This window comes from Pinus tabuliformis, chromosome 9, assembly GCF_031772625.1.
Source record: "Pinus tabuliformis cultivar Carrire ecotype Pingquan chromosome 9, CPIR1, whole genome shotgun sequence".
Classification (NCBI taxonomy): domain Eukaryota; kingdom Viridiplantae; phylum Streptophyta; class Pinopsida; order Pinales; family Pinaceae; genus Pinus; species Pinus tabuliformis.
In genome coordinates this window covers 1,413,540,258-1,413,612,346 of record NC_142307.1, presented here as the reverse complement: position 1 = coordinate 1,413,612,346, position 72,089 = coordinate 1,413,540,258, and positions in this window count along the sequence as shown.

The following is a 72,089-nucleotide window of genomic DNA, read 5'->3' as shown; positions in this document are numbered from 1 at the left end:
ATAAATAACCCCATCATGGAAAAATAAATACGCCATGCAGCCCATTCTGTGCTTTCCCAGTCCACGTCATGGTTGTCAGGTCTAGGTCGGATGACGGCGACAAGGTATAGCTAGAACAGATGGCGAAAGTTGCCAGAGTAATTAGTTTCTAAGGTCCAGTCAATTAGGAAACGTCGTGTCAAGTCCGACTACTTAACTTGCAAGATAATGAAGGAAACTCCAGAATTTCAATTGCAGATAGCAGGAGATTACAAGTTTGCTCTAAAGAGCAGTTGTAGTGACACAGAAGCAAGAAACCTCAGGTACAGATCATTTACCAAAGGCAAAGGGGGATGGCGAAGGGAATTGTATCAGTCCCACAGGACCCATTAGATGAATGAATTGAGGTGGTTGACAATTTGTATGGAAAATATGATAAGGCAAATCTGGTCGACAATGATCTTACAGACTGCTTCTAGTTCCCAGCTCTGAAAAGGGAAGTTTATGTAGAGGACATCTAGAGGGAGGACGACACCAAGACCTCCAGGATCAAGGAGGATTTCAAAGGGATACATAGGTCGAATTTACTCCATTTGAGAAGCTTACCTATGTTCAGCACTCAATTCACCGCAATGCAGTGTACCAAACTTTTAGCAAGCATGATGCACAAAGGATCACTGTGGCTGGACAAGGAGTATCCCATTCATGTGGATGATATTAATCGTCTAACAGGGTTGTCAGTAGGGGGGAAGGTAGTGAGCACAACATTTCAGTCAGGGGCTAAGAGAGCCAAGAAGCAGACTGAAGATAACATCTATGCAAGATATGGGACTGAGCGGGGTGGAAGAGGAGCGAAGCTCGATATGATCAACAAGGTCAACATCAGATTTTCCTGCTACATCATAGCGGGAAAAACCATGAGACATTATACAAAGAACGAATGCACACTGGACGTAATTTTGATTGCAGAACATTGCTTCTAGGGAGAGGTACTTAACTGGTCCACATTTGTTCTTAACGAGCTGTTTGAAGCTTGTGAATATGTGTACAGGTGAGGTACCAGTGTCATGTTCGGGTTCATTTTGATGTCTTTGGCAATGTGGAAGTGGAAGCCGCCAAAGGAAAGGGAAATGGTGACCATTATCGAAGGACAACCAATAGCACTTCGCTATGACCCATGGAGGGCATCATGAGACCCAAATAGGTAAGAGATAAATGAGATAGCTTTCAAGGATTGGTATGAGCAGATGTTAGCCACCATCAGGTTAATAGAGAGGACACCAAAGGCTCTGCTGGACGAATTCTCAGAAGAGGTATGGTTCGGAGCCTCACACACACACACCTATCTTATACCACAGTGTGTCCACCCGTAGACCTTTAAGATGAGGCCACAGAGGTTCGTTCTAACGGCAGCAGTGCTACACAAGGAGGTGGGATCATGGTCGGGAGTGGCCTATGAAATCACGGACGAGAAATACAACTACCTGTTCGAGGCCTTGAAGCTGTTGGCACAAGGGGGAGATGTGGTGGAAAGAAGCAGGAAGCGCCAAACAGAAGATGTCCTCCACCCCATGGTGCTTCAGATGGAGGAGAAAATGTTTGAGCTAAGGCGAACAATTTCCAGCTTCGAAGGACAATCAGGTGAGAGCAATTATCCTGCCCAATTTCAAGGTTCTACCATGTTCTCACCCATTATCACAACCTCGCTGACCATGCAACTCCCGATGAGAGTAGCCCACCCTCCCTCTCATCCAACGGTCCCTAAGCCAAAGAAGAAACAAGTTTTCCGCACTCTGGCCGTCAAAAAGCTGAAAAATGCTCCACCACCCCGATTGTCGACCTTACTAACGAGGTGGAGCCCTCAATTTCTTCATCCCTCATAATTGAAGAGATTCCCACCAGCACTTCCACCGCTTTACATCAGTCGCGGGAATCATCCCCACACATAGCCTCCACTTCCGCAACCATTTCAGAAACCCCCCTGTCAGGCCGATGAAAAACGACTGTGGAAACATAAGTTGAGTCAGTCGGGCAGGCACAGGGAACCACTTTCGTCAACAGTACATAGCCAACATCACTTGCATCACCAATGCATGGGTTAGACCCACCATAAAGAGGAAGCCTAGACACTATTCTGCAGGGAGAAAGGATTGAGCCGTACCGATCACTTTTTCTTATAAATCTCAGAATGGTCCCGAACCCTAGCATCATTACCCCCACTCCACAATTCACTTCGCAGTCACAACAAGCTCATTTTCCCACCTCCCACTCCGAAAAATCCATCGCCCGATGGTCTGCCCATACAACAGCATTTCCTCGAACCCAATACAATGCAGGTCGACACACTCCAGCAGTGGTCGTCGGAACAATTGTTTACATTTATACATCAAGCAACGCATGAGGTCGAAAAGATCCATGAGGATCTGGCCAAGGAACATGAGCAACAGATAAAGCAGTTGTAGGAGGTAACATAAGAGCACGATCACTTGCGACAAGCAAATACATATTTGTAGGCCCAGGTTGATCAAGTCACACATCAATTCAGGTCGTTATGGCCAATAATCATTAATGCAAACACAGAGGTGTCGGGGGACATCATGATGTGCACACTACTAACCTGTTGCGACCACATCTAGGCAGCATGCTTGAACTTGGTAGCTACCAATTCCAACATGAAAAGGAAGCTGGAGACGGTGAGATTAGCATTGCGGGACCCAATAGAGATCTACACAAGGAATGTCAAGGGAGAAATAACTAAAGTGGAAGTGAAGAAGCAAGCACTAGATGACGCCCTCGTAGACGGCTATGCTCTAATGAAAAAGGTCCATGACTAGCCAGGAATCCTGGTGCTTAAAAATCACTCGGTCTACCTAATGAGAGAGAGAATACAGACCTTATTCACCAGCACAAAGGATTGTACAGACCTTGCCCACCTGCAGCAGATCAACAACCAAATTGATGCCATCTAGGCCCAAGTTGATCAAATTGAGGAAGAGTTTGCACAGACAAAAGAAGCTGATTAGAGACCTGCGGCCACCAGTCCGGATGCAGGTTTTAACTCTCAAGGAGCTATGTGACTCAAGCGGACAACAATGGAGCGACCTGCAAAGCCAGTGGCCAATAGAGTTAACATCAAATTCGGCCGAAGCATTCACTCAACGCGCTGACGCAATCCTAACCAGATGGGACACTGCCATTCTAAGGTACTGAGAATTCAGGCCGCAAACCATGATTACTGTTCCAGTGTTGGACCATTCGTTTGGAATGAGGGAACCTTAAAGGAAGGAAAGTGTGGTATAAATAGACACCACTTCGCGAGCAATGGCCGAGGCGAAAGAAGTACCAACCCAACAGTCAACAGAACCAATGCAGTTGATAGTGAAGCCACCACCCATAGAGCCCATGGAAATACCAGCAGGACCAACTATGGTCAAAATGAATTGACTTGGGGACGAGTCAAAGAATTGTGGTCGGGGCCTGTTGGGACCTTCGTTTAATTTTCAAAAGGTTTTGATCAATTTTGGCTGACCAAAGGATGAGGATGAAATGGGTGGCAGCAACGGTTAGCTTGTAGAGGGGTCAGCTGGAGAGCAAGGCAGGAACATGTAGTTGCGGCAAGGTGGCAGGGGAAGACAAAGGTAGTCGAGCGGGTGGGAAGGTGAAAGAGAAGCCGAGCAAGAACTAGCAGTCCAGGCGGCAGAGAGGAATATAAAAGGAAAGGGACAATTAGGGAGAGGGGTTGGCTGACGAGGCTGTTGGAGTTAGCGTTGAAGAGAGGATATCTGGTTGAGGTAGTTCGATATCCAAAGGCAGGAGTTTGGATGAGTAGGACCCTTGAGACTGAGACTAAGCCCGTGAGTCTATAAATGGGTATTGCTTGTATTTTCTTGCGGCGAATGCTGAGATGCATTGCTTTGTTTTACTGTTAAACTAATATAAAGGAAAGTCCATACTAGTTCCGGATTATGATATGTATGAATATACATGATGTGAAGGCTCTTTTAAAATTTTGAATTGTCCTGTCTGATGCATGCACTTAGTAGTTTTTGTGTATTGGATGTTATGTTTTTATCTTTGTTATGTGTGTAATGTTATACCTTTTTTATCGGATGATGTGTCGGTTGGCACTCCCTTAACTCCATGATGAACCCTTCTTACTTCCAGCCGGGGCACGCCTCAGGTGAGACTCCTTAATACTTGGGTAAGGTGAAAATTTTGGCGTTGTCCTAGACTACAATGGACCATTGTTGGCCTTCTACGCCCGAACCCAGGGTATTTTCCCCCTGATGAATCTTTTGTGCCAACAAGGACCTTCTATTTGAGGTCAGAATTATCACATAACTATAAGTGATCTTGATACTACAATAAATAATTTTTCCCTGAAAATTTATCTAGCACACTCGAGTCCTTTTGTAGTTGTTGAATGATATTGCATACCTTTTGATCTTGCTTCCATTCTATCCTTGCTTCTTCCACCCAATAAAATTGTGGAATGAAAATCACACACAGAAAACCCTTCATTTCTTCTTCTTTTTTTGGAAGTACATGTGCCACCATATTATGTTTTCCTTTTTTGTAAATAATTTCAAAATAATAACCTAGGATCTTTGCAACCCCTTTTTGTTACTCTTCTAAAGATAATTGTTGTCCCACTAGAAAAATTGGCATATTTTTGGACACTTTATCCACTTTGGTTCAAACACCACATGCCGACATTTCGACAAATCGAACTAGTCTAAGTCATTGGTATAGTGTAACACCCTTCTCCCACATTTACCCAATTTAACTGGTTCGTTGGGGTAAACATCTGACGAGTGGCTACTAAAATATGACTCAACTACCCATGTACAGTTAAGGAAGTGGAATTGACACATACAACCAATATGACCTTCTGCACATACCACAAAACCTATAGGAGCCAACTAACCCTTCTAGGTGATCAACCCCTATGACAACTTGATACTTCATTGCCCTAGAGCCTCAGTCGCTCCCATGGCATGGGAATGCATGTGAATGGGGCCCTCTATTCACTCTCACAACATGGGAATGCAAGCGATTGGGGTCTTTTCCATCTATTTCTGAGCCTGTGACCTCAGATTCTGTGCCACTTTTTCAGGGCTAGGACTCAGACCAATGCCTAGAACTCCATGAAAATTTTAGGAATGAAGAGTAACATAAAAAAAAGTGATGTAAATGCCAATACTTGAAAAAATACTTGGCTACTAGCCATGATATAAATTTCGTCAAACATGTCACAAATATGCATTCTACAGGTCATAACAACATATCTAAGCATAAGGGTCTCATACTTATCTAAGAATCACTAAGAAGAATTAATGCCTTATCACATTAACTACGTTATAATCTATTAGGTCATATATTAATTGTACATTCATTTAAAAATCAAAACATGATGAGAGCCATACATCATCACTATCATAAAACATGCTCATAACCAACATATAACCAACATAAATAACAAGGATACATCAACCATAAATGCTCATATGAACCAGTACAGTTTTTGATAAAGTACCAAGGATAAATAGTTCTTATTAATGAATGATTAGACCAACCAGGTTCGAGACTTCCATGTACCACTCGATGATATATTGACTGAACCAAATCTTTTTTAATCTCTCTTTTTTTTTTTTTCAACCAGTCACCCCTGTGCCATATTCCAATCATGCATGTGGGACTTATAACCAAAATCAACCATTACACCACCTCACCCCCAACAATAGAACCAGGCTTTACCCTAATCCCCACTGGATCATTAGGCCATAAACAATAAACATACAATACCAGGCTTTACTGTAATCCTCATCGGATCACTAGGCCAAAAACAAGCATGGATGCCACCAGATCTCTTCACCTACATTGTAAGGGATTTGTCTGTCCCAACCTCTTGGATTTACCATGTATCCCTCCATTACCAGTCAAGGGATCCCTAGGCCTACGAGATCTCCACCCTCTGGGATTTACTGTGTATCCCATCCAGGGTTTCCTAGGCCCAAACAAGGGTACTCACCACTGAGCTTTACTGTTTATCATGCCATTCACCGGTCAAGGGATTCCTAGACTCAATTGAGGTGTTCACTTTCAAGCTTTACAACGTATCCCATCCTAAGATTCCTAGGCCTTGTGAATAATCATGGGTCCACCCCACTCAGCTTCGAGTCCATTCGAAAATCCATCTCAACCACATACAAAAGATCACACAACAACATGGCTATCCATAAATGGAAAGGCTAGCCTAAAAAACATTGTCACACCTGGAAAAACCATGTCCATGACAACAACAGAACTAGGAACACACATGCATAACCATGCATGTTAAGTCTAGCAAGGAAATCACACATGCAAATCGATACCTACAAATAATCTCGTTGTAGCTGCTAGATCATGTTCTTCCTTGCTTGATCTTTGCTTCCTCTTTCCTTCTTTGATTTTCTTGATCTAATGCTTAAGTGCTCGAAGAAAACTCTAAATGTCCAAGAGTAAGAGAGAGAGAGAGAGAATAGAGGGAGGGCTCCAAAATTGAACTGACAAAAGTCTGTGAACTGATCCTCAAAATCCTTTTTATTAATGAGGCCTCTATTTTCTTCATTTTCCATTATTTTCCTTCATTTTCCTCCTCACATGCAACTTGTGACCTTTCACTTTCATTTTCTCCTAATTTCCTTTATTTTCATAAATAAAATGCCAATTAATTCCATTTTGCCTTTCCAGAACATTTTCCATTGCCTTTTCCAATTTCCTTAGCCATAATAAATCAAAGTGACACCCCACTAGGATGATTTTCCCACCATTCAGTTTGGAATAAGTGTCTCATAACCGTGGTTATTATTTTTCCTTTATTAACTTTTATTACATGAATTTTCACAAGGGATGTTACATATAGATTCATTGAACTGGAGATGTGAAATCCAATCATCATGTCTTCTACACACAATATTTCAATGTGGCAGACGCAAGTAAACTTACTTTACTGAAGTTTTGTCACAACACTTTGTTGTCGTTGTCACATAGGGTTGTATGCTCGACAAAAAAATATTTCCATATGGTAGATGTGAGGAGATTTACTCCATTGAAATTTCATCACAATTATGACACAATGTCATATGTTCAATAACCAAGGCTGCTATATGGTAGCTCGAGGAGACTTAATCCCTTGAACTTTCATCAAAAGATTTTCTCCCAATTTCCATGGATGGTCATACTTTTGATGCTATTAACTGTCGTGTGGAATTTATAAAATGTTTCATCTATTAGGAATTTGTCGCATGTTTGAAACACATGATGGCACAACTTTGATGTAAAAAATGGTGATCATAGTTCATTTTGGGAGACAATATCCTACATTATATTCATAGGAATGGAAACAATGTGCTGGAAAAGTCCATTGGAGGTGAGTATCATATAAACGACGTGATGGGGGAATTTTTGATGCATACCTATCTATCAAAATTCTAAAAAGTGAAAAATAATTTTAATAAGATTATTATACACTAAAAGCCATGGTTATATTGCATCAGATACACTGTAATGACCCCATCCCAGTTTCCTAGGTGCATATAAAGAAAATGAGCGGGTTCCCAAAATTTGATTACTTTCACATTTCATTTCAAGACTCAAATGTAGGACCACCACTATACTCATATCTTCAATATATTTCAAATGACATAAAATTTGTTCACTTCTTATTTGTAGGCACAAAATTTTCCCCTTTTGAAACTCTATCATTTTTTTGAGAACATGCACACAATATTCATACTTAGCATAATAAATGCATGCCACAAGGCTTCCATCAATGCACATCCATAGGCATAAAAATGAATGTCGAAGGCACAAAATGAATTCCAAAGGTATGTTGGAAATACATGTCCAACCTAATGCCCACTAGGATTACAGTGCCCAAAAGATACACATCTAGCATACTAAATGCATAAGATAAGACTAGGGTGTTAGGCAGACTAATCCCTCTTGTAGACAAGATGGACCTCCCTAGACCTCAAAGAAATATTATAACAAATAAGAAAATAACTGCTACCTTTCTTTAGATAACGATTGATTGAAACAAACAAGATGAGAGAGATCACTTACTGTTTTATCGAAATGCCTTTTGAAGTCCCTTTCAATGCCTTCGACATTTAGCTTCCCCTTGATGCTTTAGAGACCGTTCCAGCGCTTTCCACAACTTCTCCATGATGTTTTGAAGGAGATTTACATAGACAAAAACACACAAAGGATCAAAACATCTAGTGTATAGAATAAAAGATAAATGAACTACTTAACTCAACATATATCATAAATTGAATCAATAACCAATCATAACCTATGTGAGTGATCAAGGAATCCCACAAATGATATGAGAAAAGAGATAATTAGTAAATTATAGTATCTTTTTAGTAAATAAAAGGGAGAACAAACTTTCAATCTCAAAGCCTTGATGTTACAAGCCTCTTCTCACAATCTCCAACCCTCTCCTTGGATGAAAATCCTCCTAGCCTTATTTCTGCAGCATAAGCCTACCTTCAATAGTCCTCCCCAATCCTCTCGCCTGTGTTTGATTTATAGGCCAAGAGGTTTGGGATCCTCTTCCTAAGGGATGATACCCAAAAATGGTGGGATAGGGGATCCACAAAGAGAGGGAAGTAGCTTCATTATGGGAGGGATCATGCTTGAATAAGTATCCATTTAGAGTTGTGAGTTGGGAAATATTGGACTACCAAATCTTTTAGACTTTAATTTTTATTTTTTGCTTGTGTTAAATGGTGTGTGCAGGCCATAGTGTTAGACAGAGCACACTTTTGCGCAGTTTTTGATGGTCTCTTATGCGTATGCACATAAATGGAATAAGGAACTGTGTAGGAAGACACAAATATATTTTTAAGCCTCGAGATCCGGGAATTTCATTATCTTAGGGATTGTTTGGCTTCTAACCTTGCAGGGGGGTGATTTGGAACACTTTTATGGATAATGAAAGATCCACACTAATGGTCATTTTCCTAATGTTACAAAATGACATGTAGCAGATTCCTCCCTAAAGTGAAAAGTCAGAAAATATGTTTGATGATTGTAGTTCTTTATGATGCCAAGGTTTGGATTAGAGATTGTAGTCGGAGACCTGAAATAATCAATCAAATTTTACAATGTAATATAAAAAATCATCGTTGAGGTAGGAATTCCCATAATCAGAGCATAAATGTCTAAAAGAACTAGTATGGAAATACATATGAAGATCCATGTCAATAGACAACATAGTATGGATGCAACCATCAATGGATCTATGTTTACAATCATGAATATTTATTAACTCCATGCAACCTGGATGGTTGAAATCCAGGGTCTTTATCTCCATCTCTTGATCCATAGAACAAATCTAACCATGCAAGGGAATTTCTCATTGTTGAACATGGTAGAAACCACTTGATTACTGGTCAATGATGTGAAATGTCAACAAGGGTGAGAGAAACCATCAATAATGACAATGGTTCTCAAGGTATTTCCAGTACAATATATGAAATGCGAATAGATGTGCTGAAGTCAAACACCCATAGAATCATTTGATCGAAGGTCAATGATGAGAACCTGTAGTTGAAGGCAAGAAACCTATCATTAATTCGTGCAGGCTCCAAGTTAGTTAAGGTTTCTAGATCAAAGTCCTATATAAAGAGTTGAAGTCTATAGGAAGTGACCCGTCGCAGGAGGGCGTACGACAAAAAAATTATGTCAATATTTTGAATACCAATAGTTTGGAGTAATCCAAGACTGACTCAGGGATGGCCGACGTGATTGAAGGATATGAATAGCAAACTAATTTTGACTGAGTTTGGAATTGTCTTGAACATATCGGTGACACGACATTTTGACTTGGCAACAATTGACTCCAAAATAATACCCAAAACTAGCTCAAAGCTTTCAATGAGGTATGCTCAACTAGAATCTCATGGGGCTTTGGATTGATTGTGAATGGGTGCACTGTTAAGGCATTCCTTGTGATAGGTAATTGGTTCAAATCCCCCGTGGATGCTTACCTACCAAAAAAAAAAAGAGGTATGCTCAACTAGGAGACAAATATATTTCCCAAATCAGACACAAAAGTGACAGAGTGTCATGTTCAAGAGCGACATATTGCCTTTGTAATATAAAAAAAATGTTCTTTCTCACCCCCCCCCACCATTACTGGAAAGTACCTCTTTATTTTTGGAAATCTTGAGGAGGATAGCATATGCTTGTCCTTTAAGCTCATTCTTCAGATGAGTCCTTCGAATTATTTTTAACAAACCCTAGGAAGGAGTGGTTTGGTCTCATTATGATTGAAAATTCCTGCACTATTTAAGTTTTATGAGTCCAATGAAGGGGTAAATCGAAGTCATTTTCATGTTTAAAGAGTTTGAAAAGACACGAAAAGGAAACTCGTTCAATTCTTTCAATGTAAAATTTTAACGAGCCCAGAGAAAGTAAAGCTCGACGTTTTTCATTTTTAGGGAGTTAGGAGAAAACATAAGTAAACTCCACAGTGTCCTTTTTCGTAAATTTAGTCTCTCAAGCTCGAAAAAGAGTAAAATAATGCAAGAGAGAACTTTATTGATCATGATTAGTCAATGTATACATTTATCGTAAGTAATCTAGTTTAGCCCTTAAAAGGGGTAAACTTATATTGAATAGACGAATGTTCATTTACTTTTATGAGTTCGAATGGTCAAGTACTTGGCAATATTTTTATGTTTAGGGAGTCTAAATAGGGGGTAAAGAGAACTCTTGGTTTGTCTTTTTCATAATTTTTTAACGAGTTTGAAAAAATTATAAAAATGCACTGTTCACCAAAATGACTCATTTTCGTAAGTAGCCTGTGTTCTACACATTTAAACTCAAAAATGATCGTCACTGATAAAAATATAGTAAAAACATTAAAAAATTTGGATTTCAGAGGCTAATAAGAAAAAACAATATTTTAATGGGCCTAAATACTTATAAAAATCCAAAAAAGTAAAAACTTTTTACCATTTGTGTTTTTTACCATTTGAGAGTGATTGAGTGCATTTTTCACCAAGAACTTCAGAGGTAGATTCTGGGCAAACCGTTCGACCAAATCATGAGCTGTCTTCTCCAGGTAAACCATCTTTCCGATATCTTCATTTTCATTTCTTTTACTTTTCATTTCACTGTGTATTTAGGCTTTTTTAAGGGGGTTTATCAATTCAAAAATCTCCCTCGGTGTGCGCAGTTCATCTTCATCGGGCCTGCGAACACCGACTGATTTTTAATAAATAAAGACAATATTTGCATGGTTTCTAGGGCTAGAATGGTGCAAATATGCACTAGTCTTCAAAAGCTGCTGTGCATAGCGCCAAGGGATTTGAAAAATTAATGGAAAACGCCTAATTTAAAAAATAAAAATTACCACAACGTTTTCTAGTGATCCTCCATGTTTATTTGTAAGGTTTTGAGCTACAAAAATGGAGTGGAGAGAGAGTGAGCACGAAGAACAAGATATAGTTGAAATATATTTGCTTTCAACTATCCAAATACATTACAGGCTTTGAGAAATTATGGCCTGTATAATTTTTTTACAATTCCAGGCATGAAGGTCCAGCTAGATTTGCTGGAATGGATGGTGAGAAAGTGGAATGTACAGGAAGACTCACGAGTGCTTCCTAATTGGAGACTATAGACCCACTATCTATGTTGATGAAATTTATTTCTTGTCTGGGTTCCCACATCATGGATTGGACATTTCTCTATATGGACATAAACGAGGTGGTGAAACAACTGCCACCTATCTAATGCAACATTATTTTCAAGGAGTTGAACTCAAAGATGAGAGAATTGATATCAAAACCATAGAGAGGCTTCCTTTCAGAGATATTAGTTTTATTGTTGCACGATTATGTGAGAGTGCAACTTTCTTACCAAGAATCAAATGCAGATCTTCGTAGAGTTCTTGCAACCTACAATATTCAACTGGTGTAAGGGGGTAGTTGCCAACTTGAAAGAGAAACTAACTATAGTAAAAACTGGAAAACTCAAGAATTTTGGGTATGGTTCCTTTTTATCTCGTTCGCCCTAGAGAGGATACCCCTTCTTGACCCATATGTAGCCATAGATGGAGGAGGAGTGCGAGATCCTTGCGTGCTGAAGTGGGTCACATTGATGGTACACCACAAAGGTTGTGAAGGCCCAACTGTTTGATATACTTTTGATTTCTTTGGATGCTTGGAACATCATATCATCATGATTGAAGACTTTACATATGCAGGCATGGATTACACAAGTGATCTATATATTCCACTACCAACTGGAATGTAGTGGAGTGACCTAGGTAAAAACTTCACATTTTGGTTATTTTTGAATTTTTTGTTTTTTGTTTTTTGTTTTTTAGTATACAAAACTAATTATTCAAAATGATCATGCAAATGTGGGTCCGGTGAGACCAACAAGACTACATAGATTCAACAGATGTAGTGAGCAACCAATATCTCATGCAATACATAACCTCGATGCAACAGAGGCATTGACAGAGCTGGAGCACAACTTGGAGAGGTTGACCCTAGACATCCTAGATGTTGGGATTGATGACTTGCCTCTCCGCTATCAGAGGCACATCGTGGGGGTTCTTGGACCAATTAGTTTCTTGCTACGATGAGTAGCTCGTGCTATTGTCTGCTACCATGATCATCATGTGTATCTGCTAGTATTAGGGCTAGATTTTGTTTTTTGATGATGTATCAACATTTTCGGATAATAAAGTTCATGAGTTCTCATGTCTTTGGATGACATTTTTGTAAAAACCACACTTTATACAAACATTTTAACTAATGAAAACCACTAATTCTATCTCAGTCTATCTTGTACAATATATGGATGAATATTTCTTTTGCTTTCTTACAGATGTTCTACAAATGCAAATTTAACACATAATTAGCCAATGCATAAATTAATTTGTTTAAAATTCTTGGAATGTGTTGATATTTGATTTAATCAAACTCTCTCTCCGAGAGATGAACCCGCAAAAACATTCTTAACATTGCAACACTTCTTACTGAATAGACACTGTTTAAATGTAATACTATGAGTTGAGAATCTAAACTAATGATCAATTGATGAATACCAAATCAAATAGCGTCAGGTAATAGTTTAATCAATGCACTATACTCTGCGATGTTATTCGTTGTTCGACCAAGGAATGTCCCATGAATAGAAACTAAATCATTTGTGGGTGAATAAATGACCTAGGTTGCAAAAGACAAATTTTGAGTACTACGAATATCGCCATTAGCAAATCCAATGTAAGTTTGAGGGAGCGATGACATCTGCAAATCAATTGTAACACAAAATAAGCAAGAGAAGTAGTAGAAAATCGTAAAAAGATGCTAAAAATTTCCACAAATTAAATATGATACAACAATATACAAATTCTTCATTGAGCGATTTAAGCATATAATTTTGTTCAAGTAAATACCATTTCTGGGCTTTCCAAAAGAAATTTCATCATAGTCCACTAGCTCATAAGACCCTTTTGCCAGTAAATTTTTTACAATATAAGGGCCATGCCACATGGGCTTGAATTTACCAGAACCTAATTTATTGTGCTCTTGATAATAGACCAAGACTAGGAGACCTTCTAAATATGAGTGAGGTTTTACATTTTGATCAAACTGTGCCTTAACTCATTTCTTATGAGTCTCACTAGCTAATGCAACATCACGGTGAGTCTCATCTAGTCGTGCTAAGTACAGAAAATGTTCCTCCTCTGCAAAAGTGGCTAGTAATAATTCAATTTCCAGTTTCAAAGATAGTATTTCACATTCAATAGGTAAAACTGCTTCCAAAGCATAAACCAGCTGGAAGGGAGTAAAACTAGTCAAATTTTTGCTAAGGTATGATATGCCCACAAGGTTAGAAAAAGCATTAGATGCTAATTTAATTTATGAATTTCGATAATATGTTTAATCATGGTGGTCAAAACCTTGTTAACGACTTCCAATTGGCCATTTTCCTGCAAGTAATATGGAGTAGAGTTGTCATGTCACAATCCTAGCTTCGCAGTAAGTTCAGTCATCATAAAGTTTCAAAAATGGCTACCATGGTCCTTGATGATGGCTTGTGGAACTCTGAACCTAGAAATCACACGATTTAATATGAAAATAATCATCATTTATCCATCAACCTTATATGTAGGCATCACCTTGGCCTATTTCGTAAACTAATCCACCGCCAGGATAATCTACCCATGCCCCCCGAATGAGTGAGCGTTACATGTAAGGAAATTGATGCCCCATTTGGCAAAAGGACCAACAACAATGATTGGGTGAAGAGTAGTTGGAGGTGCACACATTTTGTGATCATAGATTTGACAATTCTGGCATTTCTGGACCGCAATTATATAATCTTTGAACATCGAAGGCTAGAAGTACCCAACGTGCAAGATCTTTTGGGTAGTGGAAAACCTTGACATATGACTACCACAAGATTCAGAGTGGCAGTCATTCAATGCATTTTCGGCTTCCTCGTGAGTTAAACATCGCCTGAAAATCGAATCAACACCACAACAATAAATTGTATCGCAAACAATAGTGTATTGATGGGATTTGTACCGAATACGATGATGCTTGGTTTGAGTCAATTATGGCCAAAAAGTTTGGGTTTGAAGAATCACAATGATATATCCATACTAGGGGTCTAAAGTACTGATAAGAAAGAGGGATTCATCTGGAAGATAATCCTTTGCCACGGTTTTTGTCTCCATATAGGGAAAGTCACATAACAATTCGACAAACACCAGTGATTTCATAGACTTAGATTTTATGAATTCTAAATAAAATTATTGCCTGATAACTATCTATTTAGAATATCCCCCCCCTAGCAATTGTCTCATAAGAATGTAAACCATAGGGTTGAAATCATAAATCACTTTCATTTTGTGTAAAAGAATGTAGTGACAAAATATTTGGACAATTTGAACGGCTGCCAAGGTCAATTTCTCCACATGTGCATATTTTACTTTAGTTTTCATAAGATTTATGCTCAAATAATATATCACATGCTCATTATTCAACTCATCTTCCTAAACTAAAACCATACCAATGGTGACATCGGATGTAGCTAAATACAAAAAGTAGTATCGATGATAATCGGGAGGATGCAAGAACAGTGTATGAGTCAATGCATGTTCAAGTGCATCAAAGGCTTCTTGAGAAGCTTCATCCCATGTAAATGAGATTCCCTTTTCAACAGTTGAGTAAAACTTTTAGTTAGCTCAGCGTAGTTCTAGATGAATCAACGTAAGAAGTTTGCTTTCCCTTGCAAACTTTGGAGTTGGTGGAGGTTGGAAGGAGGAGGAAAATTCAGAATAGCCCCTACCTTGAGCAGATCGACGCGAATGCCTTCCTTAGATATGACAAATCCTAGTAATAAACTGGATTGGACACAAAATACACATTTGTGAGGGTCCATGCATATATTTTAGTGTCGACACCTAATAAAGATAGCTCTCAAATGAGTTGGATGGTCTTCCTGTTTCAGCGAATGAGCTGGTAAGTCATCCAAATAAGGTTGTACAATATGATTGATATCGTGAAATGAACAAGAAATAGCCCTTTGGAAGGTTTCGTCGACATTATTTAATCCAAATGGGAGTTTTTGATAAGAAAAAGTCCCCCATAGACAATGAATGTGGTTTTATGCTGATCAATTGGGAGTTTGTTAATTTGGTTGTACTTAGAAAATCAATCCATGAATGAAAATATTTCGTTCCCAACACAATCATTGATAATGTGATTGATATAGTGGGTAGGATATTTATCCTTGGGAAAAGCCTTATTAATATCCCTATAGTCTATGCATACTCTAATGGTTCCTTGATTTTTGTTAATAGGTACAATATTGGAAACCCAATCAGTCAAGGGAACTGGGTAGATAAAACCTCTTTAGGCAATTTTTCAACCTCAGCTTTAATAACAGATGTGACATTTCGTGGATGCACTAGACGTAATATTTTTCTAATAGATTTTGCATCCGAGTAAGTATTAATTTCATGAACAACAATAGTCGGCTCAATTCCTGGCATTTCCTCATAGGACTAGGCAAAAATGCCATAAAATTATTGAAATAGGGCTTTGTAGATTTGAATTTCTTCATGTGAGCATGAAGCACCTATGTGAATGTTATAAATAATCCCTGTTTTAACTGAGATATCAATCACAAGTGTTGTAGATATGTTTCCCAAATTATTTTTAGATTCAGCTTGAAGAATTGACATGGGCCATTCCGTACTATCTACAATCTCAGTAAAAAATATAGTTGAAAAATCATTCTCGATTTTATTAATATTAGGAAGAAAAGACGAATGATGATGATAATCGTACCATGGAATTTCATCCAAAGTCATAATTTCCATAAAACTTTCATCAATTGGAAACTTATTGTCAAAAGGATCAGGAAGTGAAATTGTTTCTAACAAAGGTAAAGGAGAATAATTGTCATTCACTCGATCAATCTCAAAAGATGGTAGATCAGAAAATGATTGAATTGCCTGATAAACCAATTCAAGTGGGCTCAAAGGAATATAATTACCATAGGAGGTCAATTTAGATTCTAAAGGCACTATCCAGGCATTAGACGATTCAATAGTGATTTATGTGATCATGTTAACCTAGGAAACATTAGAAGGAAAATTCGGTGGAGGAAGCCAGAAAGTTCCCATCAGTGATGATTTTTTAGCAAAGCAACACCAATATCCTCATAAGGAGTAATCATTTTTCCGATGAGAGGTACACCACCTGTAGAGTTAGAATCAGAAGTGTAGTAAGAAAACTACTCTACTTTGACTATTTTCCCTCGATGAGGAAATAGTATCATATGAAAAAGTGATGAGGCCATTGCTAACATAGCATAGGTCCAAGTCAACCTAGTAAGAGGTTGTAATTGAGTTGGGCATCAAAAACTTCAACTTCGATCATGACCGTCTTACCTTCCAACTCTATGGGTAGATCATTTAGGATTCCATAATGACGAAAACCTCTTCCATCAATGGACTTCAAAGTGGTAGGTGACTAATTGATAGTTGGAGAACTTAAATCTTTCCAACAAGAAATAGACATGATACACGTAGAAGCTCCTTCATCAATAACTGTGTGAAACACTCGTTTGGTTTTAACAAAAACTGGAATCTGGAATGCTAGTTGATGTGGGAGGCTAGGTATATGACTTTCAAGATCACATATAATAAGATTAGAATCCTACAGATCAATCGCTCCAATAGCTGACAATAATAACTTTCTTTGTGCTATACATGTTTGCAACACTTCAAGGGATGACATTGTTGAAGGAGACATAACCAGGTATTCAACAATGTTATAGTTCTTAGCTGCTCTATCATGTGGGTTGAAAGATTATTTTTGAAGAACACTTTTTAGAGGTAGTCAAATCATCATGTTAGGGTTTGGTTTCTCAATCTGTAATGGTTTAGAAGGAGGAGGAGGAATTGAACTAGAAGTTTTACTATATGGACTAGCATTGTTTCCATTGATTATAGGACCCTTAGATCCGTAATATTTTGATCTTGTTGCTACCATAACTTATTGTGAAGACATCATCATGATATCTACCGATGTAGAAGAAGAATATGGGTTATGTGAAACCATTTTTTTGTCTTGAGAAGGAAACAGATCCTTCAAATAACAAGAGTTGGAGAACCTTTTATGAATTTGGTAACCTCTGCCCGATGTGGGCATTCCTTCATATAATGATATTCATTACAAATAAGGAAAGGATAACAAGGTTTCCTTTTCTCGTCAGTAGGTTCAGTTTCAGTCAGTTTCTCTTTCTGAGAAGAATTTTGTTTTGTTTTACCTTTCCCCTTATTTTTACTCCTAGATGATTTATTCTTTCCAGTAGATGACTCTATGACATTAATTTTAGAAGTAGTTTTCGGAGAAAGGCTTTTAGTGAGTGAATATTGTATAACAAAAGTATGAGTTCTTTTAGAATTCTTCTTTTTTCTCTTAGATTGATCACTAATAGAACCAATTACACCATCAACGATGTTAGATCCTATAGGAGGTGAATTTGATTGATCTAAAATTGTTGGGCGAGGTAAATTCAGGATTTTCTTGTACAAGGTGCCAGATTGGGTATATACTGAGTATAAATACTGGGCACAAGAAATTACCTACTCTTCCATCACAATAACTCCCTTAGAAACATCCTTGGAAATATCAAGAAACAATGATTTTGTAAACCATTCAACTAAAATTTGATCTGGATTAAAAAATTTGATTAATTAACATCTGAGTATCCATTCATGTATATGATCTGAAATATAAGTAGATTTTAATTGTTTTAAGGAGGTCAACAATTCGGTACCAGTGTTGTATCCATTTGGTAGCTGAAAATGTGTTAAATTTTTTGTTTCCAAATAGTTGAAATTATGGAAAGAAGCGCGGGGTAACTCAATGTACCATTTTGCTGCCAAACCTATTAAAGTTCATTGGAGAAGGAGAAGTCTGATAGAATCATTGATAAGTGAATTTGATGCACACCAAAGATGATATTACATGACATGGTTTGATGGGTCCTCTCTTAATTTTCCTTCAAACTTCGGTATATCGCTCGATAACTTGGTGGGAATCACCGGCCAAGAAGGATAATAATAAAGAGGATCATTTGTTAACCAAGATAAATTTGGTAAATCTAAAGTTGCAATGAACAGTAACTACCAATTAGGGTCTTATTGTGGAGTTTGATAACCCTGCAGGTTAAGTCCAACCCTTGGAGGAGGATACCCAGGATATCTTGTGTAGTTTGAATTTGTATTCCTCCAGAGTAACTAGGGTGAATCTGATATCAGGTTGCGGTTGAAAAGGAACTTGGTAAGTATGACCAAGGTATGGTTGACTTTGGAAAGGTGGACTTTGACCCATTTGAACCAAGCAACATTTCCCTTCTACAAGTTGATATTGGAAAGGTTGACCTCGAAAAAAATGACTTTGAACAGGTTAAATCTAAAAATATTGACCTTGAAAAGGTTGGCTTTGGAAATATTGACCTTGGAAAGGTGGGATTTGAAAAGCTTGACCTTGAAAAGGTGGAACTTGAAAATCTTGACCTTGGAAAAGTGTTTGAATCATCCTTGTACTAGGTTTTCCGATAGGAATCTGTGTTGTAGACTGGACAATAATACCAATTTGATGAGAAGATACTTAAGGGATAACCTGTGTAGGTTGTGAAACAAGTATTTGAGCGGTAACTTGGACAGTCGTTTGTGATAATCTTGGGATAGGTGTTTGAGGTGAACCCAGAACTGATTGTTGAACAAATGTTTGGATAGGTGTTGGAGGTCCACTTTGAATGGGTTGTTAAACTGATTGCTGAACAAATGTTTGAGAAATTCCTTCGATAGACTGTTGGACAAGTGTTTATGGAATTCCCTGGACATATTGCTGGATAAGTACTACAATACTTGGCATAGATTTTTATGGAATAGATTGTCCAGTAGGTTGACAAGGTTGATAAAATGGAACTTATGGAGAAATTGGAACAAACTGTTGAGAAAAAGTATTTGTCCTAGGGTAAGGAATACCAATCAAGGGTTGAGCCACAACAGGTTGAACGAGACCGGGTTGAGGTATCTGATCATAAGTTCCAGTAAAATGTTGTCCTCTAGGTGTAGGACATGATTCGATAATAGGTTGTCTTCCAGGTGGAGGATAAGGTGGTTTTCCCTTAGGAGGGTAACAAACACCAGGTGGGGTTACATTAGGATTACCTAATATCATGTGAACATATTGATCCGATGCCAAAGGTGCTTCAGGCATTGATGTCATTCTATGAATGGTTGATGCAGATAGACCAGATGACCAAGCAAAAACTTGAGGGGAAGGAGTATCTTCTGAAAAAGTTCCAGTAAGTGACTGGTACCCAAGAGGAACTAAAGGACCACCATACAATAATGACTCTGGAGAGTTGGTAAACATAGATGAATTGACTCCCAAGAGGAATTTCTTACATGGTTCGCCTCAGTGAATAAAAAGGAATGCGGTGAGGTGAAAAACTTGGACCTAAAAAGTTAAAAGGGGTAGAATACCAACGATCAGGTCGAAAAGGATCAAAAGGAACTTTTGGAAAATCTCTTGGTTCACTAGTGATAATTGGAGTACGAGGTGATTCTTCCTTCTCGTTCCCAGTAATATCTTCAGTGCTAATTAAAACATGAGTTAATCTAGTCATAATTATAAGTTTCCTTCGAGGTGAAGGTGGAGCAAGAGTAGGATCCATAAGAGTCGAAGGTGATTCAGGTTAAGAAATATTAGACTCGGGTTATTCTATTTCCGGTTTGGTTAATTCTGTGTCTGAAACTTCACTAGCATCAGATTCACTTTGAATAACTTCGGTAACTTCTGGGTCAGAATGAACTAAGCCTGACTCTACTTCTTGTGTTGGATTCACTTCAGTTTCTATTGTCTCAGATTCTAAAACTATAGATGTTTTAGATTGTTCCAAGGTTCTAGATCCTATTGATTTTGACCTTTCCATTTTAATCTTTTCCAATTGACTAGGTGTAAATTTAGGGGGTAAACCCTACATTCTACGTGAATGGCTTGGTGAATCATCCACGATGAAATTTTATCAAAAAACTAAATGATATTCACAATCCAAACCTAAGGTCTCTAAAAAGTAAAAAAATAAATTAACATGCACTAATAAATCTAAAGAATCAAACCATTCAAACAAGCTTTTCACAACAAAATCACTAGTTTGTGATGAAATCCAACATCACAGAGATCAATGTGAAAATTGAATAAAGATAGAGCGGGTGGAACCAGTTATACTTAAAACCTACTTAATGTACATGATTTGGTGCAAGTAAACTCCATTTATGCCATCTTGAATGAAGAATAGCCTCCAAGGTCTGAGTTAGTCTAGTCAATGTCTGTTCCGAGTACAACAAAGACTTCCCTTCCCTCGTCACATCGGGTAATAGCCCTAAGATAATGGTCTTTAAGGTTACCATGTAAAACAATTTAATTTGGGGGGATAGTCATAGATTAGAAATGCAAGCAAGGGCAGAGTAACAAAGCTCAATCCCCTTGAAAGTTCCTCAACATGGTTAATCTGAGGTTTACTTCCACGTGACTCCCAAGTACCTTTCGACACTATTTTTAATACGTGTAAATCAATCTATCGTAACCGATGAAGTGGAGTCAATCACTCCATTGGGTTTGACATGATCTTGTGCTTAACTCCTTCGTAAGGGGAGCTTCTCAGAGCCAAATTGCAGTAAATGGATTTACTCCATATCCCATAAGATGTTGATGTTTGTTTGTAGCTTTTGAAAGTTAACTCACTTCCCTATTCCAAAGCCCTAAAGCCTGATCTAATGTACGTGGAAAAGATCCAGACAATAATAAAAATTTCTAGAATGATTTTATTAGTGCTATTTTTAAGAGTTGTTATTTACTCAGAGGTAATGGATGTGAAACTGATGGCCCTATTATGATTTGACGCAAAACCCTAATGCAACCAAATATGAAATGCAATCTTTTATTTTCAATGAAATTCTAACTAAAATAAGGAGAGAGTCTTTCCAATTTTTCAATGGAAATGCAGAAAACTCTTAAATCCCCACTAAATCCCTTTTCCTAAATGCAAATATTCAATTTCAAATTACTCAAATTTAGAAATTAACTTTTAAAATTTCAATTCGCCTAATAAATCATAAAATCAAGAAATTTTCCTTTTGACATACAATCACTCGAAAAATTTCCAAAATGCATGAAGAAACCAATCAACACTAAAATGAATTTTTCCTATTGAATGCTATGAATTTGTTGCAATCAAGAGTATAATTCTGAAACACTTTAGTAATGGAAGAAAAATGACTTTTCGTTTCACATTCAGCATAAGAAGCACTTTTCATAAACAATACTCATTCTTGTAAATCATTGCTTTTCATTCACAAAAAAATATTTCACAACAAAGTAAAATAAACATACGTTTTGATCTGTTCGAAAGAAGAAAGACAAGAGAACTGGAAACTAAGACCAACTGATCTTTCTATTGATAGATTGACTACACACTAGATGAAGATTTTACCCTAATTTGTGAAAACAATAAAATTTCAAGCAAACTCTTTCACAATACTTATCCTTACTGATAGAGACCCAATGAAGGCACAAACAAGTGTAATTAAACAAGAAAAACAAAAATTTCTGGACTTGAAGAAGAGAAAATTGAAATTTTCAAAAATTCTAGGTATGTGTGCAGGAATTAGATCAGTCCAGTGCACATACGCATTGTTGCAAAAGGAAAAGTGCGCAAATGTGTCTAAAGATAAAGTGCACACAATGGAAAATTTAAAAAATAAATAAAAGAAAGTCAAATAAATCATGAAATCCATACTTTCAGTATTTCCAAACACTTAAAGAGGGCTATGATAAAAGGATCAGAGGTAAAAAAAAAAAAGGGAATGATGGAGAGTGAGATGATCCCCAGTGGAGTATCCAATTTGTTAGGCGGACTAATCCATTTCACAGACAAGATGGATCTCCCTAGACCTCAAAGAAATCTGGTAACAAACAAGAAAAGAATGTATACCTTTTCTTAACTTACGATTGATTAAAACAAACAATATGAGAGAGATCACTTACTGTTTTATCGAAATTTCTATTGAAGTCCCTTTCAGTGCCTTCGACAGTTAGCTTCCCCTTAATGTTGTAGAGACCGTTCTAGTGCTTTCTACAACCTCTCCATGATGTTTTGAAGGAGATCTACGTAGATAGAAACACACAAAGGATCAAAGCATCTAGTGTATATAAAAGATAAATGAACTACTTAACTCAAAATATATCATAAATTGAATCAATAACCGATTATAACCTATGTGAGTGGTCAAGGAATACCAAAAATGATATCTGAAAAGACATAATTTGGAAAGAACAATTGCTTTTTATTAAATAAAAGGGAGAACAAAATTACAACATCAAATGCTTGATGCTACAAGCCTCTTCTCAAAATCCCCAACCATCTTCTTGGATGAAAAACCTCCTAGCCTTATTTCTATAGCATAAGCCTACCTTCAATAGTCCTCCCCATTCCTCTAGCCTGCATTTGATTTATAGGACAAAAGGAGGATGTTTGGGATCCTCTTCCTAAGGTATGAGATCCACAAATGGTGGGATAGGGGATCCACAAAGAGATGGAAGTAGCTCCATGATGGGAGGGATTAGGCTTGAATAAGCATCCATTCGAAGTTGTTAGTTGGGAAATATTGGCCTAACAAAGTATCTATACTTTAATTTTTATTTTTTACTTGCGTTGAGTCATGTGTGCAAGCCATAGTGTTAGACAAAATGCACTTTTGCGCAATTTATAATGGCCTCTTGTGTGTATGCACAGAAATGGACTAGGGAACTATGCACGAAGCCACAAATAGGTTTTTAAGACTTAGGATCCAGGAATTTCATTCTCTTAGGGATTGTTTCAGTCCTAACCTTACAGGGGGATGCTTTGGAACACTTTGATGGATAGAAAAACTAGAGATTCTGGGTTTGATCCCTAGTGGAGTCGCCAATTTGTTAGGCGGACTAATCCCTTTTGCAGACAAGATGGATCTCCCTAGACCTCAAATAAATCTAGTAACAAACAAGAAAAGAAATACCACCTTTCCTTAGCTTACGTTTGATTGAAACAAACAATATTAGAGAGATCACTTACCGCTTTATTGAAATGCCAGTTGAAGTCCCTTTCAATGCCTTCGACAGTTAGCTTCTCCTTGATGATTTAGATACCATTCCAATGCTTTCCACAACTTCTCCATGATGTTTCTAAGGCGATTTGCATAGACAAAATCACACAAAGGATGAAAGCATCTAGTGTATAGAATAAATATAAATGAACTACTTGACTCACATATATCATAAATTGAATCAATAACCAATCATAACCTATGTGAGTGATCAAGGAATCCCACAAATGATATCAGAAAAGACATAATTAGGAAAGAACATTTTATTTTTATTAAATAAAAGGGAGAAAAAACTTACAACCTCAAATCCTTGATGTTACAAGCCTCTTCTCACAATCTCCAACCCTCTCCTTGGATGAAAATCCTCCTAGCCTAATTTTTGTAGCATAAGCCTACCTTCAATAGTCCTCCCCAATCCTCTAGTATGTGTTTGATTTATAGGCCAAGAGGAGGAGGTTTGGGATCCTCTTCCTAAGGGATGAGATCCATAAGTGGTGGGATAGTGGATCAACAAAGAGAGGTAAGTAGCTCCATGATGGGAGGGATCAGGCTTGAATAAGAATCCATTTGAAGCTATTAGTTGGGAAAGATTGGACTAACAAAGCTTCTATACTTTACTTTTAACTTTTTACTTGTGTTAATTCATGTGTGTAGGCCATAGTGTTAGACATAACACACTTTTGTATAGTTTCCAATGGTCTCTTCTACGTATGCATAAAAATGGACTAGGGAACTGTGCATGAAGCCAAAAATAGGTTTTTTAACCTTGAGATTTAGGACTTTAATTCTCTTAGGGATTGTTTGGGTTCTAACCTTGTAGGGTGATGATTTGGAACACTTTGATGGATAGTGAAAGATCCATACTGATGGATATTTTCTTGATGCAACAAAATGATGTGTAACACGAGGATGCTCAAACTAAAAATTCATGATAACCTTAACATAGATTAATATCATAGAAGACACAAAAGAATAGGATGGGGAATTTCATAGCACAAAATTTCCAACATATTAAGAAGTAAAGTAAAACATATCATTGGGAAAGATTAAAGTAAAACAAAGTGCATTTTTCATGTTATGTAAGTGCATGGGTGCATTTTAGTTGACATGAAAATGCAGAGATTTGGAGTGTTCTATAGTATGACTTGGCCTTACTTTTGAAAAATTAGCTAAGTATTAAATTGAGAAGGTAGAGTGATTTAGACATACAGACTCGAGGACATTCAGACTTGCAGACATGAAGAGAGGTGTTATGCATTTTGCATTGCTAGGTAGGTGGTTGTTTCAAAATTATGCATGGATAGGAGGCACTTTTTCCTTATATGTCCCCTTGGTCTTGCTAATAATGTAGGGGGCGTGTCATTAAAATTAATCCATTACAAAATTTTAAACCATGTAATGGGATGAGCCTATGTGAATGTGATGTGTGCTCTAAGGTTAAGTGGGGGAAGTACTTTTTTAGAATAATATAATGGGGGCATGCCACATGGTAAGGGTCATTGTAAAAAGGGCATGACATGAAGGAAAAGAAAATATCCAAGGGTTTAGCAAGTGTCAAAGTTCTTTTGCATAATCTCCTCCTTTATAATGTTTTTTTTACAAAATTTTATTTTAAAAGGAAGGAATGAAATAACTACAACAATATACACACTCATACATGTTTATACTACTCACAATTCAATTCCATTTTCTATTTTTTAGTTTGTAAAGTCACTTACAAAATCCTGTGTGTTGATTTGGTATGTTGAGCTTATGAAATGTTTGAAAATGACATTTCTTGAAAACATATCAAGGTATTATGGCCATGCCCATAATATGCTCATCTAGCATACTAAATGCACACCCATAGGCACAAAAAGCATGTCCATAGACAAAAAAATACCCATTGAAGGCATAAGATGCATGCGCATAGGCATAAAAATGTGCATTGGAGGAATAAAATGCATGCATCTTATGCCTATGGAACCTAGGATGCATGCATTTTATTCCTCCTCCTAGGTTAATACCTTCATCCTAGGAGGTATTAACCTAGGATGCATGCATTTTATTCCTCCATAGGCATAAAAATGTGCATTGCATGCATGCATTTTATGGTTCCATTAACCATTGAACGACTAGGAGCAAGGTATTAACTGTTGGAAATGCATGCTTGGCCCTTAAGAAAATGCACATTAGTATTACCATGTCCCTAGTATGCAGTCCTAGCATACTAAATTCATGCCATGAGGTTTCCACCAATGCACACCCATAGGCACAAAAATGCATGCCACAAGGTTTCCACCAATGCACGCCCATAGGCACAAAAATTCACGTGTAAGGAAAAAAAGTGCATGCCCAAGGCATGTTGATAATGCATGCCACAAGGCTTCCACCAATACACACCCATAGGCATGATCTGAATGTAAAATTGAAGATTTCATGTAAAGTTTTGCAAGCTAGTTTATGTCTTATGGGCAATGGATTGTGATTATATAATAACATAAACTGTGTAAAATTTTGCAAATTTTAACAGTTAAAAATGGACAATAAGCATCATCACAACACAACAATTTTATGACGGAATTTAGCCCTCCTGGGCTATGTCTCTAGGTCTAGCTTCCAATGGTGGTCCTTTATATTATATGCTCAAATTTTAAATTACATCAACATACAATGGTCAAATTGTAAAAATAAAACTTCCATTGTGTCCACAACACCCAAAAACCCTTATGTAGGTTCTTCTAGTGCTCAAAAGGCTAAAAAATGGCCATGTTAGGCCTCCTCCATTTTCTTGCTAACTATTATGCAATTTTGTCCCCCTTGAAAAATTGGCAACATAGTGGTCGTTGACAGACTGGTAAGGCAACTTTTTGGTAACCCAAAGGTTGTGGGCTTGACCCATGAAACCCACCATGTCAGGTGCAAATTTTCAAACCGTTAACTAATTTTTAAAAACAAATTGGTTGTGCCCTTTTTTCTCTGCCCTTGGGTCGGTCACATGGCAACCAAATGACCATGGGGCGTAGGCCATAGGCGATGCACCTCCTGACCTTTCTCCCATTCATTCAATGGTTAATTGAACCATGGGATGGGACGTGGGTTGGGTGCCATGCAACCCACCCCTCCTGAACTCCCATCTGTGGTCACACAATCACAATGAAACCAAGGGATGGGGTGTGGGAAAGGTGTCACGTGCCCCACCATCTTGGCACTATACCAAGATTATGGGAGTCGCCATATGTTATGGGGCTGGGCTAGTTGTGCATGCCCAATCCTCCCTCCAATGGCGCTAACCATAAACCTTAAATATGACCTTGCCACTATGGTTTAACAAGTGACATCGTGGCGCGTTGGTAGTGCAGTTAGTTAGTTGTTGAGCGATCGATGGTTCCAGTCTTGCGGAGGTCCATCTAGTCGATAACCAAAATTTTGGCATGAAAAACCAAGAGACGTGGCGACCTCTCATAGGGCCACGTTGTGACCTCTGGTTGGCCCATGTGGTAACCTATGTTTGGTCCACCACAAGAACTTTTCAACCAATCACCATGTGCCACATGCCCTTCTATCATTGGTCCAACCTGTCAGCCATACATCCTAGCCATCTAATGATGTCATCATATGAACTGCTATGTGGTAGTTGTACAATGCCCAATCAGCCCTGCAAGTTGACTTTTTTGTTGTATGCCAAAAATTTCAGAACGAGATAACTTCCTATACGATCTTGGTTTGAGGTGATTCAAGCGTTGTTGGAATCAGAACGAAGAGATATACGAGTTGGAACTAGTTTCGGGATAATTTGAGAACTTTCATTTTTGAACATATTTTTGATCCCCTAGATCATTCCTACCCACTGGAAGCTGTTGGACCACCAAGAGCTTGTTTCTACTCAACAAGTAAGTGAGGTTACAACTCCCTCACTTTCTTGATCTTTATCCACCTTGCTTTGCTTGGATTGGTACCTTTGAGACCCACTCACCGATACTCCACATTGACTCTGTTTGAAGTCCTTATACTCGTGCCAAAAATTGAGTCTTCCTGAAACTCATTTATATGTTTAGGAGAAAAATATTCTATAGATGGAATCCAATATTTCTCTTCTTGATCATAAATCATTGGAGGCTCATACAATCTCAAGTTTTCCACATTCAACATATAATAAATTTGCATGTAAGAAAATCTAATCAGAAAGCATTGTTACCAATCTTAGCCAAGATTTTGAGAGGACAATATCGATTGGCTTGAGATTTTTACCTTCACCTTGTAGTATTTCCTTATTTATGTACAACCAAACTTGATCTCCCACTTGGGAATCATGATCAACCAAATGTTTATCATGTCTTTCTTTTCTCCAACTTTTCTTGTACCCTTTGATGCACTAGCTCAATTTTTTCAATGAAATGCCTGGCTTTGTCCACATCACTATGTCCATCTACTGCAATATCTTTACCAAGGATTAAATCTAAAGGATACTTCAGCAAAAACCCCAAACAAGCTTCCAATGGAGATACTTGTGTAGATGAATGCTTGACACGATCGTAGGCATGTTGGATGTTATGAAAATTTTCATCCCAAAGTTGAGGATGCTTGTCACAATATCCTCGAAGGAGATGCACTACTATTTTGTTCACTACTTCTGTCTAGCCATCGGTTTGTGAATGAAATGCGGTGCTCTTCTTTAATTTTATGTCCATTAGTTCCCATAAACTTGATCAAACTTCCCGAAAAATCAAGAATCTCGATCAGAAATAATAGAAGTGGGTAACCCAAAGTGAACTCATACATTTTGGAAGAACATATTTGTGGTATTTTCAACAGTAACTTGTTTCTTACATGGAATCAACACACACATTTTGCTGAAATGATCCACAACAACATATAGATAATCATGACCTTTCATAGACGTTGACAATCCCCTAACAAAATCCATATAAATACTTTCCCAAGGACGAGAAGGGATACAAAGTGGAGTGTACAAACCCATTTTCCTATTGTTTGGCTTGCTAGTAGCACACATGGAATATATTTTTGCATATCTTGAAACAATTTCATTCATGCGAGGCCAATAACAATACCTATGAATTTGAGCAACAATTTTTCCTATCCCAAAGTGGCCAAAAATAAGAGAGGTGTGGGCTTCCCTTATTACATTGACTCTTTCACCTTGTGGAACACATAACTTGCCAAGATGATATAATAATTTGTTATGAACATGATAATCCGACTCTTCATCATGATTTCCTTGACTCAAAGTTGCATAAACATCCTTAGAATCTTCATCTTGAGCATATTTGTTGGGTAGCAGAGGCCTCGCGTAACGGTTTTGGGGCTGAAAGACCATAAGTTAGGGTAATGATATTGTAAAAAGTTTCGTGAAGTGTGCGGAGCGTGAAATGTAATAGGTCAAGTCAAAGGGTTGTCTGCTAAAAAATAATATAAAATAATAGTAAGTGAGTCAGCCTTCCCATGGACTTTAATACATGGCTTCCAAACTGGCAACCTATGAGGCCATTTGGATTTAGAAGCTCCTCATGTGGTTGTTTGATCAGGAGTTTTAGCCGATTTTCATTCCCTATGATAATCAGAGTTGCATCAAGCTCTTTGAGACTCCTATTTTTTATGAAAATTTGAAACACATTCAAATTAGGTAACACTTCATCAGAGATTGTGTGTAGAAGGGGATTGTGAAGTTGCAGTACATACCTACAAATGAGTAGGTAGAAGACATCTTGACCAGGGCCTTGATGAACGACAAGTTTGCATTCTTAAGGGATAAGTTGGGTTTTGTGTAAAACACCTTCCTAACTAAGAGGGAGTGTTGAAATTATAGCTTGGGAGGTAATTTTGCATTGGTCACGTGCCATGATATGTATTCAATCACCTAAATTCACTTCTACAACTAAATTTAAATATTTTCTAAGTATAAACCTCAAGATAAAGTCAATAATTTAATTATTGACTTTAATGGCCAAATTTTTTTAAAATGAAAAATCTTAATGACATATTAAGTTGTGACCATTGATCTCAAGAGTGGAGAGGAAATCTTAGACCTCCATCTCTTTGGAGATTATGCCAGCCACTCTATGGAGAGGAAATCAAGGTATTGAGGGGTGTTCAACATGGCATAAGACAGACTAGGCATTCAACTGAAAAATTAGGTTGAAGCGACAACAAAAAAGGAACAACGCAAAGGTTGACTTTAAAAGCAACTAATAGGGCCAAAACATTAGGTAGTACAACCAAAAATTTGCAGGGTCAAACAAGTCGAATTTGTGGTCCATAAAACCATTTCACTAGAATGCACTAGCTATTTTGGGCAAGGCCATATACAGAAAATACTCAGTTTTGTGTTTCTATAATTGTTGTGAGAAAATTCCCTTGCTATAATCAATATGTTTCAGAAACTGAATAATGCCCAACTTTTCTGGTTTTCCCCACATTGGTGTTTCTAGTGTAAAAATGTGGCATATTGTTTATATGTTTGGTTTCAGAGTTATTTTTGGTTTTGCTATGCATGTTAAGTTTAGGAACCCATTGTTTTTGGTGTATAAAATCAAATCTGAATTTTACTTTTGTTATGAGCATATTTTGTTGGGCACTAAATCTAAATTTGGGTTCAAAAGAAACTAAAATTATATGCTCTAATACCAAAAATTAGGCAACATATATCAAAATACCCTAAAAATATAAATAGAAGAAACTCCACACTTTGAGAAATAGATAAAAAAATAAATATAAGCCTCTTTGAGAGGGAAATCTATTTTCACAATAAAAAAAATGTACAAGAATGGGATGAGTTGATCCTAAAACAATGTCCCCTTGGTATATATGGGAGACAAAAGTCACTCTCCGTCTCCTGCTGGCTACCCTCCATGCTACCTGTTGACAACGCTGCCTTCCATTTTCACCGGGCCTGCTGCATTATGGAGGACATGGAATTAGAGGAGGTGGATTATTCCGCCGAACCTAACCCTAATGTCCCTATCTTTCGTTGCCCTAACCCTACGCTAGTTTATTCTGCTGCTAACCGGGAAATGACTGAACCGCTCCTATCCATATCTCAACCCGTTGTTACTCTTCCCGGACCATCTACAGCTGACCTCTCCTTCGCCGCTCTCTCGATTGAATCCCTAGAGCTTGACTGCCCTCTGCTCTCATTGGAGACCCTCCACCTGCTTGCTGCCTGTTCTCCATCATCCCCTCCCTTCGAACCCTCGCCTTCTGGGGATCTATTGAGCTCTCCACCCTTTGTGCACCCCTATGGAGTCTATCACAACACTGTGCTTGAGTAGACCCTGCCTGAGCCATTAGCCCCTTTTGCCTCTATTGCGGTGTCTCCCTCCATCATTCCATCCAAATGCTTCGAGACCCCGGTCATTAAGGTCTGACACTCTGCGCAGTATCATCACCAGGAGAATTAGGGCTCTCCGGACCCTCTGCAAGACCACTCGACTATGCCAAGATCGGGCAAGTGGAAGATTAAGTGTGCGAAGGCCTCGGGTAAGGACCTCACCCTCAAATTTGGGGAAGGCTTGAACATGGGAGAATTTATCACTACGGCTAGTAAGGTTCTAGTGGGTAGGGTTTGGGGACGTGCCTATTCAGTGGAGTGGCTTAGCCTCTGGGTCAAGGAGATTTGGGGCAACATTTACAAAGATCTTCCTGAGGTGCAGACATTGCCTCGCGGTTGGTTTGCGCTCTATTTCTTGCAGGAAGAATACACCAACTGGGCACTTTCTAGATATTGACACATCAAAATGGCCCTGGTCATGATGAAGCGATGGAGCCCGATCTTTGACCCTGAAAGAGAACAGATCGGTGCTAGGCCATTATGGGTTAGGTTGCTAGGGCTCCCTCTGTAGTACTAGTTTGAGGATGTGTTTGTTTGTATTAGAACACGATGGGTACCTATCTGGACTATGATAAGTCTTATATCCAATCTAGGAACATGTCTCTGGCTCGCATATTGGTCCATCTTGACATGAGAGAGGGCTTAGAGGAGAAAATCACATTGCAATGGAAGAATTTCACCAGGATCCAAATCTTAGACTATGAAGAAGTCCCATTCAGATGTCGCAGGTGCCACAAAGTTGGGCACCTCTTCAAGGAATGCCCATTGGTGTGAAAGGACTCGGATTCTTCTAAGGTACGAGAGGGTGAGACTGCTAGGATTCCTGCATCCGCTCCACGACAGACTCCTCTGGCTACTTCAATGATGAACAGGAAGGGGACATCAAATCAATTTCTGTCTTTGAGCGCTCCTCGTCCACCCTCTCCGTCAATGACCCGATTGAGGGCTACTGCTAGGGCCGTGCACTCCTCGGGTACTCCTCCTCTCCCTGACTATTTTTTATTACTCTCATGCTTGTTCTGTATTGCATTTGCAGTCTGCATTTGCATCGGTTTAGGATTTCACCTCCTCCTCCATCCCCTATCCCCTCGTCTCTCATCAGTCGATCCTCTCGACCACCCCACCATCCTTCCCTCACGAGGCTCCTCCCTCTTCTATCGAATTATCATCTTCCCTCCCAGGTCCCCCCCACCCTTATAATATTCGACCCTGCCTCCCTCTCTCAGCGGCCTACTCTGTATCCTATGGTTTGGGACTGACCCCCCTACATGCGCTCCCAAATCCAACAGAGGTCGTAAATCCCATTTGTCTAAAGCCATCCTATTAGCTGGGGCGGAAGTGGCTTCAGTTAGACAAGAATCACTTGATTAGGTACTTAGAGCTTTGAACATCCTTCCAAAATCTCCCCCATGAAGTGGCTCTCCTTTAATTGAAAGGGTCTAGCTAGCTCACCCAAAAAGCTATCCCTAAGACGACTGCTTGAATCTGAGACTTTAGACATTATCTTCCTACAAGAAACATTGAGTGAGGCTAACCTTATCTCTCGGGTTCTCCACTCCTTGAAGTTTGGGTGGATCTTTCAATCGCTTAATGTCATGGGACAATCAGGTGGAATAGCCTTGGGATATAGCCTCCGTACTATTAACCTCAAGACCTCCTCGGGTGGTTCTGGTTTTATTGGAATGGAAATCTTCTCATCAAATTTGGGCATGGATCTTTGGATGGTCAATGTATATGGCCCATGCCAAAACAGAGAGGCCTTCTGGAACCACTTCCTTAATCTATCCTTCACAAATTCTGAAAACCTCATTTTGGGTGGAGACCTAAACTTCTCCATTGGATATGGGGAATCATGGGGGACAAATGGTTAGGTGGATCCGCTTTCGAATGTTATGGAGCAACTTCTTGAACAACATCATTTAACAGATATCCCCATGATAAAGCCCTTCCCCACCTGGCGAAATCACAGAATCGGTGAGGCTGCTCTGGCCAGGAGATCGGATCGCTACCTCATCAAGGACTCTCTAGTTCAAAGACTCTCCTTATTCAGACAATGGGCTGGTTCTGGAGGTCTATTGAACCACTCCATGATTTATATGGAGATCATTGGCCCCTCTCAGAAACCAAGGGCCCTGTATAAATTCAACTCCACCTAGCTATCAAACCCCTCATATATTCAACTGGTTTCAGATTTCTAGCTAACAAATCCTCCTTCCTTGGGGAGAACTTTGGCAGAAGGATTTTGCATCAATCTCACTAATATTAAGAGACTTTCCATTAATTGGGCTAAGGATAAAAGAATGAGGGATGAGCAAACCCTTGGAGATAATGAACAGACATTGGCCACTCTTCTGGATGATCAGGGATGGGGTTTTACTTCAGTAGAGGAAAAGTCTCATCTCATCAATATGGAAAATCAACGATCAAAAATACTGAGGGAGAGGGAAGAAACCTAGTGACTTCGGAGTCGAGCTGTCTGGCTAAAAGCAAGAGATGAGAACACCAAATTATTTCAAAAATTTTCCAAGGGAAGGAAAGTCAGCAATACAATTTGGAATATGCCCATGGAGGATGGGGGCATGGAAACAACCTATAACCATCTCTCTCGCCTTGGAAACTCTCATTTCCAAAAACTTTACAAGGCCCCTCCTCGTGCCTCTCTTGCTGAAATTGTTAGAATTGTAGGACACTTCCCTAGATTTGTGGACCTGGAAATGGCTGAGGAGCTCACTTCCCCTATCACTCAGGCGGAACTAGAAAGTACTCTGAAATGGTTCAAAAAAGATAAGAGTCCAGGGCCGGACGGCTAGATAATTGAATTCTACCTAGCCTTTTATGAGATCATTGGGAAAAAACTTGCTCAAGGTGGTGGAGGAATGCAGGACTTCTGGGCATATGTATGAGGCCATCAATGCCACTTTCATAGCCCTGATCCCTAAATCTTATTCTCCACCAACTGGACACTTTCTAGGTATTGACACATCGAAATGGCCCCGGTCATGATGAAGTGATGGAGTCTGATCTTTGACCCTGAAAGAGAACATATCAGTGCTAGGCCATTATGGGTTAGGTTGCTAGGGCTCCCTTTGCAGTACTAGTCCGAGGATGTGTTTTTTCATATTAGAACACGATGGGTACCTATCTGGACTATGATAAATCTTATATCCAATCCAGGAACATGTCTCTGGCTCACATATTGGTCCATCTTGACACGAGAGAGGGCTTAGAGGAGAAAATCACATTGCAATGGAAGAATTTCACTAGGATCCAAATTTTGGACTATGAAGGAGTCCCATTCAAATGTTGCAGGTGCCACAAAGTTGGGCACCTCTTCAAGGAATGCCCATTGGTGCGAAATGACTCGAACTCTTCTAAGGTACGAGAGGGTGAGACTGCTAGGATTCCTACATCCGCTCCATGGCAGACTCCTCTGGTTGCTTCAACGATGAACAAGAAGGGGACATCAAATCAATTTCTGTCTTTGTGCACTCCTCATCCACCCTCTCTGTTGATGACTCGATTGAGGGCTGCTGCTGGGGTCGTGCGCTCCTTGGGTACTCCTCCTCTCCCTTACTATTTTTTATTATTCTCATGCTTTTTCTGCATTGCATTTGCATCGGTTTAGGATTTCATCTCCTCCTCCATCCCTTGTCCCCTCGTCTCTCATCAGTCGGTCCTCTTGACCACCCCACCATCCTTCCCTCACGAGGCTCCTCCCTCTTCTGTCGAATTATCATCTTCCCTCCCGAGTCCTCCCCACCCTTATAATATCCGACCCCGCCTCCCTCTCTCAGCGGCCTACTCTATATCCTATGGTTTGGGACTGACCCCCCTACATGCGCTCCCAAATCCAACAGAGGTCGTAAATCCCATTTGTCTAAAGCCATCCTATTAGCTAGGGCGGAAGTGGCTTCGGGTAGACAAGCATCACTTGATCGGGTACTTAGAGCTTTGAACACCCTTCCAAAATCTCCCCCATGAAGTGGCTCTCCTTTAATTGCAGGGGTCTGGATAGCTCGCCCAAAAAGTTATCCCTCAAACGACTACTTGAATCTGAGACTTTAGACATTATCTTACTACAAGAAACATTGGTTGAGGCTAACCTTATCTCTCGAGTTCTTCACTCCCTGAAGTTTGGGTGGATCTTTCAATCCCTTAATGTCATGGGACAATCAGGTGGAATAGCCTTGGGATATAACCTCCATACTATTAACCTCAAGACCTCCTTGGGTGGTTCCAGTTTTATTGGAATGGACATCTTCTCATTAGATTTGGGCATGGATCTTTGGATGGTCAATGTATATGGCCCATGCCAAAATAAAGAGGCCTTCTAGAACCACTTCCTTAATCTATCCCTCACAAATTCTGAAAACCTCATTTTGGGTGGAGACCTAAACTTCTCCATTGGATATGGGAAATCATGGGGGACAAATGCTTAGGTGGATCTGCTTTCGAATGTTATGGAGCAACTGCTTGAACAACATCATTTAACGGATATCCCCATGGTAAAGCCCTTCCCCACCTGGTGAAATCACAGAATTGGTGAGGCTGCTCTAGCGAGGAGATCAGATCGCTTCCTCATCAAGGACTCTCTAGTTCAAAGACTCTCCTTATTCAGACAATGGGCTGGTTTTGTAGGTCTATCAGACCACTCCACCATTTATATGGAGATCATTGGCCCGTCTCAGAAACCAAGGGCCCCGTATAAATTCAACTCCACCTAGCTATCAAACCCCTCATATATTCAACTGGTTTTAGATTTCTAGCTAACAAATCCTCCTTCCTCAGGGAGAACTTTGGCAGAAGGCTTTTGCATCAATCTCACTAATAATAAGAGACTTTCCATTAATTGGGCTAAGGATAAAAGAATGAGGGATGAGAAAACCCTTGGAGATATTGAACAGACATTGGCCAATCTTCTGGATGATCAGGGATGGGGTTTTACTTCATCAGAGGCAAAGTCTCATCTCATCAATATGGAAAATCAATGATCAAAAATACTGAGGGAGAGAGAAGAAACCGGCGACTTCGAAGTCGAGCTATCTGGCTAAAAGCAGGAGATGAGAACACCAAATTCTTTAAAAAATTTTCCAAGGGAAGGAAAGTCAACAATACAATTTGGAATATGCCCATGGAGGATGGGGGCACAACAACAACCTATAACCATCTCTCTCGCCTTGGAAACTCTCATTTCCAAAAACTTTACAAGGCCCCTCCTCGTGCCTCTCCTGCTAAAATTGTCAGAATTGCAGGGCACTTCCCCAGATTTGTGGACCTGGAAATGGCCGAGGAGATCACTTCCCCTATCACTCAGGCGGAACTAGAAATTACTCTGAAATGGTTCAAAAAAGATAAGAGTCCAGGGCAGGATGACTGGAAAATTGAATTCTACCTGGCCTTTTATGAGATCATTGGGAAAAAACTTGCTCAAGGTGGTGGAGGAATGCAGGACTTCTGGGAATATGTATGAGGCCATCAACATGACTTTCATGGCCCTGATCCCTAAATATTATTCTCCTATTTCCCTTTGTAATTGTCTCTATAAAATCATTTCCAAGATTATTTCCAATCGGCTCAGGCCTATCCTATCCTGTCACATCTCCCCTGAGCAATTTTCTTTCCTCCAGAATAGACAAATCCATGAAGCTATCGGCACAACTCAGGAAACCCTACACTCCCTTAAAACTAAAAATCTAAAAGGGGCAATTCTCAAAATCGACCTTGTCAAAGAATTTGACCATGTTAGTTGGCTATACATCAATATGATCCTCACCCACCTAGGATTCCCTCCCCACTTCATCGACTAGATTATGTGTTGTATCACCTTAGCCACCTTCAATGTTCTCATAAATGGTTCAGCATCACATTTGTTCCATTCTGAGAGAGGTCTTCGACAAGGATGCCCACTCTCCTTGCTCCTCTTTTTGATTGTCATGGAAGGTCTCAACGGACTCATTGCATTTTCCAAGCATGAAGGGCGGATACAAGGGCTAAAAATGTCTGACTATTGTTTCCTCACTCATCTAATTTTCGTAGATGATGTTCTTATCTTCCTAAATGGAAGCATGAGGGACTCATCTACCTTCCATGAAATACTCACCCTATTTTCCTTGGCTACAGGTATGGAAGCAAACCACTCCAAGTCTATCATTACACTTTCCATTGCATCTCCTCCAGAAACCAGGTACACAAAACAAAACTTCCCTTTTCAGAGCCAACATTGGGAGGATGGCCTCAAGTACCTGGGGTTCTGGATCCAGCCACATTATTACAGAATAGCTGATTGGATTTGGCTTGTGGTTAAAATTGAAAAACGCTTACAAAACTAGAACCACAAATTCCTATCTAGAGTTGGTCGGTTAGTCCTCATCAAATCTGTCTTGGAGGCTACCCTGATCTACTAGATGTATTTGGCTTCGATCCCTAATGGAATCCTCACCCGAATTCAGAAGATTTGCTGCATATTCCTTTGGAACGGGTAGAAAGAGAGCAAACCTTTTTCCTGGGTGGGATGGAAGCACATTGCCCTCCCCAAGAAATGGGGTGGTTGGGGACTAAAGGACTTTTCAGTCTTTGCACATGCTCTTGTTGCCAAGATGGGATGGATCCTGGTCTCATCACAAAACCTTTGGACTGAAGTCTCCTACCGCAAATATATATGGCCTCATCACCTCTTGGATTGGATTCGACTGCCCTTGTTATGAAACCATCTCAAGAAAAGATAGAAAGATAGATCAATGCCTTAGAATTCAGCCTCTTCGAGGGGGAAACCTCCTTTACATTACATAAATGAACAATTCTTGGATGATACAAATTAAAAGACCTCCTTTCTATATATAGGAGTCTATGGGGTCATAATATAATCAGAGCCGACATAACAATAATAATGTAAGGGCACAATAATAACAATAGTGGGCTTCTATGGGGCACAATAGTAACCATATGGGCACTACATGGGTACATCAATATAATAAGGGGGTTGTACTAATAACAATAAGGGGTTACACTAGTAGTATAGGGGCCTAACATGCCCCTCTCCCTCAAAAAGCATTGTACTCAATGCTTGAGTAGTTCTTGATGCTTCTGTATAAAATTATTGTCCTCCCATGTGGAATCTTCAGTGGGTAAGTTCTTCCACTTGATGAGATACTCTGAAATTGATCGATTTCGTAGCTGTCGGGTTCTTGTTTCTGTGACTGCTCCAGGTTCCAATATGATTTTTCCTTCCTCTTCAATTTCTAGCAATATTGTTTGAATTGGGATCTTTTGCAACTTTTGAATAAGTGGCCATACTTCTTCATCCTTCTTCCATTCATCACTTGCTTCATTTATCCAATCTATTTGGATAATAGAAATAGCACAAAACAATGCTTCCACATCCTCATCCTTGAAGAGTCTTCCCATTTGGTAGGGTCGCCATTTTTTAAGTGCATGTAGTATTGCCAACATTTCCTTCTCATAAATAGTTTTCTTGAGATGTAGCAGTAAAAATACCCAATCACTTACATCAAAACATTTTTCACTACGATGTTGATCTACCTGTTGTTTCGCTTGATTTTGCACCGAAGTGGCCTTATCCTTTAAAAGTTGGAGAAATTGTTGTTGATGCTCGATGTGATATTTCACTGCTTGAACCTTTTTCTTCTTGATATGTCCTTCTATCTCTAGAGTTTGAGGAGTGGTAATTTCTTCCAATCCTTTACAAGATATGGTCGGATTCATTTCTTGATGCTCGATGTGATCTTTCACTTCTTGAACATTTTTCTTCTTGATATGTCCTTCTATCTTGATAGTTTGAGGAGTGGTAATTTCGACCAATGAATTACAAGATATGGTTGGATTCATTTCTTCTTTCTAGATGTGATCTTTCACTTCTTGAACCTTTTTCTTCTTGATATGTCCTTCTATCTTGAGAGTTTGAGCAGTGGTAATTCTTGCCAATGCTTTACAAGATATGGTCTGATTCATTTCTTCTTTCTCTGGGGTGGGGTCCTGGCGTATATCTTCTTCTTTTAATGTTTCTTGATCCTTTTCTTCCTCCTCTTCATATTCTATTTTAAATAATTTCTTCTCAGGACACTTATGACCTTTAGTGCATTTGTTATCACAATTGTAACAAAACCCTTTTTCTCTTTTTTCTTCCAATTGTTGTGGTGTAACCCTTGTAGGTTGTGGAAGGCTAGGAGAAACAACACTTCCATCTTTATAGTTGTGAGGGGTATGCTTCCTGGTTTCCATAATTTTTCTTTCCACTATGTCACAAAGCCCTTTTACTCTTTCCAATTGTTGTGGTGTTGCTCTAAAGAAGGTGTTTCTCTTTGTATCCTCATAATGTGCTATCATTTCCTCCGTGAAAATTGACCACGTAACAAGTTTTTTACGAGAACAAAGCCCTTCATACCATAAAAATTGATCCGGTTCTAAATATGAAGATGCAATACATACCTTTTGTAACAGTTGTACACCATGTAGATCAAAATATTGCTCCATTTGAAGTATCCAATTTACCGGATCCTTGCCATCAAACTTCCTCATCTTGCTTTTTCTTGATTTTAGGAGCTCGATCTTGAAACAACTCTAACTCTGTACTTTTGGATCTTTAAGTTTTGAAATTGCGACCTGTAGTAGCCCTCTGTGTCCTCTCTCCAATGCCACCAGTCTGATCCAAATTGGATTCTCCAAGAAAGAGTTATTCACAATCTCCCAAGATGACCTGATTATAGACCTTTCCAGAAGAGCGAACTTTTATGAAGTGCCACGTGTCACTGTTTCGACCGGCTCTGAAAATATATACAAGAAACTACAGTCCGTCCTCTTTCTGTACCTTCTTATGAAATTTCAATCCGATCCCTAGAGAGAAAGTTATGATGATTTTCCCCAAGTCACCTGTTTGGAATGTAATTCAGGAGTATGCAAAAAGACCAACTTCCTCAGATCATATCTCCACAAATATAGCGCGAAAAGCTTTGAAATTTGGACCCAAGGTTTAGCACGATTTCTTCTAAAATGGGGTTTTTTTTGCAACTTCTGAAACATCACAGAAAAAAAGTTATAGCGAAAATGCCACGATGACTTGTTTGGAGCAGCGAAACCCTAGAATGCAAAGCTCTGATACCAAATGTTATGAAACCAGCTCAATAAAAGATAGAAAAGATAAATCAACGTCTTAGAATTCAGCCTCTTTGAGGGGACAACCTCCTTTACATTACATAAATGAACAATTCTTGGATGATACAAATGAAAATACCTCCTTTCTATATATAGGAGTCTAAGGGGTCATAATATAATTAGAGCCGACATAACAATAATAATGTAAGGGCACAATAATAACAATAGTGGGCTTCTATGGGGCACAATAGTAACAATATGGGCACTACATGGGTACATCAATATAATAAGGGGGTTGTACTAATAACAATAAGGGGTTACACTAGTAGTATAGGGGCCTAACAGCCCTCCAGGCCTCGATCAGGCATATCCATGGTTTGGAAAGAAATATTAAACACCTTGCCTTCTATCAGAGAGGCACTAGCTTGGACATAAATTATGGCTCATTGCCTCATATAAGCATGGAGCCATGGACGGGAGGGGGGAATATGTATCAATTACCTCTTGACCTCATTCTGTTTCTCAATCAGAGGAATATCAAAGTAATTGCATAGATTGCTGATTTGGAGAACAACTCCATCTTTGAACAAGCTTGGTTATCATATCTGCACCTGGGCATCCCCGAATTCTCACAACAGACTTGGGCAGAGTATATTAATTCCCTAAAAGAATCCCACGTATGCATCAAAGAAGGCCCCGATGAACTCATCTGGACTCCGGCTAAGCATGGTTTATACTCTCCTAAAATTGGTTATCCCATCCTACTCCCAGCGCGCAAGCCGCTTGCACTCCTAGACTGGTGGGGGAAGTTTTGGAAGCTCAAAGCACCACCGAGGACAAAATTATTCATGTGGAACATGCTTAGGAATAAAACCCCAACTGGAGAAAACCTCATGCATCAATCCCAATTTGGTCCTCATTGATGTGTACTATGTAAATTGGCTGAGGAGACTAACGATCATCTGTTCCTCCACTACCCGATGTGTGCTCATCTATGGCTACAAGTATTAAACATGCTTTCCAAATCTATCTGTTGGCAGGGAGAAATGATACCTGAGGCTTGGGAACACTAGACAGCTGCAAACAATGACTCTAAAACTCATTGCCTTCCTCTCCTAGTTTGGTGGTCAATCTGCCTGATCAGAAACGAGATTATTCTCAAGGAAAAAGAGGCCAGATGGCCACATGCTGCTGCAAAAATCATTACTACCTACCATGGGATCCCAGATGAGATACGCGCTCCTACAAACCGCACTATATCCACTGAGTCGATTGATCCCACCATTCCGTGGACATATTTCGATGACGTCACTCAAGCACAGGGGTGTGGAGGTGGAATTATACTCCATCTATCTGAACACCATCTCTACCAAATTTAGCGGGGATTGGGAGTGGGAACTAACAATTTTGCTTAACAGATCACCCTTAGGCATCTTTTGCATTTTGCATTGGCTCACTCATGCAATAAATTACAGATATTTGGTGATTCCAAAATCATCATAAATTGGTTCAATAAGATTAATAATTGTCATGCACATTCACTCAGAAACATTTTGGATGAAATTTAGGATTTCAAGGCACAATTTAACTCTGTCACCTGTCAACATATTTATAGGGAATGTAACTCGGCTGCTGACAAAATATCAAAGGAGGCTACGACACATCCCAGAGGCTTGTGGATGATACAGGAATAGATCGGTGAAGAACAATATCAATACTACCATCGGCCCTACATTTATAGGGCATATCCTAGGGCGAACATGCCCTAATTTTTGTTTATTATCAAAAGATTTACACAGTGATGACTTATGTATATATTTATGTTTTATTTTTGTTACTAGACATATCGAGCACACCTTGCGTGGTGAACTATGTACAACTCTTTTTGGAACGACCTAGATCATAACTTATTATTTTTTTAACACTACTTGAATGGCTTTGGCCAACAGTTATACATATGCCAATGGCATCTACTACATGTAATTTTTCAAAACTAATGAAAAGTTACGATTTTTCCTTGGGAAAAAAAAATATGGGAGACAAAGGGTACAATTACAAATTAAAAGTCTAGCCGACAATGCTATATAATAATATAAACATAATTCAATATCTGGTGCATTGCATGGCACTCTATGCTTAACATGGGTCATTTTCTAGGGATTTAACAGACATGTACACCACCCTCAAGAAAAATTTGGACGACTCCACCTCAAAATTATACGAGCATGAAGATGCAATATAAGAAGTGTTTTCAGATCTAGAAATTGATTCTTGAGTGCATATTATGGCCAATTGGTCCATTTTCGAAGGCTACATATTCTTGCAACATGCATATGATTGTATACTTTGTTGGTCCATAAAATTTCCAACTTATAAAATGTCATTTTCAATTTGGAATTTGCATGAAAAATCATCAATATTTGAAGATGATGATGGATGGAAATGATATGTGCTAAATTTGAAAAAAATATAAATTACTAACAAGTGTTTTCCTCTATATCACTAGGTTGTCCAAGAGGCCCAAAATTAAGACTTCCTTCTTTAGATGTGTCATAATTTGGTTTTCCTAAATATTTCAAATTTTCTTCATCCAAAAATTGTGATATAAATTATGAAAACACATGTCATATTCTAAGTTGCCCTTGTCTTCATTAGGAGTGCAAGTAGATACATCTAAATATAATTCATCTTCAAAATATTCAATAGACGTGTAGGTAAGTTCAAAAATTTGAGGATAATTGTGCCTTATCAACCTTTCTTCTTCATGAATGAAAGATGAAGAACATACCACATTGCGCACCTAATCTCCATGAATCAACTCGTGTTCTTCCATAATAACATGACATGGGTTTTCATTAATGTCTCCTTGGGCTTCAATATATCCTTATCCTCAATAGGTGGCTCTTGATAAAAGTCTTCATCAACATGGTCTTCAATATATTTATCTTCAATGGTAGTTGATATGGATAATTCTTCTTAGGAGGGATACTATAGCATGTTCAAAAAATAAAATCTCAACTTTCTCATTTTGATGATGAAGTCCCAATGCTTGAGGAATAGCATAAAGAAATCTACAAGAGTATACATGTGCTTTTTGCCAAGATTTTTGAACCAATTCATTACTTCATCCTCTAATATAAATGAAAAAACCATCATCCTATTATCCTCATGAAAAATGTGAAAATATCTCATAACTCTTTACAAATGATACAAGATATTGTAGAGTTGAATTATGAAAACCATGGAATTATCCAATGATATCAAGCTAATCATAATTATAGTTGCCATTTGTAAACCCCGAGATGCCCAAGAAATATAATGGAGCACAAGACTCGAACACCCATTCATCTTTTTAACATTTCCATATTTTCAAAATCACGAGATCAAATCTAAAAATAAGATCTAAAAAATGCACCCTTGTATTTTTACCAAAATAGATCATAATGGAGTCGTCAAGGTGAACATTTAATGCTTTCAAATGTTGCTTGTTTAATTCTATGAACAACAAGTCTTACAATATGCAATAGGAAAAAATGACTTTGCAAAGATGAGAAAGATATTCAAAATGCATTTTCATCCAAAAATGAAATTCATTTACCAATTTCTTTTAAGAAATGGATTTTATCCCTATAAATGGTGCCAAAATGTTACCACACAAACTAGCACCTTTGGCTTAAATTCCCAAATATAGGGCACTAGCCTTGTGGAACTTAGGAGGTTGGTCACTGTCACCTTACCAACTCTCCAATTCACTTTAGACTACGAAAAAATTTCATGCCAAGGGGGTTTCCCTCTTGGTTTTTAAGTTCACTACGTATAGTAATGAGTGGGAGTAAAGAGAACCTAACAGTAATGAAAATGAACAAGAAAACTAGGAAATGGCTATGGTGTGATGAATGAAAGGGAGTCTAAGGCCCTATCTATTAGGGATATGGATTCATTTATGAAATTCAAGTGGGAAAACCAAAGGCTATAAGTAGCCAAGTGGTGTGCCATATAACTCCTCAATTTAGTTCAAAAAATGACTTAAAGGAACTCAAACAAAGTGATGTGAACTAGTTAATCCTTAATTCTAGTGGTTACATCTTACAAATATGTGAGGGAGAGGGTCTATCTAGATTCACAAGTCAAAACAATAATGAAGGTATGCCCTACCCAAAGATATCCTACAAACATACCTAATTAGAAGATGTAGAGTGCATAATGTGTTTATCTTAGAGGTGGATGCCATAAGAAGAAGATGAGGGAGAGGGAAGGGAGCTAAACCTCAATTTATTATTTCCAATGGGAAACACTACTTCTTTATGGAGTTATTATTGCCTTTGTCAATTATAACCATGCAAACTTCAATCTCCATTCACTTATTGACATCAACAGAAAGTCCTATGGCATGAACTCAAAATAAAAAATGTAATATACATGTATATTTTATAATGGTTGAGATCTTGATCAAACAAAAAAAAGAATGCACTTCTTTTGTGTAGATTTGATACTAAGTAGTTCATTGGGACACATCAATTTTCCACTCAACTATAAGTAGTCCTTTATGGACATAAACACCTAGGTAGACAAAGACCACTCGAGAAAGGAGGCAAACTCAAAATTATCTCAAATTGTTATTTCAATCAAGCATGAAAAGTTAATCAAATAACTAACTATTAAGTTATTTAATCAAACTAGTTTTGCCATTCACAATAACTACTTCACATAACATAGGGAAAATTCTTCTTTCTCTACTTAAAATGGCTTAAAATTTCTCCCCTTTGACAACAATCTTCAATGTAGGCATAGAAAACCCAAGTTGTTGCCCATTTACATATTTAACTATAGTTTTGTCCATTTACATATTTAACTATAGTAATTTTTTGTTATTAATTCTTGTACATAATTAACTTTCTTCAAAATTGATAAAGATATCAGTTAATATATCTATCTTATAATATAAATAATACTCAATCAAAAAATAATATTTATACCAACATGTTCTATTAATTGATTAAAAATTAATAACACTATTTCAAATATTTCAAAACACAATAATATATCTACCTAATATAAAAAAGAAAAAACAATATTTATACCAACATTTCAACATATACATATCAGGTTGAATACTTCAAACTTGAATATTCCATATATATATTTTTGCTTTACATATCTTAACAACCAAACTTTATAATTACTAAAGTTATCTTCCCATTATTATTTTTTAAATAAATATGCATTCATTTTGATGAACGTAAATACTACTTTTTGAAACAAAGCTTATTCTATCCTTTCTCAAAATAACTATGTATCTAGCCACTTAAAAAAATACTTTAAATATTTATTAAATATTTTAATATAAATTATTAAATATTTAAAAAAAATACTTTAGATATAAATTTTTGAATATTGAATATCTTAAAAATGTTAAAAATGTTAAACATTAACGATGAGTTCCAACTATAGTCAAATCAAATGACCTACTCAATGATATTCAACCACTGCTGTCAAATCTAATGAAATACTCTATGGAAATCAGATTTCTCAACCACCCAATGAACTTGTCAAACAAAAACTATTAGTCAACATGGATAGTTACTAGCCCTGCATTTATTCCACTAACCGTTCTAACTACCCACACACGACTTTACTTGAAGTTTGCTAAGGTAATTCACCTTATTCACCTTACACGTGCTCTGCTCATTTCTATCATTTGTATCAAACATTTCGAGCTGACGAAGTCCAAAATTGGTGATAAAAGTGATGTTATGATTTTCTTTACCTTTAGTGTGTGATGGTGATTAATATTAACTTTAAGAATTTTTAGCAGTTAGTATAGTTAGATAAATTAAATAGTTGGTAAATATTAAGAGGTATCACTTTATAATAAATATCAAAATGCTTATTTTATTATACATTTGTTAAAATTTAAAAAATTATAAGAATTAACTAAATTATAACTTGAAGGTACATGAAAATGAATCCGTATTCAAAATCTTATGTTTGTGTAATTTGGAAATGAAAAACCTAAGTAGAATTTGGATTGTGATGGTACATATTCAAAATGAGAGGAGAATCATTGAAAAATCATCAGATCTTTTCAAAATAATGTAGAGTATCATCTAAAAAATCAAATCTAGATTGATCTTTCTTTGTGGAGCTTTGCTATGCAAATTCTAGGGTTTATTCTACTTAGCCGTCTATGCTTGGTTGCGCGAGAGGGGGATTTGCCCCCTCTTTTATTCCATTTGTTTTAAGGGTTCTCAATTATGGATTTATTGGATTCCCCTTCAATCTCCTCATCTTCTACATCCTTTTCATAGCGTAACTGGGCAAAGTGGGGTTTTAGGTTTTGCAGAAAAAACTCCACTGGGTGCATTGTAGAAAGCTAGAAATCCAAGGTGTTTCCTTCCAAAAGTAGTGCAAGATCCAAAATACAAGGTTTAATCTAGTAAGAACATAGAGTATATCCAATAAATGCAGGATCACGCTTTGATCTGCAAATTCATTTCCAGATTATGACACTCTGAAAAGTTGTTGATTGGGTGGATCCAAAATAAATGGAACCTCCAGGATCAAATAGAGTTGGAATTAGGGGCAAAAGGATTCTTCATTTCCATCTTCTCCAGCTTGGAAGACAAATCAACGATTTTTTAAGGAGGGTCATATTTTTTCAACAATGTAGGGCTCTTCATGCAATTTTGGAAGGAGCAGTATAATCCAGAGAAGGAAGATTTCCTTACTTCCTCAATGCAGGTTCGTCTCTTTTATCTTCCTAAAGAATATTGGGAGGAGGAAACCCTTGAAGGCATGGCAACTTTGTCAAAGTATTGGAGGCTACTAAGAGATGGAGATACACATCATACATTCGGATATGTGTTTACATGAATATCTCGTACCCTCTTCCAACCTCCATAGATATTTATTATCATGAGAGTGTTTGGAAGTCATCTCTAGATTATGAAAATGTTCCCTTTAGATGTAGACGATGTAATGAATATGTGCATCTTATTAGGAATTGTTCTATAAATACCAAGGAAACATCCAAAGAACACCTTATTAGAAAGAGAAATATGATTTGGGAAAAGTTCCCCGAAGAAGAAGAAATTTGAGTCCTCAGGGTACACCTCAAATCTCTACCAGATCCCTAGATTTGGCAATAGGTTTGAGTCTCTCCTCTCTGAAGGAGTCTCTGGAGATAGACAACATTCAATCAAGCATGCAATCAATAGAAGCAAAATCCCATAACCCACTATTGAATCCCACAGAGCGAGTGCAAAAGTCTCTTGAAGAGCACTGACAAAATCCATCACCATAGGAAATGGTTAGCTCCCCTATGGAAGAAGTTGACGCATAAGACATGTTAGAAGATATGGGCCTGGATGATCCACAACTGCTTTCCCTTGCAGAAGAATAGCATGGAAAATATATGAAGGACATACCAGATTGTGCTAGGATTCTATGCAATGCCTATCTTCCAAATAAGGAAATAAACTAAATGGGCTTGAGTTCTTCACAGTTCGGCCTTGGGGTTCAAACAAAGGATTTCAAGGTGGTCTCCAAGAAAGACAATGAAGCCAAAAAAACAAGGCTGCAAGAGAAATAAGGGACTAATCCAAGAAGATGGTGAAATATTAGTCAACTCAGGGAAAATCACGCTAATGTCAAAGGCAATTCCCCCTTTGAAATATTGAATCTTCAAGGAGTTTTCTATGCATTCATGATTATTATATTCGATTTATGATTGTTTGTTATTAGTAGGCAACTTGATAGTTTCGAGAATCAAATGGATTTTAGTCTTCTTTTGGAAATGAGCTATATGTAACTTTTCTGATTAATGAAAGGATCCATTTACCCCACACAAAAAAACTAAATTATAACTGTATTTAAATAGTAATAATTATTATTAATGATAAGAAGAATTAACATATAAGTTAAACAAATATTTAAAAAAAAAAAACATGTAACAAGATTCTTAACCATGGATATTCACCCCCCACTATATTATGGAGATTCTTAATCTATAAATATGCATTGTTACAATACCATGGGCCAATACCATGGCTTATCAATACCACACACCAAAAAAAACATAACTCATTTCATATGATGCTTGTTCATATGAGGTTTTTTAATTAATGAATTTAATTAAAAGTGTAACAACCATTTTGGCTACCCCTCTTGTAATTATCGTTGTTAATTTGTAATTCATGTAAATATTGTGGAAATGTAAACATAATTGTTGGCTGAGAATAGTGGACACAGATTTAGAGGTATGAAGAGGAGTTGCTTGGAAATTGTATAGTTTAGGATGTTCATTTAATGTCCACCAGCTTTATGGCATACAAGGGGGTGGAGTATGGACTTCTTCAATGGACGACGAGCCCATACCACCTTTATTTTCCTCATCAGTTGCATTACAACAATAAAGCGATCAATGGGGAAAAATAGAACCAACAAAGAAGGACAAAGAGGTAAGCATTTGATAGATGAGGATGAAATGCATTCAAAGAAGAGAACACTGGAATCAAGTGTGGTTGAGATTGGAAACTTTCACATACACGAGTAATGTGTTGTGGGTGCTTGTATACCAAGTTAGGCATTATTGCGAGTGAACTCAGAAGAATGATGGAACAAGTATTGGAATTGGAGTAGGAGCATGATGAATATCGTGGTTGAAGAGGAAATAGTAGGTGGAGACATTGTGTATTATGGATCCCTGCTAGTTTGAGCAAGTGGAATACTCTCGATACCTTGTTGGCATAGGATAAATTCTATGTGTTTGTGATATCTGCGAGATTATCATATGGACATTAGCGTGCTCTAGATTCCTGGATGAACAGGTGGAGACGCTGGAGGATATAATCATGAACTAAGTGAATGGAGATAGGGTGGTCTATGGATTCCTGTCTGATCAGTTGATTGGCATCAATTGAATTCCCTTAAGAATTTACTCCTCAAACTCTAAATCTAACTCGAAGGTGATCAACTGCTAGAAATATTGCAATGTAGCTAACCTACAATTAGGTGGAGATTGGAAGTCCCTCTCTTAGTTTCCAGTTATTAAGCTATACAAATAAGTGTATTCACTTGTATTATTATTGCATTATGAATGTGGAATGATGTTGTTATGGGATATAACAATGGTTTTATCAACATTATATATGCATGAATGGTGTTATTCCTAGTTGTCTTTAATAAGATGCACATATGAATATTGTCAAGGTTTGTTTGTTGATACTACTCTGGGTTACAAAGCTAATTTACAATGTGTGGATTTCATCATTGGCATGACCAAGATTATTACTAGTTTAATATCCATTGAATGTTTATGCTACATTGCATGTTTTGTCATCAGTTTTGATGGTGTTTTGTTGCATCCAGTTTGGGGTATGTTGTTATTGTAATTAATAAGCATAGTAACATTAGCCATTGTATGACTTGTTAAGTGCTTGGTAAAAGGAATGTTTGTAAGTGTTATTGGACTAGGATTATTTCCATGGCATTGTCTGAATGTTGCTATGGAGATAAGGGATCTCATCTCCATATGAAACAATGTTCCAACCAACACTAGACTCTAGGGAGGTTTGGGAAAGTCCTTGGAAATACTTAAGTTCCTAAGTATGTCCATATCGGGATGACAGGCTTGTGCTCGACATAAAATGGATCCATTGACTTCTTATGTTGCATTGCATGTTTTATCATTGGTTTTGATGGTGTTGTGTTTGCATCCAATTTGGGGTATGGTATGTTGTTGTTGTGCTCAATAAGCAGAGCAATGTTAGCCATTGTATGACTTGTTAAGTACATGGTAAAAGGCGTGTTTATAAGCATTATTAGACTGTGATTATATCCATGGAAATTTATGAATGCTTGTAAGGAGATAGGGGATCTCATCTCCATAGAAAAAATTATCCAAGCAACATTGGGCTCTAAGGAGGTTTGGGCAACTCCCTGGAAATCCTTAAGTTCATAAGTTTGTGCATTACGGGTGACAGGCTCTTGCTCAGCTAAATGAGCTTAATTTGTAAAGGAAGCTTAGGATATTTACAAAGAGCGTAGATTTCACAGGAGTGCAGAACAAGAGAGTCCCAGTTAATCTCCATGGAATATTCACGTCACATTATGCTAGAATTTCTTGGAAGTGCTTGAGAACGAGGAGTGGTCCAAAAAAGGTGTGGGATGGGAAAATAATCATCACTTGTTGTTGATTTCTTCATTGCACCACCATGGTGTGGTAAAGGTTTCACTTGAGTGTTGGTGGATGTCACAATTGACAAGAGACATAGGGCATGCCAGGAAATCCTTCACGTTAATGGGTGAGAATATGTATGTCTTAGGAAGAAGAGGTGTGTATCTATGAATGAAAGGATCTTACATTAGGAAACAAACTTGTGTCTATCCTAGGGGACTGGAAAAAGTACATCCTGGAGGGAAATTAATGGAGATGTGTGGTTTACTTGGAAAATTCGCCAATCGACCATAACTAACATAATGTTAAGTCATTGATTAACATGAATGGCTAAGAGCCGGTGGTCCTCTTGGCAATGTTGAGTTGGTAGAAGGAATGTAGGCCAGGATAGGCTATGTGGATGTCATGTAGGCATATGGCGTGGCGTAGCTATTGACATGGCACAATGACAATATGACACATGGTAGGTTGGAATGGCCTTTTTAGAGGGCTAAGTGGTTGATTTCCAGGTGGCACATGGCAATGTGGAAGGATTCCATGTGGTAGGGTGACATCACCTAGGGATCATAGTGATGTCATCAAGTAAGTGGAAGTGTATGATATGAAATCTTGTACTGATGTGGAATCTAGGTGATAAGTGGAAGTGGTTAGTGGTGACGCCTGGTGTAGGTAAGCTACGTGGTGTTAACAAGGCAGCACACGTGGTCAGAAGGCATGTCACCATGGAGCTTAGGAATGCAAAGGTATTGTGTAGTACCTATTTATACAATGGTGGTAAATGTTTATCAATCTCAAAAATGCACGTGCGTTAATTCCCTAGCTATCACTCGATACAATAAAACACTTTTGAATTAACAAGAGTGATGGCTATAGATTACATTGGGTTAAAAAATGATTAAGGTTTATGTCATGAAGAGTTAACAGATGCATCCAATAGTTTGTATGTTTTTAACGGACGAATGATGTTTAATTGGGTGTGACCGCAGAGGTTTTGTCATGCATTGTTACTGCAGGGATAGATAGAAGTTGCAGATAGTGATTGTCCTTGTCAATTGAAGTGAAAATGCATGGCACACCGTGAAGGTTTGAATGGATTTCCATATTACATAAGTGGTGTGAGGTGTGTTGGCACTAAGGTGTTATGACATGGCGAGTGCCACGATGGGCTTCATATGAGGAAGTAGTGTCACATGGTGAATCCTTGTTGATTTGGTAAGGGTTATGGGGCTCGAACATCAAATGGGCATAAATTTCAATCCAAAGGTTAGATTGATGAAAATTCTATATCGTCGAAAATCTCTTAACGAAATGAACTCAATGGAGTTATCCAAAGTGAGTTCGGCACATTTTGGGTGAAAATAAATTTTGTAAACCTGTCTTCATAGTGAGGCCATGAAGGTTGGGTTAATTGAAGGTAACACCTTCCATTGGGCTTGGGAAGTCCAAGGGGGTGGGAAGGAACGTCCAAAGTGGTATAAGAGCATATAGGTTCAACACTTGGACTAGATGGACACAAGACAGATTAAATGAAAGAGAAAAGGTTCTACACTTGACCTTTGGGGATAAAAAATTGGAGCTATGTTATAGAGTGCAATGTTTTCGAGTGATTGTTTATTATGTGCAAGTGGATGCTAGTTGTAACACTGTGACTGATGACTATGTGTTGATTGTAGACTACATGTTGTATGCATATTTGATCCAAATTTAAATAGGAACACAACAAATTACAGATATAACCATACATATAGAGATGTAGTAGAAGTAATACTTCATTTCATTACTGTAAAATATTGAAATAGGCTTAAAAACAGAAATGCAAATAAACTAGCTAGGGTGATGGTAGCTTATCTCTGAGAAGAGATGTGGTGGCTACATGCCTCTGAACTTTGTTACAATGAGGCTCGAAGGCCTATTTATTGTTGAGAAACAATGGAACACCATAAAGATCCAAAAACCTAACCCTAGAAGATGAAACGCCAAACTGTGGGCCCCATTTGGCTAAATTGGTACATCAACTTCCCAGGGTGATAACTTTGGCATACGATCTCCGTTTGACACGCACAATATCTCGTTAGAAAGATCTATCCAAGAACTACAACTTTGGGAAGAGCAACATTGGTCCATGTGTTTTGGGAAGTTTTAGTGTCTATGGATAAATACTTAAACCCATAGACTGGTAGCTAAGTATAGAACAACATTGCAAAGCATTCTCTACCTTTTCTATAACCAATAGATTAAATAAGATAGTAAAGAATCCAACCTGTAGCTTTCGCTTACTCCTTATCTCCCTTTACCAATTTTGTCGCTCCTTTCCATACTTAATCCGCTTGAAAAGTACCTGCACACAGATAGAAGACAAAAACTGATCAAATCATATGATAATGATATATTGATTAAACATAGAATGGAATCAAGTTCATAATACACATATGAAAGCATCAATGAACAATACAAACAAATGGAAAAAGCTTTGAACACTTTATTAGTAAAATGAAGAGTTATAACCCAATTTTCTTGATTCAGTATCACTCCTCTAGTTCAATCCCATCCTCTCCTCATAACAAGCAAGACATTTTGACATCATTACAATACTTGAAACCAACTCAAGTCTCATACTAACAGCATCTCCCTATAATTCAATGATTTCCAGCCCCCGATAACTTAGATGAGTGGTCTTTTTATAGGTGAATGAAGGAAGTTATTCCATAAATGGTGATAATGAATTCCCTCCCAAACTTAGGATTTAGTTCCATGGAGGAAGGGATAAAGGGATTGATGTTCCTTAACTCCCTCCCTCATCCAATTTCGAGCCCAAAGGAGTGGATAGCCTTAGGAAACTTCTAGAGGCATCCTATGGATAAGAATATTCCAAACCCCAATGCAGATTTCACTCAAATTTTCCCAGCACAGGCCAAAGAGGGCTCAAGTCCACTGCATAGCACCTAGGCAATGTACTGGACTACACCGCAGTGCACCTTGAGGAAGGCTTGCTTGCGCTGATCTTCTTAGAGGCAGTTTTTGGATGATTTCAGTCATGGAATCTCTTGGGAAGGAGGGATTTTGATGGTTGACTTTATTTAGGGCATGTAACAACTGAATTAGGGTTTGATGGGCCCTAATAGTACTAATCTGTATGTTGGGGTTGATGTGCCCAAATGGATTTGTAACAATTGCCCTCTAAAGCATGAAGTCGTAAATATGTATGTCGAGTAAAATACTTTACTATGTGGAGAGGAGGTTTCGAAGTGGAAGGTGACCTGCATCAATTACAATACATATATCATGATAATTTTATTTTTTCTCATGAACTTACTGAGAGAAGGCATACCCATGCTCAACTTATAAACTTTCATTACATGTACAAATACAGTCGTCTACAGATATAGACCCATGAATGGATGACGATGAATGTAAGGCCATTGTACATTTGATTTAGTACTCCTGAAAATATCGCAGCTCGGATAGATGAAACTAGATTCGGGGTCTTCATTCTCGTTCAATCTTTCGCTCAAGTACAAATATAACCATGTGAATAGATGATCTGAAGTCAAACATGGGAAGACATCGTCTGATTACTAGCCAATGATGTAAGCTGTTAACAAACACGAGAGGAATCACCGATAATGATGATGAACCTCAAGGTACTACAATATATTTCGCATGGTGTGAATAAATGATTTGATGTCGAACACCATACAAATTCTTTCGGTCGAAGGCCAGTGATGTCAACCTATCGCCGGAAGTGAGAAACCTGCCATTGATGTATGCAAGCCTCAATGTACTGAAGGGGTGTTTCTAAGTCAACTTCTTGGATAATGTGCTAATGTTGACAAGAAGTGACTCATCATAGGAGGGCCTTGATGTATCCCACATCAACGACACGAAATGAGGTAAATGATTTTAGAGATGAAAATCGACTGAAGACAGAAGGTTCAGGAATGGCGGTCATGAAAATGAAAGTTTAAGATATTGCAAAGGATGAAGTTTGAACTGAATGACTTCTCTTGAACATGTCAGTGACACTAAAATGAATTGGTAGCATTGACCCAAAACAAAGTAATGGATGGTATGATATACCAACGGTGTGATAACCATCAAGCTGAATTACCCAACCCACATAGTCACGGTGATGAGGTGAAAGTGTCATGTTCAAGAGCGACTTGCTACCATAAAGTGTTTTCCCCTTTTTCCAATTTTCCCCAGTCATTGTTGACCAGTACCTCTTTATTTTTATCAAGCTTGAGGAGGATAACATATGCTTGTTGTATAATTTCACCCTTTGGGTGAATCCATCACTATTTGATGCTTGAACGAGTCTAGTGAAGGTGAAACTCGGTCTTGTCTAGATGGACAAGTTTGTTACTATTTGATGTTTTTAACGAGTTTAACGACAAAGATAACTTGGTCCTTTTCATGTTTAGAGAGTTTGAAAAGGGACGAAAAGGAAACTCTAAAAGTTCTTTTTTGTAGATTTGTCTCTCAAGTTCGAAAAAGCATAAAACAATACGAGAGCGAACTTATTGATCATGTTCGATCAACGTATTCCTTTTTCGTAGTTAATCTATCTCAGCCCGAAAAAGGGTTAAACTTATACTGAGTAGATATCAATTCCAATCCGTTAACGAGCTGGAAATGACAAGCGCTTGGCAATCTTTTCATGTTTAGAGAGTCTGAAAAGAGGTTAAAGAGGACTCCACTTTGAGGAATGAGTGGTGTCTAGGGTAGCAATTGGTTCCGATGATGTTGGAGCTTCTCAAAACACGTTGATTAATGTGAAGAGGCTAGCTAATAAGACCACTCATTGCAACTGTTCCTCAAAAAAGGGTAAAACAACCAAGTGAAAGTGTATGATTGGCCAAAAGGATGGTGGCGACGGGATGAAAACAACCAAGGCTCATCGGATGAAAGTGGCTGATAGAATGGAAATCACGAGGGTTAAAAATGGAAATGGGTTCATTTTTTCACAAGCTTGAACTATAGGGAACTATGCTCAGGTTTGGTTTCATGTTTACACAAGCTTGAAATGAAAAACTATGCTTGGATTCAGTTCCATTTTTATACAAGCTTGAAATGAAAAACTATGCTTGGATTCAGTTTCACTTTTACACAAGCTCGAAACAAAAAACTATGCTTGAGATTGGTTTACATGCCCCCAACATGATGAAAGGGAGAGTCTCCTGTAACCATATGGAAGTCATTGCAGTGAAGCAGGACAGTTATCCAACACCTTTTTGGCTTCATCCAGATAGGGACAAAGGTGAATGGGGTGATTCCCTTCACATAACCTACAGGGAAACTTAACTTTATCACTAGGTGCATGCCCCCCAAGCTTCATTACATTCACCTAAGTAGACTACTCGTGGCTATCAGGTGGATGGAATGGAGGTTCTTTTATGAGATCAAGTGAAAGACTTGACTGGGATTTTATGAGATCTAATCAAAGACTTGAATTGGAACTTGCTCCAGGGGACCTTGTTTCATTTTCTAATGAGCTTGACACAAGACAAGGAACTATGCTCATACCCTTGGTTTCATTTTTTAACGAGCTTGACACAAGACAAGCAACTATGCTCATACTCCTTGTTTCATTTTTTAACGAGGTTGACACAAGACCAGGAACTATCCTCATCCCCTTTGTTTCATTTTTTAACGAGGTTGACACAAGACCAGGAATTATCCTCATGTTCCTTGTTTCATTTTTTAATGAGGTTGACACAAGACAAGGAACTCTCCTTATGGACCTGTTTCATTTTTTAACGAGGTTGACACAGTAAAAGAACCATCCTCATATCCTTGGTTTCATTTTTTAACGAGGTTGACACAAGACCAGGAACTATCCTCATGGGAGCGATTTCATTTTTTAATGAGGTTGACACAGTAAAATAACAATCCTCATATTCCTTGTTTCATTTTTTAACGAGGTTGACACAAGACAAGGAACTATCCTCGTGGGCCTCTTTCATTTTTTTAATGAGGTTGAAATGGTAAAAGAACTATCCTCATAGGAGCTGTTTCATTTTTTAATGAGGTTGACACAGTAAAAGAACTATCCTCATACTTCGATCACAACCATAAGAGGTCATGAAGGAGAGATTTGGCCCAAATGCCCCTAGTACATGGTGTACAACATCACTGAATTGATCGTCAGTTGATGTAGGTATGGAACAGGTTGCCACATAATTAACCCATGTCAGGGATGATACCATTGGTACAAAAGGACCATTTAGGGAAGATGGTTGACTGGAAGCCATATTTGGACCAGGAAATGAAAGCTGGTCAATGGTGACAATTCTTCCTTCATGCGGGAAACAAATCACTTGAAAGAGTGTTGGAACAATAGCTCCCATGTCATAAACATAGTTGCGCCCTAGAAGTAAATTGTAATCTAATGGGCTTGGGACTATCGTCACGTTCAGATAAACGATTTTTCCTCTCAAGGTAATAGGTAACTGAGGGAGGGTCCCTAATGGTCGACTGGTTCCTCTGTTAAAAGCCAACAGATTCTGGGTAACTAGCACAAGTGGCGATGAACCGAGCGCTTGCCAAGCAGTTGAGGAAAGGATGCTCACTGATGCACCTTCATCTATAATAGTGCGAGATACAATCATATTACAAACTTCTACTATGATCTGGAAAGGCATATAAGAAGGAAGACGAAATCCAGCCAGTCGATTCCAATCAAAGGAAGTGACCAGACTACTTGGAGGGGGTACCATAAGAATGGGAGAATTAACCCCTTGAGTTACGAGAGCGGGAGGATTGTCCTCCTGTCTTGATGGAATGGGAGGACTGCCCCCAAGCTCATTAGAATTTGAAGAAACAAAAAGAACTTGAGTGGTATCATATTCACTCTCTTCGGGAAAGGTACGACTAGATGAAGGTGATATCGGGTCAATTGTTACCTCGACCTATTGATTTGGGTCGAGTATGGACTCATAGGATTCACTTTCAGAGAGAGTGGTTTTGACCGACGGTCGATTTTGGTCAGTCAATTCATCAACTAGTGAAGGATTTAGGGAGAGTTTCCTGTAACCAGATGGAAGTCGCTACGGTGAAGCAGGACGGTTATCCAACACTCTTTTGGCTTCATCCAGATAGGGACAAAGGTGAATGGGATGATTCCCTTCACATAACCTACAGGGAAACTTAACTGTTAATTTTAGGTATGTTCTATGCTAGAGCAATTTATTTCAATTTCTTTTCCACATTAGCAATCATATCAGCATAAAGTAAACTGCAGATAGAACATAAATATATATCGCAGAAGACAAGCCAAGACAAGAGGACACAAGATGTGGCGCTAGCCAGGGATAAAACCCAATGTGGGGAAACCCTTGATCAATTCTTCTTTTTATGTTCTTCAAAGTTCAACAGAGAAAGAGAGAGAGAGAGAGAGAGATAGTACATTTACAATAGAAGTCAACACTTTGAATTTTGATATCGGCAGAGATCAGTTGAAGACATATTTCTTCAACTGATTCTCTAAGGTGACTCGTTCACCTATCATAGTGCTGCATCTCATCTATTTGCTGCACATTACCGTGTGAAACCTTTCTGCACTGTCACATGTGATGAACCTTGATGATTGAGCTGCTCTCATCTTCATGCTGCTCATCATGCTGCATCTTCCATGGTCTTATTCATCATCAAGCTGCCCATGCTCATGATCTCATTCATCTTTATGCTGCCCATGCTCATATCATCATGCATCATTATGCTGCCCATGCTCATATCATCATGCTGCTTATTATGCTGCCCATGATCTCATACATCATGCTGCCCATACTCATATCATCATGCATCATTATGCTGCCCATGCTCATATCATCATGCTACTTATTATGCTACCCATGATCTCATACATCATGCTGCCTTCCTTCGGAGACAGATGCTCTGGCTGTTTCAGCAATTCCCGGTAGTTCCGACTTTTCTAGCAATTCCGGCTTTTCCGGCAGTTCCGATAGTTCTGGCATTTCAATCTTTTCCGGCTTTTCCGGCTTTTTGGCTTTTCTAGTATTTCTGGATTTTTCAGCTTTTCTGGATTTTCCAGCGTTTCCGGCTTTTCCAGTGTTTTCGGCTTTTCCGACAGTTCTGGCTTTTCCGGCAGTTCCGGCTTTTCTGGCAGTTCCTACTTTTCCTGTAGTTCCGGCTTTTCCAAATTTTCCGGATTTTCCAGCATCTCCAGCTTTTCTAGCAGTTCCAGCTTTTCCGGCTTTTATGGCTATTCCAGCTTTTTTGGCAGTTTCGGCTTTTCCGGCAGTTCCGTCTTTTCCGGCTTTTCCTTAGGATCTCTCCTCCTACTAAAACCCAAAGACAAGTAGAGAGAGGAAGAGATCCAAGTGTGTGTAGAAATGACTTGAAGTCCTCTTCTATTTATACTAAAACGTAGAGGTTGAATGGACATGACTGTTGGGCTTCTGAGCCTACATAAGTTGCTGGTCGACTTAACAATTTTTCCATAACATAAATAAATTCATAACTTCATAAATAATTATCGGAATTGGATGATCTTTAGATAAATCCTACACCTCTCAATGAGAGGGATCCAATAAAAATATCATCTGCCACAAATAAGCTGACCCACATGGAGTTTTCCCTTAGTTGCCAATTTTAACACTCCCTCTCAACTAGGGAGAACTCCATCTGCTGATCCATATGTTCGACTGTACTATCTCTGCCATCAGTGCCCTGTACTGCTCTGCTCAACTCTGCTGGCTCTGCTCTACGCTGCTCAGCTCTGCTGGCTCTTCTCTGCTCTGCTGGCTCTGCTTTGCTTTGCTCAGCTCTACTGGCTCTGCTATGCTTTGCTCAGCTCTGCTGGCTCTGCTCTGCTAAACTTACCTTTGCTGAACAATGAAGAAGAATAATTGATCGAGAATGTCTCATACCATTCTCCATTGACCCGAAGTCAGTCTTAGAGTGCGTACCATTGGTCCCAGACCAATCTCAACCGACCCAAAGTTAGCGTCATAGTGGGTACCACTCCTACCACTAGTCCCAGACCAGTCCTCCACTGACCCGAAGTCAGTCTCAGAGTATGTACCACTGGTCCCAGACCAGTCTCAACCGACCCGAAGTCAGTGTCATAGTAGGTACAACTCTTACCACTGGTCCCAGACTAGTCCTCCATTGACCCGAAGTCAGTCTCAGAGTATGTACCACTAGTCCCAGACCAGTCTCATTGATCCCAGATCAATGAAGGTCATCCTATCATAGGGAGTATGGTAGATATAGTGATGTGTCCATCAATACTACTATGGTCCCTATCCTCATTTCCCTGCTCATTGATCAAATGAGAGGTACTTCCCATGAGTCCCGGACTGCATGGGTTGGATGCCTCGACAGGAGAACTTAATTAATCCTGTCCTCACATGAGAGCTAATCATCCTGCTACACAATCGCCATGGAGAACACATCATCCAGGCCTCACAGGAGAGCTAATCATCCTGCTACATAATCGTCATGGAGAACACATTATCCAGACCTCACAGGAGAACTAATCATCCTGCTACATAGGAGACCGAATCATCCTGTCCCACAAGAGAGCGAATCATCTTGTCCCACAAGAGAGCAAATCATCTTGTTCATAGGAGAGCAAATCATCCTATCCATAGGAGAGTGAATCATCCTGTCCCACAAGAGAGCGAATCATCTTGTCCCAGTGCGCACCACCAGGGGAGGGTGGGTCACCCTATGATCGTATGTTGCCCCAGTAAGAATCGCAAGCCCCCGAGCTCCCAAAGCTCAATGTATGCAACATGCAAGACCCTTTTACAAGGGTCTCTCGACGACTCTAAGTGGTTCGGGAAAATCACAAATTTGATCTTTCCCCGGGGCTCTGACGAAGTGTAGTGACCCGTACATCATCTCAGTGTGATGGAGCCTCCTTGCTCATCGACTTAACATATCCCAAATAAGGCAGTATCTGATGTCTATTTGCTGGAGCAATCATTGAATACGATATTCCTCAATAATTGAATCCCGTCTCTGGTTGTCACAAAGAATCATAGTGGTATTCATCATGTGTACTCACTGAAGAGTTTCCATAACCAGACAACTTCATACGAGGTCATACTCGTAGTTATGTATCTGATCTCGACGGTACTTATAACAACCGATTTCTGCTTCCTACTCATCCATGATATCGAAGCAGAATCCAAAGAGAACCAACACTAAGAAGTGCTCTAATGATCCTCCACACTACCTGCCTAGTCAGCATTCGAATAATCATGCAGTTTTCATATTTCCAGCAGTGCATCTCAATCCATGAGAGATTGTGTCCTGAAGATATCTCAGAGGATTCTTGGCACCAATCTAGTGAGGCTCAACCAAATATGAGCTCACCATGCTAATTGCAAAACATATGTTCAGAGTTCACCAAGAACATCAACGCCATTGAGTTTATGAAACTCAGAGGCATTTCCCAAATCTGGTCCGACATCACTACCATAGAACTTCTAAAAGTTAATATCCTCGAGGTAGTCATAGGCTTGCAATTTATCATTCCATATTCGGAATCCAACTCCCTCTTACTTCTGCAAATGAGAGGGTCTACACCTATTAGAAATAGGCTGTCCTTATGAGGTTCCAGTATGAGAGGTCTATCATCCACAACCTTCGGGTAATGGTTTGGATCGGTTTCACTCCTAGTGAATCTCAGCTTCATCAAACAGCTATCAATCCTCATACTACACCCAGAGTGTTTTGCTTCAAGCCATAGAGGGCTTTCTTCCACCTGTATACATGAGATTCCCGTTCATGAATCTCAAACTCCACGGATTGTTCCAAACCTGTGGACCTACGACATGAGGGGAATGGTCCCCTTGTAATATTTTCCTTCGATACATCTCAGACATGTACCTTCATGCTCTTTTTGAATTTAGGCATCCCGGTCACCATCTGACTCACAGACCTCCGATGTTGAGTCAATGGACATGGTCCCTAGTGGACTTGAAACAACCTTGAACTCTAAAACATCTTTGAAAAAAATCTATTTTCAAACTCGTACCTTTCCATCGATGAGTGCTACCCTGAAACCTTTGACTTCCATTTCCGAGATGGACACCAGGTTCTTCTTACGATCATGTACTTAAAAGAGATTCTGGGGTTCCTTGCTTTCTTTGAAGAGTCGACCATTTCCTTGATGACCTGCATTCCTTATCATTCCTTTGATCATTGAAGATGTCCCTGGAATGATTATTATATTCATCAAGAGATGTGTCCCTATCCTACAGACACTCCTTCTCATGATGGGCGAACTTATTGCAACCAAGGCATATTCCTTTCTTTCCACCCTTAGATCTGAACTTCCTAATGAAGTGATCTTTAGATGGGCCATCAGAAACTTCCGCTACGTCATTATGATAATATGCTCTGCTTCGACTTCATCCTCTGTGAACTTAGAAGAGATATGTGGAACCCATTGATCCTTGTCCCTATTGTCTTTTGTGATTGCTCTTTCACTCTTGCTTGGGCATTGTCTTCACCTCAGCTCTGATACCATGTTAATTTTAGGTATGTTCTATGTTAGAGAAATTTATTTCAATTTCTTTTCCACATTAGCAATCATATCAGCATAAAGTAAACTATAGATAGAACATAAATATAAATCTAGAAGACAAGCCAAGACAAGAGGACACAATATGTGGTGCTAGCCAGGGACAAACCCCAATGTGGGGAAACCCTTAATCAATTCTTCTTTTCTGTTCTTCAAAGTTCAGCAGAGAAAGAGAGAGAGAGAGATAGTACATTTACAATAGAAGTCAACACTTTGAATTTTGATATCGGCAGAGATCAGTTAAAGACATATTGCTTCAACTGATTCTCTAAGGTGACTCGTTCACCTATCATAGTGCTGCATCTTGTCTATTTGCTGCACATTACCATGTGACACCTCGCTGTACTGTCACATGTGATGAATCTTGATGACTGAGTTGCTCTCATCTTCATGCTGCATCTTCCATGGTCTTATTCATCATCAAGCTGCTCATGCTCATGATCTCATTCATCGTTATGTTGCCCATGCTTATATCATCATGCATCATTATGCTGCCCATGCTCATATCGTCATGCTACTTATTATGCTGCCCATGATCTCATACATCATGCTGACCATACTCATATCATCATGCATCATTATGATGCCCATGCTCATATCATCATGCTGCTTATTATGTTGCCCATGATCTCATACATCATGTTGCCTTCCTTCGGAGACTGATGCTCCAGCTGTTTCGGCAGTTCTCGGAAGTTTCGGCTTTTACAACAGTTTTGGCTTTTCTGGCAGTTTCGACAGTTCCGAAATTTCCTGCTTTTCTGGCTTTTCCAGCTTTTCCTGGCGAACCAAGAAGTACGGGCAGGAAATCTCCCGAATGCTGTATTTGGTGTATCACAGTGTACAAGGTGGCTGACTTGATTACGTAAGGATGGATAGCAACCTAGAGTTGTCCTCCCATATATACCTGAAGGTACGTGGAGGCCCAGTCTGTATAAGCGTCGTCTAATGAAAAACCGCATAGTGAGAGCATTCCCATATACTTTATGTACTGTGACACTGCCCCTATAGACCCGAAGATACGTGGACGAGCTACGATATACTCACGTACGTGGAATGAGGTATCACACTCGGGATGTATTACAGACAAGTTAGCGATAGCTGCTTTGTTTTACAACGCCGGAACACGTCTCTAGCCTAGACCTCTAAATGTTTTTCGTTAAGTGATAAATTGATAATGCTCCATTAGGTAAATTCAGATAAATTTTATGTTGATCTTCTTTAGAATTTGCCTTTCAAGGTTCACCACGTGATCTATGTTTGCAATTCCTAAAATGCAACTAATATGATAAGAATTCTTTCCATTCAATTTAACAATGAAAATCCTTAGCTAGTAGGGATAGAGCAATAAGATTTTTGACAAAGAGCAAAGAGCACATCTAATGCAATTTCCATAACTATTCCTTTCAAGCATTCACAAACTTTAATATGCACAATGCATGTATTTCTTTTCAATTTCCCTTAATGTGAATGAAAAAAAAGCAAAACTAATGCACAATCGATCAATAAACTCTTTTCATAAAAATGACGATTTTGTGACAATTTATTTTCAAGGAAATGAAGACTTTATGACACTTTCTTTTTCAAAGAAATGAGGAATTATGACACTTTCAAAAAAAAGACTAATCATGTGCACACATCAATCAATTGATCTTTCATGAATGAAGACTTTACGACAATTCAATTTTCGAAGGAAAAGACGATTTTATGACACTTCCTTTCAACAAAGATCAATCAACTAAAACACTAACTTTCGACTATAGATTGAAAATGACAAAGTAAATACATAAGAAACATTTATCAATCCTAGTCTAAGTAAGGCCAGCTAAGGAGATGAAAACCTATTTTCTGAGACATGACATCCACTTACAATCAACAAACAAGCAATCAGAAGAATTTTGGCAAAAAATTTAATTCCAAGGGTGGGAATCTGACCCTAGGAAGATCAACGCAGGCCAAAGAGGGAGTAACTGCAGTGCAGTGCACTGTCTCTAACTGGAGGGTGCATCACAACGCACTGTCTCTAAGGTTAGCCTGCGCTGATTCCTGTGAGGCCACTCAAGAGTCATCTAACCTCAAATCTTGACCAAAATTCAATGCAAAAGGTTGCATTACAACAAGTAAAGTATGTCAAGGTGTCTAAGGAGGTGGATTAGCTACTATGAAAGATGATTCTTCCCTAGCAGAGTCGCTAATTTGTTTTGGGAAGTTTTAGTGTCTACGGATAAACGCTTAAACCCCTAGACTAGTATCTAAGTCTAGAACAACATTGCAAAGCATTCTCTACCTTTTCTATAACCAATAGATTAAATAAGATAGTAAAGAAGCCTACCTATAGCTTTCACTTACTCCTTATCTCCCTTGACCAATTTTGTCGCTCCTTTCCGTACTTAATCCGTTTGAAAAGTACCTGCACACAGACAGAAGACAAAAACTGATGAAAGCATATGATAAAGATCTATTGATTAAACATAGAATGGAATCAAATTCATAATACACATATGAAAGCATCAATGAACAATACAAACATATGGAAAAAGCTTTGAACACTTTATTAGTAAAAGGAAAAGTTACAACCCAATTTTCTTGATTCAGTGTCACTCCTCCAGTTCAATCCCATCTTGTCCTCATAACAAGCAAGACATTTTGACATCATTACAATACTTGAAACCAACTCAAGTCTCATACTAACAACTTCTCCCTATAATTCAATGATTTCCAGCCCCTGATCACTTAGATGAGTGGTATTTTTATAGGTGAATGAAGGAAATTATGCCATAAATGGTGATAATGAATGCCCTCCCAAACTTAGGATTTAGTTCCATGGAGGAAGGGATAAAGTGATTGATGTTCCTTGACTCCCTCCCTCATCCAATTTCAAGTTCAAAGGAGTGGATAACCTTAGGAAACTTCTAGAGGCATCCTATGGATAAGAATATTCCAAACCCCAATGCAAATTTCACTCAAATTTGCCCAGCACAGGCCAAAGAGGGCTCAAGTGTGCTACATAGCACCCAGGCAGTGTACTGGACTACACTGCAGTGCACCCTGATGAAGGCCTGCCTGCGCTAATATTCTTAGAGGCAATTTTTGGACGATTTCAGTCATGGAATCTCTTGGGAAGGAGGCATTCTGATGGTTGAATTTATTTAGGGCATGTAACAACTGAATCAGGGTTTGATGGGCCCTAATAGTACTGATCTGTAGGTTGGGTTTGATGTGCCCAAATGGATCTGTAACACCATGGACCCATGTTACTCCTAGTTTTCCCAAAAAACGGCGTTTAGGGCCTCAAAACGGCTCCGGAAGTTTGGGACCTGAAAAACTGCTAAAAATAGTAAACTGCGCTATAATTAACGAAACTGAAAAGCTGAAAGAAACAATGTTCGGGGTCCAAGTGGAATTGGCGAGTGGCCACCAATATCCACGTAGATCATTCCTCCCCCTTTACGAAGCAATGGTCCCATTGCGTTGAGTTCCTTCATGAGATGAGGAAACTTCTGTTGAACCTGGTCCCTGGTGAGCCACTTGCCCTGGTGAAGGAGTTGGCCTGCTTTGACAACTCGATACAGTTGGATATTCTGTTGGCGAGTGTGGTTGATCTGTGTGTCCATGATCCAATCAGTTGTAGCTTGTTCCATGCAATCTGTATTTAACTCTGTGGGTGCGAGCTGTTCTTTAATGTCAGATGTGTCTAGTAATGGTGGAACATACGGCTGAAGGTGGTCCACATTGAGCACTGGGTTCAAGCTAAGGAATGGGGGAATGTTGAGCTCAAATGCATTGTCTCCCACAACCTTGGTAATGGTGTAAGGACCATATCAAAGTGGTATGAGTTTTCGATATGCTCTGGTAAGGCGTTCCTTTTGCAAATGAAACCAGACTTTGTCGCCCACCTAAAACTTGTGTGGCACCCACACCTAAAACTTGTTGATCATGTTATTGCTTGTACTTGGCATTTGATTTCTCCATAATGTCATGGACTTGCTGGCGAATATGTTGGATGTGCTCAATGAAGTTGTTTGCCTTATCTGTTTCAGACTAAACATGAGCCGAATCTGCATGAGTAGCTACAAATGGCATGGCCACATCAATGGGACATAGTGGCTGGAATTGCAAGCCCACCTAAAAATGGTTGTGGCAAGTCAAGCTGTGGAGAGCCCGGTTATAGCTATGCTGAACATAGGGGAGACTGTCATCCCATGTTCCTGGATGATTTGAGTTGTACATGCACAGAATGTGTACGATCATCCTGTTGACAACCTTTGTCTAGACATTAGTTTGGGGATGGAAGGTTGTCAACTTAGTGAGTTTGGTGTCCAGCATCAACCAGAGACTGGACCAAAATGTACTAAGGAACCTACCATCCTGCTCTGAGATGATAGACTGTGGGATCCCAAAGTGTACCCACAAACGTTCAAAGAAGAGTTTAGCAGTGGCTTCTGTTGTGATATTCTTCTTGTAGGCCACCATAATGGCCATCTTCGAGAACTTGTCGACGACCACAAAAACACAGTCATTTCCATTCTTAGTAGAAGGAAGGCCCGACATGTAATCCATGGAGATGGATTCCCAAGGTTGACTAGGGGTAGGAAGTGGGGTATAGAGGCCTTGCTTCTTGATGGTCGGTTTGGCAATGTTGCAGGCAATGCATTATCTGATGTACTTCCCGACATCCTGTCAAAGATTCGACCAATAGAAATACTTCTGCAATACTGACACCATTTTCTCGACCTTGAAATGCCTAGTAGCCCGACTGTATTGTGCTTCCCAAATGATCTTGGCACGCTCGCTTGAAGGAACACAAAGGTGACCTAGGTGGCATAACAGGGCATCATGTAGGTGAAAATCTGGAACATGTTGACCCTCCAAGAGTGTCTGGTATGTGTGGCCGAATTTTGGGTCGCTTTTGTAGAGAAGTGGCCAATCAGAAGTCTCGTGCCCAAAAGAGTTGAGTACGGTGGTTAACGCCATGATCGGTGGTTGACTGAGGAAATCTGCAACATTATTGGTGTTGTCCATATTATACTTGATATTCAAATGGAACTGTTGCAAGTATGTGGACCACTTCTAATGGAGATCATTTTGCAATTTCCCTTGCGTTTGTATGAACTGCAGGGGCCGGTGGTCTGTGTGGATGACTGTTTCCTTCCAAAAAATGTAATACTTCCATTGTCGGCAGGCATGCACAATGGAATACATCTCTTTGTCATAAGTGGGATACTTCCAGACTGTTTCTGAAAGTGTCTGACTGTGATATGCCACTGGATGCCCGTGTTGAGTAAGGACTACCCCAATACCATAGTCAGAGACATCTGTCTTGATCTCAAATGGTTGTTGCAAGTCTAGTAATGTGAGCACTGGTGCTGAGTAGAGGCGATCTTTCAACTCTGTGAATGACTTCTATTGAGATTCAGACCAAAAGAATTTTTCTTTCGCTCCTCGCATGGTGACTTGACTCAAGGGCCAAGTAATACGAGAAAATACCAACACAAACCTGTGGTAGAAGTTGGCAAGACCCAGAAAGCTGCGGAGCTCTATGAGAGTGGTTGGAGATGGCCAATCCCAAATGACTTGGATCTTGGCTGGATCCACATGCACCCCGTTCATCAATAATGTATCCTAGATATTGAACCTGGGTCATGCCAAAAGTGCATTTCTCCAAATTTGCACATAACTTGTGTTGCCGTAGTGTTTGGAGAACTTGTCAGATGTGGTGGAGGTGCTCTTCCCAACTCCAGCTGAAGATCAGGATGTCATCCAAGTATACCACTACAAATGAGTTGGTAAATGGATGCAAGATGTCATCCATTAGCCTCATGAAGGTTGCAGGAGCATTCGTTAATCTGAAAGGCATAACCAACCATTTGAAAAGGCCCCCCTTATCTTTGAAGGCAGTCTTCCACACATCGGAGGGTTCAATTGGTACCTGGTGATATCCTGACTTCAAATCAATTTTTCTGAAATGTTTTCCCCCCTTCAGTTGGTCCAGGAGGTCATCAATCCATGGGATCGGGTACCTATTACAGATAGTGATCTTGTTCAATGCCCGATAGTTAATACAGAGTCTCCAAGTACCATCCTTCTTCTGTACCAACACCATCGAGCTCCCACAGGGGGATGAACTCAGACATATGTGACCTTTCTGTAATAGCTCCTGAATCTGTCTCTTGATTTCATCGTTCTCTAGAATTAAGCTCCGATATATTGGTCCATTGGGCAATGATGCACCTAGGGTCAGATCGATGAAGTGCTTGACCTGACAGTGCAGAGGAACCCCTGTGGGGGAGGTGAAGACGTCATCGTACTCCTCCACGATATTGTCCATCTGTAGTTGTCGTGCGGAGGGGCCCTGTCTAGAGGTCATGGCCACCGTCTTCTTCTTTCCTTGAGGGCGTATCATCAAGAAAACAAATTTACCGGTTTTGGAAATGAGCCTATTCCATTGTTTTGCAGTAACCAAAGAGATGGCGGAAGGCGGTGCTACCTCTAGTATCTTGTACAAATTATTTCCCAAAGTAACAATAACAACACGGGGCCTTGATTCATACACAGCATGTCACTTCCACAAGTATGGTTGTCCTAATAATACATCAGAAACATCAAGAGGAGCAACATCACACACCTCATCCGTGAAGGGCTTGATGTTGTATGGAAGGCGACACTGCTGGCTCACGCGAAGATCCTGTCCTTGCTGAAGCCACCCAATGGTGTACGATTGTTAATGTGATATGGTCAGTAATCCTAGCCGCTTCACGACCTCTGCCGAAATGAGGTTCTTTTGGCTCCTGTTGTCGACAATGAACTATAGCAGGGATCCCTTTACCCACATCTGGTAGTGGAAGAGGCACTCCTCCTCCTTTGGATCTTCGGGTTCCTCCTTCTGGATCTTCATGGTGGCAACGGTGGTGTTGGGCTTCGCATCGATAATCTGTTTCCCTTTGTCATTCCCCTTGTTGGGTTCTGACTCAGAGTCGAAACATGCATCTAATTATGAAACCTTTAGCTCAGCCACCAGTGACAGCTTGGCCTGCCACTCACTTGTGTTGTGAGTGGAGCTCTTATGGAACTCACACCACTTTCCCATGTCCTTTTTCGGCTTTACAGTGTTATTCGTTGCTTGCAACTTTGGCGGGTTGTCTTGGGCCACCCCGCCTTGGCTTTTTCCTTTGTTCTGCGGTTTGGGGTCACCTTTCCCTTGCTTCAGATTTGCAGATCCAAGGTCTCACTTCTTCTGTTTAAACTTTTGCTAGATCTTAATGGCATATCGGTATGTCATGTCGAGCGAGGAGATGTTAAGGAATTCTATTTCTTCCTGGATGTACCTGTGCAGGTAGAAGCGGTATTTGAGTACCAAATGCTGCTCCAAATCCTTGATACCCAACTTTGTGCGAAGGGTTTGGAAAATATTGGTAAAATCTAGCACATCTTGGTCCCTTCCTTGCCGCAGCGTCATCCACTTTATGTATTGATTCTCATAGCTTCGGACAGGCTAGTATTGCTCCTTCATGGTAGCCAAGGATTAATTCCAAGTGGGTGCGACTGAAAATAGTGAGGCCGTACTTTCATCCTTCTGCTCGCAGTAGGTTTCCCACCAGTCCTTCACGTGGGGGTGGCTTTGAGAAGAGCGAAAGTAATATTTTCCCAGCTGGAAAAATCATGAACAAAAACTACCCTTCTAGTAGATTTAACCATTTATCTATGGCACTTGCATCTATCTGACCCTCAAATATGGGAATGTCAAAGTTAACTTGTACCTTAAAGGGTGTGGCGCTTCCAGAGTAGCTGCTGGAAGTAGATGTGTCGCCTCTGGGTATCCGCTAAAGGATTTAGGAAAATTTTTCCATTGTCGCATTCCTTTGTCGCTCGAGGGCCTCTTTGAGGAATATTTTGATAGGATCTCCTACCCCCTCATCTTTCTTTTCATCCGCCATGGGAGGCCGTCGAGATTTGTGAGGCTGGTCTTGCAAAGGTTCGACCAGTTCAAGCCCTAACTCCTTATATCCCAATCTCGTTGGGGACATGCAAATAAAGACAGAGAAAGAGCAGACCGCTCTGATACCACTGATCCGGATTTAAACAGGAATGCAAAAAATTACAGATATAACCATACATATAGAGATGCAGCAGAAATAATACTTCATTTCATTACTGTAAAATACTGAAATATGCTTACAAACAAAAATGGAAATAAACTAGCGAGGGCGATGGTATCTTATCTTTAAGAAGAGATGTGGCGGCTACATGCCTCTGAACTATGTTACAATGAGGCTCGAAGGCCTATTTATTGTTGAGAAACAATGGAAAACCCTAAACATCCAAAAACCTAACCCTAGAAGATGAAATTCCAAACTGTGGGCTCCGTTTGGGTAAATTGGTACATCAAATTCCCAGGGTCGTAACTTTGGCATATGATCTTCATTTGACGCACACAATATCTCGTTAGAAAGATCTATCCGAGAAATACAACTTTGGGAAGAGAAACATCGGTCCATGGACCCATGTTGCTCCCATTTTTCCCAAAAAACATCATTTAGGGCCTCAAAACGGCTCCAGAAGTTCAAGATCTGAAACACTGCTAAAAGTAGTAAACTGTGCTACAATTAAGGAAACTGAAAAGCTGAAAGAAACAATGCCGGGGTCCAAGTGGAATTGGCGGGTGGCCACCAATATCCACCTGGATCATTCCTCCCCCCTTAGGAAGCAATGGTCCCCATTGTGTTGAGTTCCTCCATAAGATGGGGAAACTTCTGCTGAACTTGGTCCCTGGTGAGCCACTTGCCCCAGTGAAGGAGTTGGCTTGCTTTGACAACTCGATATAGTTGGATATTATGCTGGCGAGTGTGGTTGATCTATGTGTGCATGATCCGATCAGTTGTAGCTTGTTCCATGCAATCTGGATTTAACTCTGTGGGTGTGAGCTGTTCTGCAATGTCGGATGTGTCTAGTAATGGTGGATCCTATGGCCGAAGGCGGTCCACATTGAACACTAGGTGCAGGCCAAGGAATGGGCGAATGCTGAGATCAAATGCATTGTCTCCCACAACATTGGTAATGGTGTAAGGACCATATCGGAGTGGTCTAAGTTTCTGATATGTTCCAGTAAGGCGTTCCTTTTGCAAATGCCACCAGACTTTGTCACCCACCTGAAAGTTGTGTGGCACCCGATGTTGATCATGTCCCTGCTTGTACTTGGCATTTGATTTCTCCAGAATGTCATGGACCTACTGGCAAATACGTTGGATGTGCTCAATGAATTTGTCTTTCTTATCTGTTTTAGACTGGACATGAGCCGAATCTGCGTGAGTAGCTGCAAATGGCATGGCCAAATCAATGGGACATAGTGGCTGGAATCCCAAGCCCACTTGAAAAGGGTTGTGGCCAGTCGAGCTGTGGAGAGCCTCGTTATAGTTGTGTTGAACATAGGGGAGGCTCTCATCCCATGTGCGTGGATGATTTGAGTTGTACATGTGCAGAATGTGTACGATCATCCTGTTGACAACCTTTGTCTGGCCATCAGTTTGCGGATGGAAGGTTGTGGACTTAGTGAGTTTGGTGTCTGTTACACTAAAAAATGTCACCTTGACTACTTACAGTTAGTATGGCTCAAATCAACAGTCATGCTACCCTCTTAGGCAAGTCTCATGCCTCTGTTATCCATCTCAAACTCAAAGAAGAGAGAAAGTCTTGTAAAAATTATGTTTATCTCTGGGGTCGCAGGTTCTCTCTAGCCTTACCTGCGGGGACGCTGACCATGTTCACAAAATCTGCGTCCATGGACGCTCTGTATGTTAAGGGACAGGTGCGTCCCTCTGTAAAAGGCAAAATGCGCGAGTTTTATCTTGAAAAAGTTACTTGTGGTTACTTCTAGAACATTCTAGAGGTCGGTTTGATGAAATGGATGCGCCTCCAGTTGGTTCATGTATCTTAATTATGTGGCAACTGGTCCCATGTTTTCAGTTACCGATGTAAGTGAGCCTCTCACTGTTGATTTAGATCCGGTAATTGACATGGAAAACTCTATGGGATTACTTGAACACGATGTTCTTATCCCTTTTGAGTCCCTTGACATGTGTTCCTTCCAGAGAAATATTCTTCCTTCTGATGAAGACCTCTTGGAAGCCATGATCAAGGTGTGTCCATTGACATGTCTTTCTTCCAGTTGGAAGCCATGATCAATGTGTACGAGGAT